The sequence below is a fragment of the Cololabis saira genome, chromosome 21 (assembly GCF_033807715.1).
Source record: "Cololabis saira isolate AMF1-May2022 chromosome 21, fColSai1.1, whole genome shotgun sequence".
In the NCBI taxonomy this organism is placed as follows: Eukaryota; Metazoa; Chordata; class Actinopteri; order Beloniformes; family Belonidae; genus Cololabis; species Cololabis saira.
This window is the reverse complement of record NC_084607.1, coordinates 31,317,689-31,389,777: the sequence shown is the minus strand read 5'-3', so window position 1 is coordinate 31,389,777 and position 72,089 is coordinate 31,317,689. Positions and strand designations below refer to the sequence as shown.

The following is a 72,089-nucleotide window of genomic DNA, read 5'->3' as shown; positions in this document are numbered from 1 at the left end:
CTTCATATAATTTGTTGTGACCGTCAAGCTTTCATCACTTTGTAAAGTTGTCATTTCCTCTCACAAAACTTACAGTACAAGGCTACGGAAGAGTATTAGGGCCATGCAGGCGAAAAAAAATATTTTAGATTTTTTTTATTGTGCACTTCGAGAAAAAAGTAGAAATGTCGAGAATAATGTTGAAATACAATTTTGAGAGAAAAGTCGAAATGTCAAGATTAATGTTGAAATTTCAAGAATAAAGTCGAAATTTCACCTTTTTTCCTCAACATTTCAACATTATTCTCAACATTTTCTACTTTTTTCTCAAAGTGCATAATGAAAAAAAAATCTTCCTCCTCTAAAATATTATTTTTATTTTTCTCCTGCCTGGCCCTAATACTCTTCCGTACAAGGCAGCTTGGCGTTGCATATGCCAAACAATAACGCTTTTTAGCTGATATTTTGTCTCATTCTCCCTGCAAACGTGACTCAAGTGTATAAAATTAAGATGCTGTCATCGTGTCATCCCTAAATTGTCCCCATGCTCTGCAGGGGACAGGCCAGGAATGCAGGAAGCTCCGTGCAGGACCTGTACCCTCTTCCTCCTCAGCCATGCCTTTGTAATGTGTGCAGAATGTGCTTTGGCATTGCACTTTTGAGAGATACGTACAGTACATGGGCATCCCTGGAAGAAATGCTAAAATCTCAATATACTCTTCTTCATTAATGCTGACATTTACAAAAGGGCAGCGGCCACATGCAGTCACACACACACTGGGCTGCTGACAACAGTCCGTACGGACCTTTGGTCTTTGGTCCTGAACAAAGTGTCAAAAAAGAAACAACCTCTACACTATTGATTCATCTGAGCAGTGTGAGATGGTCCAGCCCAGATGTCTGACATGTTTAGTTAAAAACACCATGTTAGTTTGATGCAGGTCTGGACTGGCCATCAGGAGCAGCGGCTTGGTATAAAGATGGACTGGAGGACAGTTCAATTATGAAGATGAACTGGAGGACAGTGCAGTCGGTATAAAGGCTGAATTATAGTTCTACGTTAAACCAATTCAGAGCCTACGCCGTAGGATACGCGGCTACGCGGGAGTCTCTCCGTAGCCTACGCCGTAGTCTGACCTGCACCTCCCAAAAAATGTAACTACGCGTCGAGGCGACGCAGACCCAATGCAGACCGAGAGGGCTGTGATTGGTTTGCTTGGTAGCAACGCATTTCCGTACCGGTTCTCTCTCGGTCGCCATTGTTCACTGTGACCGGAAAAACCGGAAGCTAAACAAAGAATCAACTAGTGACGACGATAACAATAAAATTGTTGTAATTCAGCCACATTGGAGGGTTTTCGAGCATGAATCGCCTTTTCTTTTCTCCGTAAAAGAATGCAACCCCCTAGCGCTCTGGGGGGGGTATTGCACCGCGGCGAAATGGAGTGATGGAGAAGTCCGAAGGGTTCACGACGGCGTTACGGCAATGGCGTAGGCTCTGCGTTGGTGTAACCCAGAACCTTAAATCAGGCTTAAAGATGAACTGGAAGACAGTCCAGTTCATCTAAGTAACGGATGAGTAGAAGAACATGGATGGATGGATTGAGAATACAAATATTTGGGGAGTTTTTACACTCTATCCCCTTCAGGGTCATCTCAGCCCAGTTGCAGCTCATAAGAACATACAAGGGAATCTACAGTAGAAAAACAAGCTGTTGGTTTAAGTTTGAATTATGTATGAAATATGATTATGTTATTAATATAACGATTAAATCGACGAGTAATTTACTATTGAATTAATCAACAAATATTAGACTCGACCAATCGTTTTTGGAGTCTTTTTTTTTCCAAGAATAAAAAGTTAAAATTCTCAGATTGCAGCTTCCTAAATATAAATATTTGCTGGTTTCTGTAGTCTATGCAGTAAACGTAATGTCTTGGGATTGTGGGCTGTTGGTTAGTACAAAAATAAGAGATTTGAGGATGTCTTCTTGGACTCTGGGGAACAGTGATCAACTTTATAGACCAAAAGCTAAACTGATTGTTTTTTTTTAATTTTTTTTTATTATTTACTTTTTGTATCATTATCAGCTAAATAATCAGCAGCAATTTACTAGAGTAATCTGGCATTTAAGTAATTTACAGACAAAATAATACAGTTGTGCTGTTGGATCTTGTTGTGACTGTAGTATTGAACCTTTTGATAATTGGGGGGGAGAAAAGTACTGGTGGCTGATGGGTTTTGTATTAATGACGTTTAAATTTCAATTAAATAAAAGATAATGATTACTCATGCATACGTGTGTGCATGGATTCATGCTTGTGTGCAGCACCTGCTCAATTGTGAGCATAAGTGTGCAGTGTAAGTAAAGGGGTGGCCTGAGTGAGAGTATGACTTTTTGTCCCAGTGCAGCCCTGGATGGATGGTTTTATTTTGATTTTTTTCAAACTTTTTACAACATGGACAAGGTTCAACAGTCTGAAGGACTTGGTGGGCAGAGATTGCAATGATTCATATATTCATTATAACATTGCAGACCATCTACAGGACCTGACATTAAAATATTTAGAGTCTGGAGGCATCTGTACACAATCGACAAGCCTAAAGCAATATTTAATGGTTGAGATCTCCAGGCCCGCGGGCTGCACTGCATTTGTATTCTGAAGCAAGATGTTTTACAAAACAGAATTGATAAACGATATTATGATGAATTGGTGTGCACTGAACTGGGTTGTGACGAGATTAACATGACAGTTTTTGGGCCGTCTTTAATTGGATCTGACAGTATTTAACTGAAAGGAATTCTTTTAGAGTTAGACTGTATATAAATCTTGAATTAACCTTGGCTATCGTTTCTGAGATGGATTTGTTTTTTAATGGATTGGTACAATATAAATAATGTTAATTGAATTGAATGTGTAGGGATCACTGCTTGGAACTTTGGCTCCACAAAAACAGTTATGAATTAGTTCAATTAACTTTATGTTAACTCTCAAAGACCTGGATCAAGGCAGCTGGACTTTGGTCTTGAAGACATTTCACCTTCCATCCAGAAATCAGATTAGCTGTATTAACGGTATTAGGGGTTGCTCTGATAAGTTTTCTCATATTTGGGAACCTATTCTTTCTCTTGTTAATTCTTTGGCATCCTTGGAAGATTAATTTAAATTGATTTAATTCAATTATAGGGAAGTATGATATTGCTAACCATTTCTATTTTATGTTTATTTAGGGTTCCTCTTATGTCTGTTTATTTAAATTTTTATTATTTTCTATTTATTTAATTTCATTTTATTTTATTATTATTTTTGTTGTTGTTTTCTGTGTCCTGTATTTTATTTTATTACTTTATTTTTCCTATTATTGTCTTCAGTCAGAGTTTGATTGGTAATTGGTACTTACTTTGGGACCTTTTTATAATTATGTATTTTGGGGGGGTTTGTTATGTTAAGTTTGGTGTCTTTTTATTTTACTTTTACTTTTTTGTGTGTGTGTGTGTGTGTGTGGTAAAATATAAAACGGGGTAATTTGTCGAATCCTTTAAAAAATGTTTTTTGTGTAATATGCATTACATCGACTACCCAATAAAGAAACATGAAAAAAAAAAAAGAAATCAGATTAACTGTTGGGGCGTTTCGAATTATATATAATATAAATTGTTAAATTTATGTGAAAGTAAAGATCTGGAGGCTGATGCACACCTAAAAAAACTTGACAAAACAGGTGCGTTGGAGTAGCTTTTTTCCTAAATTTATGTGAAAACCATCAATCCTTCCATCATTTATGTGGGCCATCTTTTTAGGATTAAAAACACTTTTTGCGTCTCTTTTTCTCCAAGAGAAATGTTGTCATACCATCCAGGACAGGAGTGTCTCAGAGAGATGTGACCTCAGCGTACCCACCCACACTAAAAACTGCTTCACCCTCAGGACAACACTCGAGCAGAAAGTGAGCAGTGTCGTGGTCCCAGCCCAGTGAGGTCAGGACTGTGCGGCCTAAGCAGCTCCACAAATGCATCATGCAAAACGAGGGAGAGCCAGCTCAGCCGGTCAAGAGTTAGTGGCCCATCTGCATCTCCAGGAATAAGGGACACTTTTCTGAGGAACATAATTCAACACGTTTTGGACGTTTTTGAAGACGGATGGTTTGAAACAGAAGTTAAGGAAGCCATCTACACTCACCAGCCACTTTATGAGGAAGGCTGTACCAAGTACGCCTAATAAAGTGAGTGTTTGTCAAATGGAAAAATCAATATTACATGGCGGGGACAGACTTATGTTTCATCTATATCAGTACGGTGGCCGACAAGGGCCAAACGCACTGCAATGGCCTAATGCATCTCAGTTAAAGGAGCTTGAGGCAAGAATAAGAAATGAGACTCATTAGCGCTACGACGGCCGTCGGGGGTACTGCAGCCAACAGCGAAGCCGGCACGGGAGAACGTGCATGCAGCGTCATGTGACGTCACATCCGCAGGACAGCACGGGAAATTCGGGCCCGGAATTGCAGCACATTTTGCAGCACACAGCCTGTTCCAGGCAACGGAGAGATACACTAGAGGGCTCATTCTTTTTGGTTTGGAACGCTTCATCTGACATTATTACTAGAAAACTTAAGGCGTATACAAATTTTTTTCATAAATCCTGCCTCCATCCTGCCTCATGCTCCTTTAAGGAAAACGGCTTCAAGTACAGAAACGATTCAAATTCACAAACTCAAAACGAGGTACAAAAAGAGGAACGTGGTGCAAATGAAAAAACGTGCTGCAAAAAACAAAGACAAATGCAGCATCATCAAACGCGCTGCAAATAGAGAAACGATGCAAAGCACAAAACGATATAAAACAAGAAACCATCTTCAAAAGAAAAACGCTTTATAACCGGTCACTACAACCGGTAGTGCTCCAAACCTGCAGGGGGCGCTCTCGGCGTAACGGCTCAATGGACAGACACACGGGATGTAGAGAGAGACCGAACAGCTGACTGTAACGTTAAAATATAATAAAGAAACGTCTCGTAATGTACAGTGTTGTACAGTGATATAAACATCGTATATAAATATAGTCAGATAAAAATCACATTACCGTTCCCGCTGTATGTTTAAACCATGGACGTAAACACTGTGGTTCAGTCAGCTGTTCGGTCTCGGCCCTGTAACCATTGTAAGATAAATAAATTGTAGCCTGTTGCAGTACGGATCGGATTTCTGCCAGTTTGGGGATAAAAATACGCTGCACCATCACTACACTGTGCGCAATGTGCTACAAAATGTTTCTTTTATTAATACAAAGTTTAAAAAAATAATCCAGTGATTTAAATTTCGATACAAGGCTATGCTTTTTCCATTGATGTGAACGAGAGAGACGGCTGTTTTGTCCAACCGGATATTCTGACATCAGATTCTGATGTAGCAACGGAGAATTATTTTTCTGATTGGTCAGTCAGGGACCAATCAGAAGGCTGACAAAAGGTCAATTAGAAGGACTCTCAGTATGGAAAGAGGACTATCCATTACAGATGGAATTCCTGGAGCCACGTTCCCTGAACGCGCAACCTCACAAGATCATTTGAACATCAAATGCCTTTTAGTTTGAACACAACTAGTCTTTTTCTTAATTAATCTTCTCATTTCAACTTCAACCCCAATCTGGTGTTGGCTGCACAAGACAACGTTTGTGCACCAACTGGTGAGCAGTTGACCTGCCGACCTGTTCTGCATCCCTAATGTGGAAAAAATGCATAGATTTGTTACGGCAGCACCGCGGTTTTACGATATCAGGCTGCAGAACGCTGTATAACCATGTTAGAAATTTGAAAAAAGAAAATGTAGAGCTCAGTAAAACAAACACACAAACCTGAACGAAACCCACCCCCTACCAGGCTAAGATCACACTGCAAAAACTCAAAATCTTACCAGGAATATTTGTCTTATTTCTAGTTAAAATGTCTCATTTCTAGTCAAAAAATCTCATTACACTTAAAACAAGAGTTATTACCAGAAAAATAACTTGTTATTTGACAATTTTCACCTGTTTCAAGTAAATTTTCACTTGAAATAAGTAGAAAAATCTGCCAGTGGGACAAGATTTATCTTCTCATTACAAGCAAAATGTAATGAAATTTTTTTTACTAAAAATGAGACATTTTAACTAGAAATAAGACAAATATTCTTGTTAAGATTTTGAGTTTTTGCAGTGCAGAGAGTATGTTTCCATGGTGATTAACATCCTGTGTGCCTTTCCGAACCAAAAACACAGGTTTACTGCTTAATCTGAGTTTAATTTACTCAGTAAAGGCCTGAAACTGCTGAACAGTTGACTGGCATTACTAAGCAAAAGAAATGAGGAAACATTTCAATTTGAAATCTCCTATCTTTTTGAAAAGTGCATCTAATTTCAGAGCCTAATCTTAAATGTTTAATATGTTTTCCTTGTTTGCATTTAAATTGTATGCAGGGTCCCCTCTTTTTGGCCTCCATGTAATACACGTGAGCAAACACAGCATTTAGAATAAAATAATAACGCTCTCCACCTGGCTGGCTCCTTTGTTGGTGCCCATCTGTAGGCTGATGGTGGACTGGTCCATGGGGTTGTCCATGGAGATCTTGGCATCGTACAGGTGACGTCGTGTTCCGTAAGAGGTCATGCCCTTCTGGCTGGCCAGCTTGTTGGTGCCCATCTAGACACAGAGCAGAACGTACATTCAATGATTTACCTGGGTTTTCATTTAAGATCATTTTCTGTTATCATCTATCTGCATAAATCAGCACAGCTGGGACAAAGATCTTCTGGGACGTTTTATCTACAGTCCCATGACGTAAATGACAGGTTTAGTATTTCTGACCTGCAGGCCGATGACGTTCCGTCCTTCCCTGAGCTTCTCGGGAGCGAAGCGTCGCTGCTGCTTCTCAGCATATTTTACTCCTAAATCGTACTTAGAGTGGAAACCTTTAGACTGGGCCTGAAAAAAAGAAGCAGCAGAGACAGACATGCAATAATATAACTGAACAGTGTTTTTCTGAGATCAAGCTTCAAAATGGAGTCACACAGGTGATTAACTGTGTGTGTGTGTGTGTGTGTGTGTGTGTGTGTGTGTGTGTGTGTGTGTGTGTGTGTGTGTGTGTGTGTGTGTGTGTGTGTGTGTGTGTGTGTGTAAACCTCTCCTCACCATTCCAGCTAGAGTGATGAGTGAGCTCTGGACCTGAGTGTGGTTGACATTTTCAAATAGATCGTTGGCCTCAAAGATGTCGTGTAGCTTCAGGCCGTACTCCGTGAGCGCATGGACAAAATTCCCTATGTTTTCCAGCTGAGGAAGACATTAGGCATGATTGAAATGGAATTAGTCTGCAGGATGCATCAAAACGTAGAGTCTTGCTTTAACAGAAAAATTGTTATAGGACTGTCTCAGAAAATTTGAATATTGTGATTTTCTGTAATGCAATTACAAAAACAAAAATGTCATACATTCTGGATTCATTACAAATCAACTGACATATTGCAAGCATTTTATTATTTTAATATTGCTGATCATGGCTTACAGCTTAAGAAAACTCAAATATCCTATCTCAAAAAAATTCAGCAATATTAAAATAATAAAAGGCTTGCAATATTTCAGTTTCAGTTCAATTCGTAATGAATCCAGAATGTATGACATTTTAGTTTTTTTTTTTTTTTTTTTTTTTTTTTTTTTTTAAATTGCATTACAGAAAATAAAGAACTATATCACAATATTCTAATTTTCTGAGACCGTCCTGTATACATTGAAAGAAAAAAAGAAGAAGAAAAAAAAAGAAAAAGAAATTGGTGATAGTTACTACCTTATATGCAATAAACCACACTTTGGGAAATTTAAACCAAATTAAATGTTCAGATCCACTCATGACCCACAGAATTTGTTAGATTTTGAATTTCTTTCATTTGTATACAATAATATAATCAAGAAAGCGGAGGGTGCTGTTACATCAAGTCAGCAATGCTATACGAATCTGTTGACCCAAAGGTTGTGTTTTTACTTTTCAGGTCATTTTTACCTCATTTATAATATTTTGTATTTTAACGATTGTTTTTAAAAAAAAATCTTTAATATGATTTTAGCTAAACTGGTGTCTTTTGATATTCTTTAAAGTTTACATGCTTCACACGATCCCCTCACCGATGGGAAAACTGATGAATACAGTGGTTCTCTATGCTGATGCATTTACTGACCCCCGGAAAAGGCAGCATTGTACTCTGAGATGGGTCTCAGTGGACCGGGCCTGTTCATGTACAGTATAAAAACACTCTCAGGGCACTAGAGTGCGTTACCTTGTGCCAGTTTTGAGTGGAGCGGTTGATCTTCCTTACTGAACCTGGCTGAAGGACGTTGATGAGTCTACAAACACAGGGAGGGTCATTTCAAGTTACAAGCTTTTTTGCAGGATTTCCGGTCGTCGTTGGTCTTTATGCCAAGAGCACCGTGTCTATATCCACTCACTCGCACAGGTGGACTCCATCTTTCAGACTCTCCATGAAGTTGTCCCCCATCCTTTTGCCGGTCACGTCCTCGATCCACAGCCGCAGCTCCTCCTCCTTCTGCGGGTCATACTTGCCGGCCAGCTGAGGACCAGAGCAAAGAGGCAGCGCTTTAATACCCGAGCAGACTCCTGAGGATTCTGTCACGGTTGTTTTAGAGCAAAACAAACAAAAACAGCTGGACATTTTGGTAATATTGTAATACAAGTTATGTGAAACTGCACTTTTTTCCCCCTCTTAAAAGGCATTAATATTAAGTTTACTTCTGTTACTTGTACTGACATCACTAGGCTGTAACCAGCAGGAACAACTATTGTAGTGGCATCCTCGCTCTAAAATTTATTTTTTTTTTACTTAAAAGGGGACCTATTATGAAAATCTAATTTTTTCTTGCTTTAACATATATAAAGTGGTCTCCCCTCAGCCTGCCAACTCAGAGAAGGAGGAAAGCAACCAAATTCTGCAGTGTCTGTACAGCTGCCCGGATGAGCCGTCCAGTGTGATGTGGATCTACGAGCCAATAAGATTCTGCGCATTTTCATTACGTAACCAAAATGCAAACCACGCCCACAACTATAAAACCGTGTAACTGCATACGAGCGTCCGACTATTGTAGCACTGCGTGACATTGGACGCTCTCTGTCCATCTCCCTCCAGCAGCTGCCACTTTATTGAGGTTTTTGTAGTGAAATGAGGAGGAATCATAGAGATAACTTCTCATTTCAACTAACTGGATCAGCTGTTCTCCATCCGTGACCGTTTCCTACAGCGCTTTCAACTGGCCTTCAACGCGAGCGACAGGAAAACGGCCAGCTCAAAACAGCACGCAACACTGCGCAGCGCTGCGGCCAGTTAGGACAGTCCAATAGAAAATAAAGCAATGGAATTGATTTTGTCGCTGACGCTCGCTCACATCGCATGCAGTTATGACACGGTGTAATAACTCCGCCGGCTGGAGCTTCCGCCATTTTTCCGTAGCGGTGTATTGCGTCATTCAGGCAGCCAATCAGCACAGAGCCTCATTATCATAGCCCCGCCCACTCAGAATCCTGCATAGATAATGAGGTTAGAGACTGGGAAGATAAAGACATGGATCAGAGGCTGAATTTCTAATTTATTTAGCAAAAACAATCAAAAGCTTGTTTTTAAGACATTCAAGGCCTGTTTAAATAGGGATTAGATGCCATAATAGTAGGGCTGCACGATTCTGGACAAAATGAGAATCACGATTTTTTTGCTTAGAATTGAGATCACGATTTTCTCACGATTTTTTTCCAATATAAAATTTATTGCACTTATTTATTGCACTTAACTTTGCAACAGCTGAACAAAAATATAATAACAATAAACATCTCTTGTCTTCTTTACACAAACCTTTGAATAATTTAAACAATAACAATTTTGAACAATATTTGTTCCTCCCTGAGTTGAACACCCTTTCAGAAAGGGGACTTGTAACAGATCCTGTAGTTCTGAGGCAACAAATTATTCCTCTGGCTGGGATGAACCCCCCATTGCCTTTTGCTGCTATTAAGAAGCTGCCGATACAAAAGGTAAACGTTACAAAAAATATGATGGTGCCTGATAAAAGACTGGCATCAACTTTGTAACAGCTGACATTGAACATAAAAACAATAAACATAAAAAAAAAAAAAAAATTTAAATCGTCGTCATTTGGAAATTAGATTGCGTTCAAGCATGAATCGAGATCGCGATTTTTTAACGATTAATCGTGCAGCCCTACATAATAGGTCCCCTTTAATTCTTTTTGTGGTTTTGTTTTCATGAGAGGAGGTGAATTAAGAGTGTCCCCAGGCTGCTCCTTGACCTGGGCCGTACCTTACCATGTGTTGTAGGACCTCCCTCCCTGTGATGGTACCAGGGGCCTCCGCTACTACGACTTCATCACTCTCATTGTTGTTATGATGTCCAGCAAAAACGTTATGAATTACCGCGAGTTCATTCAGGTTCTTAGATTTTCATTTCAATTCCTGATGCTTTCTCTTTCAGATTTAAAAAAAAAATAAATACGAAAATTCAACTACTCTTCCACATGAAAAGTGTGGCATTTTAAAATATGAACAAAAGTGATCATGAAAATATTCGCCAGACTGAAGAAGGACTGTTTATGTCTTAAATCAGAGAAACTGTCCGGGGTGATTCACTCTCGCAGTTTTTTTCCCCCCGTTATTATTTTCAGATTTCGGTTAAAATAACTCTCTGTTCTTTCTCATAAGAGATAGAACAGCATAAGTGAAAGTCTTACTGTTTAATAAAAAGCGCTTTGAGATGAGGTGTATAAAAAGAACAGGAAGAAAAATGAAAATGAAAAAGGCCTGTGGACATTCCTGCATGCAGAACCCCACTGGCCTCCTTCTTCCCTCTCCATGTATTTCCTAACAAACACACTGCTCTAATACTTTAAATTCTGGCATGGGGTTTAAGGCACCCCCACCCTCAACCCCTCCCCTCTCCCTCTCTTTCTTTCACACACACGCGTGCACACACACACACACACAGAACCTTTTCCTGAAAGTTCTGCAGATAAGTCTGCACAGTCTGGGATCAGTAGCCAACTCAAACAAGTATTTCAAAGCAGCAGGGATAGTGTGGCTTCCAGTCCATCACACCAAAATTGGGAGAAACAGCTTTCCCAAACACTCCTCCCTCTGCTCTGACCGTGTTGCTCTGCCTCTCCTATTGACTTGGCTCATATTTCTCCCTCTCGCAGACTTTCTCTCATTCTCTCCTGCTCCTCTCCCCGCGGGTTTCCCAGAATCTGCCCTTTTACAGCGAGCTCGCCTTTCAGAAAGCAAGCCCACATCTGCTCCGGACGGACCAAAACTGTCAGAACCTGCTTTCTGGGGTTTAAAAAGATGGTTTTAGCGCATAACGCACGTACTTTAGAGGAATGGCTGCGGTATGGAGACAACAATGGCCCGTGACTCAAGAAACAAACCTGACAGTTACAGCTACTTCCACGTAAAACCAGACATTATAATAATCATCCTCAATCAAACCTGCCACTAATAAAGTCTCAAAAGTTGTTTAACACCCATCTGTGAAACAAGCGCTTAAAAATACCAGGATGTGTAGAAAATCACCATCAGGGTAAGATCAACAACTGCAAATGATAGAAAACTGCTAAAAGCTAACATATTTACATCTAACATTGCATTAGAAATATCCTCAGCTGTTTTTTAATGTTTGCCAGCGTTTACTTAAATAACCAATCAAAAAATAGCAGTCATGCCAGGCCAAGGTTAAAGTTCATCAGTAGGAACCCTTAAAGTATCTTAGCAATTCCTTGCTAAAGGGAAAAGAAATACAGTCGTTTAAATATTATTAAAGTAGATGGAGCCCCATAGATGACGTTCAGAGTATAACGGCATTTTTAGGTCGTGAATAGTGATCTGCTGTTGTTAGTTGTAGGAATACGAGCTAATATCACCTAGTTCACATTCAGGTAAAACATCATTTTTTCCAGCCTGGGCTTATATTTCTGTCCAGATGCCATTCTAGATGAAAATCAGATTTTGATAAGCTTTTTTTTAAGATAAATTATATTTTTCTAATGATCTACAATCAGAATTCCTGTGGCCCATGTTGTTTTTTTATCTAATTCTTCACAGTATTCACAGCGATTTAAATGGTTACGAGTTGTATAAGGTTAGTATTTCAGTGCTGTTATGTTTCTATTCATTCACATAACTACAAACTCAAAGGAAAATGTAATGCAATCAGTTGTTTTCAGGCTAACAAGCTGCTGTTTAGATGACAAAATGTTGTTTTTTTGCAGAGGAAAAGTTTTCACAAAGATTAGCCACGAGCAGCAGAAGCAGCAGCGGGATGACGGTAAATGTTAAAGCCCTGTTTGACATCAGGACACAGACAGGTCTCCAACGCCGGCTACCGTAATCACCTGGGCAGGTCATACCAGACCAAGTAAGGCAAATATCATTCAGCCCTCTGAAAACTGAGCAATTCATTGTTTGGGTTGCATGAATGAAATGTTATGTTTGCAAAAGAGCAATTATTTTAAAAAGGATTGACTGGATGCCCTGACAGAATCTCAGACTATTCGCAGCGTTGGATACGACCACAACTACAAAAGGAACAAGCCAAGAGTGTAAATATTTGAAGATGCTGAGCTGTTTTTATCAGATATGTGGACATTTCTACATAAACAAAGAAATAGAAAGTCTCCTACAGCAATGTGGAAGGAGGAGACGTGATTAGCATGTCTTTGCGAGCCTCATATCCCTCCTGTCCACCTGGGTTCTGTCAGGACGGCGTTTTGTTATTCCTGACTCTTGTGTAAACTGTTTGGAATAAGGACACTTCCTCAAGTTCCAGCCAGAGTCTGGTCTCTCCTTAAAAGGCCATCATAATCCCGATGTACCTGCCAGTCCGTGTTCTGCAGCTCATGTCATCGCAGCATCACCCAAGAAGCCCATCAACTGAATTAAAAGATCTGATTTCCCCCTCCACTTAACGCCCGGGCCGGCTCTGCTCTGTTCTGGGTCACAGGGACGGAGGTCTGAGCCGGCCCGGCGGTGAGGAGGCTGCTGACGGCTGGACAGAATTAATGACAGGAATGCAGGCTTCACAGAGAGCAGTGGAGGGAAATTAAAGAGCCGCTGAGAGCCGGAGCTATTCAGAGGAGAGGGGGGGCGGGGGGGGTCACATCCCTCCAGGACAATGAGGATAATGATGATGGCGATGACGGTCATCTGCACGCTGCAGCAATCACAAGCTGCTAAATGCAAACTATAAGCCGCTCCGACTCATTTAAGCGTGATTTGTCAGAACAGAGGCAGAGGGAACACAGTAAAGTGGAAAATACACGGCTACCTGGTGATATTTTGATGATTTTAAATATCATAGGACAGATTTAAGTTTTGGAGGTTTCTAGCTCTATTGAAAAGTAAGTACACCCAGTCAGAAATTCACCTAACCGTTTCAAAATTAAGTTTATTTGGCAGCTTGCTGCATCACAGATTGATATTCTTCCATTATACTTCCATTTCTCACATTTGATGAAATCTGATGCATTTTTATATTGCATATTAAACTATTAACAGGAGCAGTTTAGACTCATCCTAAATAATTTGAATGTTTATTGCCCCAACACTTGAATAAACCAAAAGCAGAGCAACCGAGTGCTCCAATACATCCCAAACTGCCTCATCCTTCTTCTTCTAAAACTAAAAGTCCCGACCCTTCATGATCAAACGAAATATTTTGGCCACTAAAACCTGCTGTACTTTTTAGCTCTGAAATAATCACCTCCTCCCACGAGGCAGGGGCGTGTCACCTGAGCTGCCTGTCAAATGTACCTCCTGGCATCAGGCTGGGATGACATTTCATCCAGTTACTGCATCATTTTTAAATCACATCACTTTCACATGCATTCATGAATCTGCTTCAGGATCTATTTTTCTTCTCCAAATATTTGCTAAAGGGGATACTTACTTCTTGCCATGGCTTAAAAATGACATGAACGTGGGTTCCCAATCAGTTTGATGAGACCACAGAGGTGGCAGATCTACACTGTTTGTTGAATTCAAATCTTTATTCGTGCGTACAACAAAAAGAAGTTTTTGTGTATCAGTTTGTGGAATTAAACTGTGGAATGGTTTGAATTTGGAGTTAAAAGAAGGTACAAACATAAAACAATTTAAGAAGAAATATAAATAAATGGTTTATTTGAGGTATAAAAGTGAAGACTGTGTTTAAAGATCACCAGCTGTGTGTGCTGGTATTTTGTCATGTTGTCTTTGTATGTTTATATACTTAGATATACGTATTATATTTATATCATAGTTATATTATTTTTAAGATAGAGCTTACAACTTGTATTAAAACAGGTTATTTTTGTAAAAATTATATATATTCATACAAATTAGTGTATAGTATAAATAAAAAAACAGACATATAATTTATGTTTAGTTGTGGAAAGGGGGTGGGATTAAATAAATGTATACTACTGTAACTTGAAATATATGTTTTGATGATGGTTTTTTTTCTTTATGTGGTGGAATGCCCACCTGTTTTTGTTTTCTTGCCTTTTTTCTTGGTTTTTTTTTTTACATGTTCTAAATGAAAAAACCCCCCAGAATAATCCTGGTGAAATCACATACCTTACTCTTGACTTCAGCTGAGAGTCCGAAGGCTGGTCCGCTCCTGAAATGCGTGCTCATTCTGTTTCTGTATGTAAATAAGCCAGAGGAGCGGCTTATGTCCGGGGAGAGGAGGAAATCCTGCACGTCTCGTATCTGCAGAAACCTTCAGATACAGGAGCCAAGTCGACCTGGGACCAGCTGATCAGACTTTCGGACAACTTTCCAACACTTTTCTGAATCTTTATAAACGCGTCCCATGTGTGTGCTCGCTGATTGGTCGAGAGCGCCGACCAATCAGGAGCGGCCTCCCCGCGTGTGGGGGCGGGGCCAGAGGGGGGCTGATGTCACCGCTCGGGCATTGCTCTGAAAACGCTGTCACTTTTTCCATCTGCACTCCAGTTTCTCTGATTCCCGGGATGATTCTCGCTTGGATTAAATTCCTCTTTCCCCTCGTGATGTCACCGTGACGTTCTGATTTGATTTGATATTTGATTTGATGTGTTTATTTGGTCACGTTGTAGAAGTCAGTAGTCAATACAAAGTTTTTTTGCATGTAGATCAAGCAAGGATCAAAAGGTGTAGACTGAAGCCAAAGCTTATTTTGTCTACCCTTTTAACACAATGTCCCACTATAGTGCAAGATATGTGATAAAGTTCTTTATTTTCTGTAATGCAATAAAAAAAAACATGTCATACATTCTGGATTCATTACAATTCAACTGAAATATTGCAAGCCTTTTATTATTTTAATATTGCTGATTATGGCTTACAGTTTAAGATTAAGATTCCACGAATAATCTAATTTTTTGAGATAGGATATTTGAGTTGTATTAAGCTGTAAGCCATAATCAGCAATATTAAAATAATAAAAGGCTTGCAATATTTCAGTTGATTTGTAATGAATCCAGAATGTATGACATTTTAGTTTTTGTAATTGCATTACAGAAAATCACAATATTCAAATTTTCTGAGACAGTCCTGTATATTACAGAAAGAAAGAAACAAAGTAAATAAATAAGAAAAAGAAATGTTGCTCAAACTGGCCTATCTCAGCTTAACAGCATCAAGATGTTCATATTTACACACGTGCATACATTCATCCACACACACCAAACCCACCTATATATACATTGCTGTGCATACATACATACATATATATGTACTTATTTATACCTGTATACACATACATACATGTACATACATATACACTCATCTACACATACATAAGCATTCATATACATACATCCATATACATGCATCCTTCCATAGACATAATACACACATAGTTCTGTCCATAATTTTGCAATAAATCTACATAATGTGGCTATGCCAATGATTTATAATTATTTATTTTTGAAATTTTTTAGTGTATTACACAGTTTCATTTCACTATCAATGTTGTTCCACAGATTGACTCCTTTTACTGAGATGCATCTCTGTTTCACGCTCGTTCATAATGACTGACTCTGCGTTGGAAGAGCTTCTGAACACAGTCAGGGAGCATGTTACTATTTATTTTAAACATAAACTGAGCGGTTTTAAAACCGGTCACGTTCCGCTGGAGCTGTGACCGCTCATCGTTTACAAATGTTATAAATGAGCACTGAAGAACAGCCTGCTCTAATAATAATAATAATAGCAGCAATATCATACAGTAGGAGAGTATTAGAAAAGAAAGGGATTAATTTATTAGTATTTTTTACATTTTAAATTTCTGACACTATAAAAAGTAGTTAAAATCAATAGTTTATTTATTCAGAACAAAGGCTTTCTAGGAAATGGAGAAAGTAAAGTTCAACACAAGTCAGTTGTCATTATAAACTATTTTTCTCTAGCTTCTATAATTTACTTAAATGAATGCTGGTGGGTTGACCGCTTGTTTTATTCTGGCTTATTTAAATAATAATAAAACTGGCAACGAACCAAAAACGTACGATCAATTCAAAGAATTAAGATGCACGATAAAAACACAATATTTTGTGGGTTTTATTTTGGGATCATACTCTGGTAAGAAGTGTAGCTTAGTATAAAGGCCAGAGTATATACCAGAAGAGAGTTGGGACCCCCAGGACGCTTAATAGGAATAAGCAGGTATAGATGATGGATGGATGGATGGATGGATGGATGGATGGATGGATGGATAGCATTTGCTAATTTGCACACATTGCAAGGAACACAAATGCAAAAATAACATTTTCAAAGTGTTTCATACAAAAAAAACGCAACATTCTTAGTAAATCAAATTAATATTTTATTATACAGTACAGTATACAGTATAATATTTGGCATAATTAATACTGAACCTTTGGAATATTCCCACTTAACACCTGCCGAGAAAGACTGAATGACCTGTCAAATCAACCAAAATCTGCTTTATTTTAATCTAAAATACTTGAACATTTGTGAACAGCTTTCTACAGTAAGAGATGGATGGATTGGAGATGGGGGAAGTTTAGTGAATTGAGTGACTTGACAGATACAAATAGTTGAACAAGTGCTTCACTACAAGGTTAATAACGTTTAGCGGGATCTTTCCAATCTTCCTCTGCAAATGGAATTTGTCAGATTTCCACTCTTCTGAAGACTTGGACGGCTATTTTTAACCACATAAGGAGTTGGTTTAGTAGTAATATGACGCTTCGGGCTGGTGTCTGAAAATTGTTTTGATATTTGTTTTTTCCAGAGAACACGGATGAGTTCCTCTGAAAATGGTATGCTTGCTTAGATCCACGTTAGAAAACAAAAGTCTCATGAGCATCCTCACTCTCCCTGGGGCTGGCGGTGGCATGTCTGTGATGTGCTCCACTGTGTGTAAAAGCTACTGTAGAATGCCTGACATCACTCTGGGAGCGATGAGGCGCTTTTCCTCTTTTACCCCAGTGTGTTGTTCCTCCTTCCCTCGCAGGCAGGCTTATGACAGGGAAAGGAATGCAGCAGGTTCGGGGGGGTTGGACCGGCGGCTCTCTCCGTGGGATGAAGGACTCTGGACTTTCTTTTGTGGTCAGTTGTGTGTCAGAGTCATAAGCCTTCAGAGCCCAAAGGGGAAGGTTCTGGAAAGTGCATGGATGGATGAGAGAGAGGGGGACAGCACGGGCTGTTTGCAGTAAACAGTATTGAGCTGCTGAAGTGGGGAAGTGGGGACACACAATGAAGGAATGCAAATGATTCATGGACATAGACTGTTAACCTGCAGCAACGCAAAGGGCTCCAGTCAACTGGCAACGCGTTTATTCACACACACAGCTGAAAATAATTGGCCTAGAGCAGGGGTCTGCGACCGAAAATGTTGAAAGAGCCGTATTGGACCAAAAACACAAAAAACAGATATATCTGGAGTCGCAAAAAATGAAAAGTCTTGTATAAGCCTTAGAATGAAGGCAACACATGCTGCATGTATCTATATTAGTTAGAACTGGGGGAAGATTTTTTTTTCATTGTGCACTTTGAGAAAAAAGTCGAAATGTTGAGAAAAAAGTCGAAATGTTGAGAAAAGTCGAAATGTCGAGAAAAAAGTCAAAATTTCGAGAAAAAAGTTGAAATGTCGAGATTAATGTTGAAATGTTGAGAAAAAAGTCAAAATTAAAAGATTAAAAAGGAAAGGAAAAAGGAAGAAAAAAAGAGAAAAAAAGGAAAAAAAGAAGAAAAAAGAAAAAAGAAAAAAAAGAAAAAAAAGAAGAAATAAAAGAGAAAAAAGTTGAAATTTCGAGAAAAAAGTCAAAATTTTGAGAAAAAAGTCGAAATGTTGAGAAAAGTCGAAATGTCGAGAAAAAAGTCAAAATTTCGAGAAAAAAGTTGAAATGTCGAGATTAATGTTGAAGTACAATCTCGAGAAAAAAGTCAAAATGTCAAGAAAAAAGTTGAAATGTTGAGAAAAAAGCCAAAATTTAAAGATTAAAAAGGAAAGGAAAAAGGAAGAAAAAAAGAGAAAAAAATGAAAAAAAGAAGAAAAAAGAAAAAAAGAAGAAAAAAAAGAAGAAATAAAAGAGAAAAAAATAAAAAAAAGAGAAAAAAAGGAAACAAAAGAAGAAAAAAAAGGTCAAATATTTTTGAAAAAGCTCCAGGAGCCACTAGGGCGTCGCTAAAGAGTCGCATGCGGCTCCAGAGCCGCGGGTTGCCGACCCCTGGCCTAGAGCTTTGCATGATAGGCTTCTGCACATGTTCAAAAGACTGCCGACTGGGGTTCACTTCAATTTATTTAGTACATGATGCACAAAACCCTTTCCTCATGAAAGCTGATTCGAATAGTATTTTTTAAATTTCTAAATTAAGTAAATATATTTCTTAATTTAATTCAGTCAGTTGTATGCAGTGTGTGAGATCTGATGTTTGTGCTTGGAGTGTTTTTGGGGGCCACAAACACAGAATACGTTTCCATGCAGCAGTTCAATCGGATTTCTGATCGTATAAAACATCGTTCGGACTTTTAAACTGCATGTAAACACCTTAATCCGATCTACTTTGGACCTATTTCGGACATTTAATAATCGGATAGCAACACTTAGATAATTCGTTCAGAGTCGGAATGTTAACGCCATGTATACGGAGACATCGGATATTGCAGTCTGAGCATGCTGGAGAATTTCTTCTGGGCCGTTCACCCGGAAGTGAGAGGAGACGGCGCGTGTTAAATAGTTTTTTTAACACCTTAAAAAAGATCGCAAAAGAGATGGCAGAAGCTTCATCAGGACACCGGAGCAGATCAAAATAAAGTGGAAAAATATACGGAAGGCGTAACATTGGCGCCAAACAAAACAGGTAGTGGCTCTTTGTTGAAATGGTTACCATGGTTACAGCGCCACATAGCGTCACAGAGTCAGCCATGCTCTGGACATTTATCCCATTCTCTGAACAGCATGTAAACTCAGACAAGTGATTGGGTCTTCTGGATGTTTATCTGATACGATCAGAAATCTGATTTCTTTGCTGCATGTAAACGTAGTCGTGTTTGGGGCCACCAAAACACAAGGACTGGCCCGGACCCATGATCATTCTGGTTCTGGTTTTGTGTGCCATCCTCATTTTAATTTGTTAATGACCATACATTTTTTGCGTTACAAACCCGAAACATATTTCAAAAACACGTGAAACAGGAAAACATTTACCACCGGCCCACGGGCCCCTGACAGCTGGGACGGGCTTCAGCACGATTGACAGGGATAGAAAATGGATGAATTTTTACCACTTTGTAATGTTTCCAAAAAGTGTTCTAGCATTGAGGGTTTTAAACAGTGAAGCGTTTTAAGTGTAATTTTGTTCCCCCTGCAAACACATCTTTACATGTGCAATCGTTGTTCTTTCTACAACGGTGACAGGTCAGATTCACAACTTTACTGTATACTTGTACAAAATGTGAAACTAAATGTAGCAGCTGGAGTGGTATTACCACAAATAAACATAAACACATAGTAAAAACATAGTCCAACACAGTAAAAGTGAAGGATAAAATAGGAGAAACACATAAAATAAGTTAGTTATTGCACAAGACTGAGTGTTATTGCTTGTTGGAAGAAACTGTTGGTTCTAGGGCAGCAGGTGGAGGAGGGGAAAGGCCTTAGCTCTGCTGAGGCTGCGTGATGAATAAATGTCTTCAAGGATCCTTTAGTCCATGTTCCAGACCAGATATCAGTACCACTCAAGGTGACAAACTTGCTTATCATTTATGAAAAGATCCATGTCTATAGATTATATTTTGGTATAATAACCTTCCTGCGTGGCAGCTGGATCATAGTTATCAGCTCATGTAGTTACCACCCCCTTCAGAAAACTACATTTTAGATGCTTGTTTATAAAACTAAGCTGGTTCCTTATCTCATTGTTATGTCCTTTATGTCCTGTATTTGCATGATAAAGACCTTTGTGACATCAGCCTAGTGGCTGTTATAGTTTCATAGGAGCCTAATGATGCTCTTCTAGTTTAAGGCTCACAATGACCTGTAACAATTATATATTATGGGGAATATTATACATTTCCTGAATCCTTATGGTCCTGTGAGTATTCCAGTTTTTGTATTTCGTGTCTCTGTTGTTCCTAGATGACACAGGGCTAAAAGATAGTAAATCATTTACCGAACATTGTGTAAAAATGTGTGTTGTTTATAGTTTAAAGAGCTGCAGTGACCTCTATGTTGGTCAGAAAGATTCACATCTTAGCTTGAATGAATGCTTAAGGCCCCCTTTAAAATGATACCAAAGACAATATAGTGAAACATTGACAGATATCCTGTACATGAGTCTAAACCAGGATATGCACCAGCATCTAAAATGTAATTTTCTGAAGGGGGTGGTAACTTCATGAGCTGATAACTCTGATCCAGCTGCCACTCAGGAAGGTTATCATACCAAAATATCATCTACAGACATGGATCTTTTCAAAAATCAGTAAGTTTTGTTACCTTGAGTGGTACTGACAAGTGAAATTTGGGGCTCTGGCCCATGAGCAGAAGTGTCAAAAGTATTCACATTCATTACTCAGGTAGAAGTATAGATACTAGAGTTTAAAAATACCTGTAGAAGTTGAAGTATCAACTCAAGTTTTTTACTCAAGTAAAAGTATAAAAGTACTGGTTTCAAAACTACTTACAGTTTTTCTCTATTGCTTAAACACATTTCACGATACTGCCCTCACTTTTCACAAAACTCTAAACACAAAACACTTTTCTAAAGCTACGTACACTAAACCTCACAGTTTCTTTTCAAAACCAACCCATCACACCAAAACAGTTGCTCATATGCTCAAAAACCAACCCATCACACCAAAACAGTTGCTCATATGCTCAAAAACCAACCCATCACACCAAAACAGTTGCTCATATGCTCAAAAACCAACCCATCACACCAAAACAGCTGCTCATATGCTCAAAAACCAACCCATCACACCAAAACAGATGCTCACATGCTCAAAAGCAAACCCATCACACCAAAACAGTTGCTCATATGCTCAAAAGCAAACTCTGACACCAAAATACCACTCAAGGCTTGCAGAAATGTAAACACTACTGAGCATCATTAACCACATTACCAAAAAAATTTAAAACACAATTTTCACACTGTGAGACTGTTCTTTTTACAGTTTCACAACTGCCAGGATGCATTTGAGCAACCCTTATTTATTCTCAAATATGTTTTGGGCATTACAGTTTTTCTCTATTGCTTAAACACATTTCACGATACTGCCCTCACTTTTCACAAAACTCTAAACACAAAACACTTTTCTAAAGCTACGTACACTAAACCTCACAGTTTCTTTTCAAAACCAACCCATCACACCAAAACAGTTGCTCATATGCTCAAAAACCAACCCATCACACCAAAACAGTTGCTCATATGCTCAAAAACCAACCCATCACACCAAAACAGTTGCTCATATGCTCAAAAACCAACCCATCACACCAAAACAGCTGCTCATATGCTCAAAAACCAACCCATCACACCAAAACAGATGCTCACATGCTCAAAAGCAAACCCATCACACCAAAACAGTTGCTCATATGCTCAAAAGCAAACTCTGACACCAAAATACCACTCAAGGCTTGCAGAAATGTAAACACTACTGAGCATCATTAACCACATTACCAAAAAAATTTAAAACACAATTTTCACACTGTGAGACTGTTCTTTTTACAGTTTCACAACTGCCAGGATGCATTTGAGCAACCCTTATTTATTCTCAAATATGTTTTGGGCATTAACTATAGATTTGTGCATTTCATGGGAATAGTTACATAATGCAGAAAATGCAGTAATATCACAACTCAATGCAAAAATGAGTACTGTAAACTCCATAGAGGATCCATTACACACAATAGATACAGTAAAGTAACAATTGAGAACACAATGTTCAGGGTGCGATTTCTTTTATTACAGTACGTTTGAAAATTGACACAGTATGTTGTATGTTGACACCGAAATCATGGGGCGTCATCACGTGGGGCTGGGTCGGGCCACAGGACCTCATCAACGTCACAGGCAATATTGTCCATAGCCAAACAACGTGGGAAGAATGCCCTGGCATGCCGCACCCAGCCTTGGAACACCTCCACAGCCACATCATCACAGGCCAGGTCCATAGCCCTGAGAAGGTTCTCTCTGGTGTACAGTAAGGTTGGCGGTCATAGACCTTCCACCGCCATGATGAGAAGAACTCCTCTATTGGGTTTAGGAACGGAGAGTAGGGTGGCAGACACACATCCTTCTCCTCTCCCTCCTTGGCCTGCTCCTCTTTGGACTGCTTCTTGTCCTCTTTGGCCCACTCTTCGACCTGCTCCTCTCCCTCCTCGACCTGCTCCTCTCCCTCCTCTGACACGAACTCCTCTTCTTCTGTCTTGATCATCCATTTTTGTTTTTGAGCCTTCAGCTAACTGCACTGACTTATATAGGTGTGGTCACATAATTTGCAATAGGTGTTTTCAATTATGAGTAGTTGTGTTTACTGATTGAAACCAGGTATGTTCATTGTGTTCAAGTTTTGCTGATTGTGGGTAGCATTTTGCATCACATGAGCTTCGCAATGCATATTGGAGCAGAGTTATATGCAAAATGTGTTTTAGCACGGTAAAATGTGTTTAGAGTTTTGAGAAAAAGGGGATGGGTTTTGTGAACAGTGTCTACAGGTGAATTGTGTTTGTGGTTGTGGCAAAAGGGGGGTAGTTTTACTAAATGTGTTTAGGCAACTGGTCATTTGGTTTAGAGTACTGGGTTTTGTGTTTTGGCAATAGAGAAAAACTGTAAAGTATAAAAGTAAAAGTAATGTAAGGGGGAAAAAAGCCATTAAGGACAAAAGCCATTGAAAATGAATGTATCTTAGTATAATGCAAATATATTAAAGAACCATATATGTGTACTATTGAGCATTAACATGTGTTTCAGAGAGCAGGAGATATGATGACTAGTTGCCTATAAGTATTGTAATGGTGCAAAAAGTCAAACTTCAGAGGCATGTTATCATTTATCCTAACATTTTTTGGAATGTACATCCAAGTTTAGTTGCAGGAATCTGAGGGAACGGATGTAAGAACAAAACTGGACAAGAACATCTGAAACAACCACAACCAAATTCACTCTATCCGGATGGAGCAATCCGGATAGAAAAAACTGGATAGTTTTTTTTTAAAGGCCGAAATGAAATAGAGTAACGAGGCTGTTTTTAAAATATAAGGAGTAAAAAGTACAGATAATTGCATGAAAATGTAAGGAGTAAAAGTAAAAAGTCGTCTGAAAAATAATTACTCCAGTGAAGTATACATAACCAAAATTTCTACTTAAAGGAGCTTGAGGCTCCTTTTAAGAAATGAGACTCTCTAGCGCCACCCTTCACCACGACGGCCGTTGGGGGTACTGCAGCCAACAGCAAAGCCGGTACGGGAGAACGGGGAGAACGTGCATGCAGCGTCATGTGACGTCACATCTGCAGGACAGCGCGGGAAATTTGGGCCCGAATTGCAGCACATTTTGCAGCACACAGCCTGTTCAAGGCAACGGAGAGATACGCTAGAGCAGGGGTTCTTAACCTTTCTGACCTTGGGGCCCAATTTTTTCAGTACAGAGTGGCCCGGGGCCCATTAAATATAAACACTCTATAGCAGGGGTATTCAACTAAAACTTTAAGGGGTCCATTTAGAGAAAATGTACTCAAGCGAAGGTCCAGAACATCATAATATATATATATATGTGTGTGTGTGTGTGTGTGTGTGTATATATTCAAGTAGCCTCATAGTTGTATCAACATCTGCATCTGACTGTTATATTAAAAAAAGTACATATTTGCCAATTAACATGTTTAACTTGAATTAAACATATTTTTTTCTCTTAAAAATAAAGTAGATTTTATTTTATTTTTCAAATGCTATCTTATTTTATTTCTCTACCAGCAGTTTGAATTTCCCCTGTTCTTTGTTAATTGTCTCAACACATTTTTATACTAAATTAATATAAACACATCTTAACAATTTAACAGTTTTGCAGTTTTTCTTTCTTCCCCTCTTATGATCTTATGCCCCCACTTTCTGCCATTCAGTGAGAGAACTGAGCTCTAACTTCTCCTGTCAGGACTTTAAATCTGGGCTGGATGGTGTCAGGTTCTCATGCACATGTGGAGGTGCTCATTGATGAGCCTGAAACGATATTTAGTTTTAGTTATGTTCACTGTGGAGAAAGCTGCTTCACAGCTGTATCTGGACCCAAACATGGGCAGGACATGTTAAGATGGTCAGTTTATTTTTCTGTGACTTCAGTTCAGACTTGAGTGGATATGTTTGATGAAAAACTTTGTGTTTTGTTTCAGTGGCGTTTCACTTTCGCACTTTGAACGCCACGGTCTCTGAACGTATGAAACACTGGTTTTGTCCCAGTGGGAAGACTGAACAGGATGAATTTGTACATTCCGGGTTGCATATTTAAAAATACAGCGAGGACAAAACTTAGTTTGATTTTACTTTAAGTTATTTACATTAATAAGTTGTCAGGACTCAGTGTGTCGGGTTCATCCGAGCCTGATCAGCTGCGACGGGCACAGCCTGCACCGCAGCTCTCTGGTCGCGCTGCAGCAGTTACTTTCCGATGCTTTTTCGAAAGCCCGAACAGTCCAGTCCAGCAGACACGACAGCCCACGCATCTACATCTACCATCCTTCAGCAGTAACGACGGAGCCCACCGCCCGAGCGAAAGCCTCAGCCGACCTCCCCGGCCGCGGGGATAAATGATCACGCCGCGCTCGCTTGCTCTGGGCGCAGACCCAATTAATCGATCCCTAATCCTGGCGGATCTAAACCTATTCTGTGCAAAATGAAGGATTTTCTCTGTAAATACACACCATTTCTCTTACTATTACACGTACATCTAGCTGAGTGTCTTCTTCTCCTCATTTGGTCGGGAGTTGCTATGCAGTCCCGCGGCCCTCGCGGCCCACACGTACAAAACTGAATTTTTTTTGGCGTCCCACTAGATGGCGCTCGCGGCCCAAGTGTGGCCCTATGGTTAAGAATCACTGCGCTAGAGGGCTCATTCTTTTTGGTTTGGAACGCTTCATCTGACATTACTACTACTACATTACTAGAAAACTTAAAACGTATACGAATTTTTTTCATAAATCCTCCCTCAATCCTGCCTCAAGCTCCTTTAAGTAAGGTAACAAAGTATTTGTACTTTGTTACTTGACACCTCTGCCCATGGACTACTTAAAAGTGTAGGCGCCGCTGGACTTTCTTCACAATGGCCGTGATGTTAACTGTCCAACAGAGGTGAGCGGAGAAAAGTGAATAATCCAATCAAATCCAACCCTGAAATCTACGAGGACAACACAGGCTCAAGTCCATCGCCACGAGGAGATCGTTGGTAACTTTCATCACAGTTGTTGTATTGACCTAAACCCTGAGTGAAACTCAAGAGTGCTAGAAATGAGAGGTTCAGTCGTAGCAACCGTTAAAACGTTAGGCACATAGTGTGTGAATAAATAGAGATGGATCTGATCCAATATGGAAATGTTGAGGGAAAACCTCCTCCAACAGCCGGTTGGGGTGAGACCAAACAGACAAGTTGATGGTTTAGATTACAGCGTTGCTGCTGCCAGCTCAGAGAGCTTAGGAGCACAGAAGCAGCCCAGACGCACACCAGGTCCACGGGAGTTCCCAAAGCTGCTCCGTTCATTCACACATGAGAATCTAAAAGTAATGAGATGATAGGAAAGACAGTTACATCAGAAATCAGAAATCAGAAATCAGAAATCGCTTTATATCGTCAAATGTACAATGTACACAGGAATTTGACCTGGTAAAAACAGCGCCACTAAGCAATAAAATAACAAATTAGAAATAAAAATATAAAAAATATAATAGGTAAGTTAAAATATATAATATGTATGTAATATGTACAATGACCAGAAGTATTTACAGGATGGCAGGAATGAAAAATGCAGAAAATTCCGACACAACAGTCATAATGAATCAGAATCTCCATTTAGACCTTTAAGCATCGTCTCTGGCCAGTGAGAGGAATCCAGAGCACACGGAGAAGATAACGCCAAGTGCTCTGCACAGGAAGGCGGCGGTGTACGGCCAGGAGAAGTGTAGTCTTGAGAAACAGCAGTCGTGTGATGTGACCAACAGTTTGCCCGCTGCTGACGGGTGGTTATCCCGGATCACTCAGTCCTGGGCGAAGGCGCCGCTCTGGTCTGAGGTGGCCTCTTAACACGGCAACTGTCATCTGAGGTTTGATAAACAAATCAACAATGTGGTGAGGACCAGCTTTTTCCAGTTGCGTCTCCTGGCCAAAGTTAAAATGTTTCCAAGTCGACGTGACCTGGAGAAAGCCGTCCAGGCCCTAATTAACTCACGGTTACACTGCTGCAACGCACTTCATGTCTAAAGGCTGGATTATGGTTCTGCAACAAATCGATGCCGAGCCTACGCCGCAGGCTGCGCCGCGCTGCACACCCTGCGCCGCAGGCCACGCCGTGCCTGTCGTGCGCATCTCACAAATTGTAACTACGCGTCGATAGGTCGCAGACCAACGCAGACCGAGAGGGCTGTGATTGGTTCGCTTGGTAGCAACGCATTTCCGGTTTGTGAAGCAGTCGTGAACTTTCAGCGCTCTTTTCTTCATCATGTATGTGTGATTTTTTTTTGTTTTGTTTTTTTGCACAATAGTTGTCCTTATCTCTTTGATTCACTGTGACCGGAAAAGTCGGATAAACCATTCAGGAAAAGATTGCACCCCCCAAGCGGTCGTGGGGGTATTGCACCGGGGCAAAATGGAGTGTTGGGGAAGTCCGAAGGGTTCACGACGGCGTCACGGCAGCGGCGTGTGCTCTGCGTTGGTGTAGCGCAGAACCATAATCCAGCCTTAAGGGTGCTGTCAGACCTGTGCCCCGTTTGTTTCGTTCCGATTCAGGGGCTAAATCGATACAGTTGTTTCTTTTTTCGTTTATGGCGTTTGTGTTCACAAGGCAACCGTCTGTAGCGGTTCAAAGCTGTTAACAAATGCCATGCGTGAACCAACTGTTGTCTCATTGGTCAGAAATGAATGTGGAAGGAGTTTCCTCTTCCGTACCCCGGGAAAAACAACAACTATGGAGCATCGTAAGCAAGTGTGGCTAGTTTGTTTCTGTGTGCTGTGTGGATTCTGTTCTCACTGCAAACGAACCGCTCCAGGTCTGGAATGGAAGTGAGCCGAGACCACCTCTCCTAGGAGATCTCGGCTCGCTTGTTTTGTCCCGCATGCGAGCACGATTGCTGTGTTCACATATACCAAACAAACCAATCTTTAGGGGGAAACGCTCCCTGTTTCAGAACAACTGCTCCAAACGGGACAGGTGTGAAAGCACCCTAACAGTCTTCTCTTAGTCGCCTTCAACTGGTGGAAAAAGCTGCTCCCCGTCTTTTAACCAACACCAACATCACTCCTGTCCTTAACTCCCTCCATTGGCTTCCTGTCCTTTATATACTTTTGATGTCCGTTTTTAAAGCTCCTAACGGCCTCGTACCATTGCATCAAACCGAGCTTTTAACAGTCCGTAACCCCGGTAGAGCTCTGAGGTCAGCTAATCAACTTTTGGAAGTCCAGAGATCAAAATATAAACACTGGGGTGGCCGAGCCTTCTCCACCCCCCCCCAGGCTCTGGAATAAGCTCCCCGCTGAGATGCATCTTATTTCTGATCCCCACATCTTTAAATCTAGGCTATTTAAAGGGGATCTATTATGAAAAACAGTTTTTCTCTTGCTTTAACATATATAAAGTGGTCTCCCCTCAGCCTGCCAACTCAGAGAAGGAGGAAGCAACCAAATCCTGCAGTGTCTGTACAGCCGCCCGGATGAGCCGTCCAGTGTGATGTGGATCTACGAGCCGCTCAGATTCTGCATCCGTCGTTACGTAACAAAAATGCGATTTACATCGGTTGGCCTCCGATGCGTGAAACCACGCCCACAACTAACTCCGCCGGCCGGAGCTTCCGCCATTTTTTTGTAGCGGTGTATCGTGTCATTCAGGCAGCCAATCAGCCCAGAGCCTCATTATCATAGCCCCGCCCACTCAGAATCCTGCATAGATAATGAGGTTAGATAATGGGAAGATAAAGACATGGCTCAGAGGCTGAATTTTTAATTTATTTAGCAAAAACAATCAAAAGCTTGTTTTTAAGACATTCAAGGCCTGTTTAAAATAGGTATTAGATGCCATAATAGATCCCCTTTAAGATAGCTTTCAACACCCAGTAGTGCGATGACACTTTTATCTTATTTTATCTTATTGGATTCTGTAGAATTTTTATTGTTTTTGATTGTTCTTATTTATCCTCCTTTTTATTTTTTATTGCCTGCTGTAAAATTACATTACACCTCATGTAAAAACCGCCTGAGCGGTGGGAAACTTGGTGTCCAACCCAGTCCCCCACTGTCTCAGCCACTGCCTCGGCTGGGCGTTGGGACCCGTCAGCAGGGAACCAACAGACACTCATTGGATGCAACTGATGTGAAAGTCAATACACCATTTTCCTGTGGACAAATTAAACAATTCAGCCCTTTAGGTTAAATGCAGCTGATTTTTAACCTGACTCGTTTCCTTGGATACCCATTTCCCACCGTCAGCTGCAGACGGCGGTTTATTGGACTTGGACATAGACTTGAGCAGCTTCTCAGGAGTTTGGATGCTGTTCATTTTACTGTACGATGGCAGCCAACAAGAACGTTTGAACCCAGAATATTTGTGTTGTGAGGCAGCAGCGCTCTGAACAAGCAAAATTACCGGACCCAGTCTGGGAATGTGGTGAAGGCTTTCTAAACACGCTGGAACATTCAATTAATCCTAATCTATCAAAACAAACACAATTTTGATCATTATGTTTCATTACATTTTGTTGATCGTATTGCCTCTGCTAAAACGAGGACTCAGTTAAATCCTGGGGCCGGATTCACAAAACATTCTTAAGAAAAAAAATCTTCTTAAGTGTCATTTTTTTCTTAAGTTCAGTCTTAAGAAGAAAAAAGAGAAAAAGTCATATTCTCCAAAAAAGTCTCAACTTTCTTCTTAAGTTTCTTCTTAAGAAAAAACTTAAGAATAAATGGTATTCTTGAAATAAAAGTTCTCAAATCTGTTCTTGACTTTTTTCTTAACTTTAAGACAACCTGTCTTAAAATTTCTTCTGTGAAAAGGTAAGACTCTAATATCACCTTTTTCAACACATTTTAGACAAGTTTAGACTAGTACAGGGGTCGGCAACCCAAAATGTTGAAAGAGCCATATTGGACCAAAAACACAAAAAACAAATATGTCTGGAGCCGCAAAAAATGAAAAGTCTTAGAATGAAGGCAAATGGCAAAAGGAGAAATGTCGAGAAAAAAGTTGAACTGTCGAGAAAAAAGTCGAAATGTCGAGAAAAAAGTCAGAATTTCGAGAAAAAAGTTGAAATGTCGAGATTAATGTTGAAGTACAATCACAAGAAAAAAATCAAAATGTAGAGAAAAAAGTCAAAATATCGAGATTAAAAAGGAAAGGAAAAAGGAAGAAAAAAAAAGAAAAAAAGGAAAAAAAGAAGAAAAAAGACAAAAAAAACAAGAAAAAAAAGAAAAAAAGGAAAAAAGAGAAAAAAAGAAAATAAAGAGAAAAAAAACAAGAAAAAAAGGAAAAAAAAAAGGTCAAACATTTTTGAAAAAGCTCCAGGAGCCACTAGGGCGGTGCTAAAGAGCCGCATGCGGCTCTAGAGCCGTGGGTTGCTGATCCCTGGACTAGTAGGTCAAAGTTTGAGAATATACTTTGTAATTAATTACACAAAGAGCCTGTTAACTGTTTGTTAGCATGTTAGTTAGCGTGGTAGTTAATTATTATTAATTTTCCCCAATAGTATTTTTTTTCGCACATTAATCTCATCCACCATAACCTTGAAAAGTTCCTGCGTCTCTTTTTCTCCTTCTCCATGTTTAGTGAGTGACTGACGGTTAAGACCAAACTAACTGTATAAATGTTGTTTGTTGGTGCATACAATGCAATGACATATTTTAAGAAGTTCTTAAGTAGGAAAAATAAGAAATTCGTAAGAAATGACAGTTCTTAAGACGGTTCTTAAGAAAATATTGAGGAATATTCACCAATATGTTCTTAAGAACATATTGGTGAATCCGGCCCCTGGTTTGTTGGTCTGACCATCAGGTTAAAGCCTGGGTGAAAATAAATGAAACATAGAAGCAGAAACACAACCAAACTGGTTAGGATGGTTATCTGTGAACCGGATAACCAGGAACCAATTATTCTGGGTCATACTTCATAAAAATATGACTATTATTTTTCATTATTACATCATGAGTTATTGGAGCTCAGCAGATCGTCATAAAAGTCCTACTGGAATATCAGGTTCCACATTAAACTGCAGGAGACATGCTCACTTATGCAGCGTCACACACAAACACAGACTGACACACAGACGGAGACGCACACAAACCGAGCTAGGGTCTTATAAACATTTCACAGAGGGAAGAAGCACACACATGGAATTTGGACACTTTATTTGGGCATCATGGGAGAAGGGAACGGCCCAAGCTGACTGTGATTGGACTTGTGATATAATGTCTTGTGAAGGAGGAATCCCTCACGCTAAAGATATACGACTGCAGGGAGATATTTACCGTGCTGTGGGCTTCACTGTTTATGTTCGCTGCACATACATCTGACACGTGGGCGCATGGACTACATCAGGGGGGATTTATTGCTCTGACCAAAAACTTTCTGGATGCTGGCAAATAAGAGTAAAACGCTCCAAATGAAGGAAATTAAACATAAATGCTCCAAGATTTGATCAACTGGAGATAACAATGTACTAATCACAAGGTTTGTATGTAAAATACACTATTTTACTCCTGTTACGTGTCTCTTTTAAAAGCTTAATTTGGATGGAAAGTGTGTATAATGGGCTGAAACATGCTGCAGTTGTCTCAGAAAGACCTGAAAAAGACCTGTTTCCAAAACATGAGCTCAAAAGAATGCCCTCAATTATACAATCTGACTGAATCCAGTCGGAGGTTTTTACGTAGAAAAGCAGAGGAGGGAGAGGAGGAGATGTGAGCGCTGATGTCCCCCCACCCACCGTAACTCTCTTCACTCCGCTCGGGCTATTTATGGTAGGAGGCCTCACAACGGCCGGGGCCCGGAGGAGTCTCAGGCTCAATTCATGGCATCATAATTCTAACCTTTAGCTACAGCAAGACAGGAAGCTTCAAACAAATCTGGATTTGGTAAATAAACACGGCTCCAACCTTTTCACTTGCTCGTTAGCGTCATCGCCACATACTTATTTATTTTTTTGGGGAATATTTTTACGGCTTTTTTCCGGATACTCGTTTACTGTAAACTTTTCAGCGACACTTCAGTTACTTTCACTTGAAACTGACAGTTTATTTACTTTGAGATTGTGCTTTTCAGTAAAAAGTTCTCCTGCTTACATTGAAGAAATTCACTCACATTCATCGTCATATATTGCTTCAAACACAATCTCAGCAATATTTTCGAGTCATTTGTACGAAAAAGTATTAGGGCCAGGCAGGAGAAAAATAAAAAATAATATTTTAGAGGAGGAAGATTTTTTTTTCATTGTGCACTTTGAGAAAAAAGTCAAAATGTCGAGAAAAAAGTCAAAATGTTGAGAAAAAAGTCAAAATGTCGAGATTAATGATGAAGTACAATTTCGAGAAAAAAGTCGAAATGTTGAAAAAAAGTCGAAATGTTGAGAAAAAAGTCGAAATGTCGAGATTAATGTTGAAGTATAATTTTGAGAAAAAAGTCGAAATGTTGAGAAAAAAAGTCGAAATGTTGAGAAAAAGTCAAAATTTCGTGAATAAAGTTGAAATGTTATGAAAAAAGGCTAAATTTCAAAATTTTGACTTTATTCTTGAAATCGTATTTCAACATTAATCTCGACATTTGGACTTTTTTATTGAAGTGCACAATTAAAAAAAATCTTCCCCCTCTCAAATATTTTTTGTACTCCATGTCCCTAATACTCTTCCGTACATTTGGGATGTATTCTTATGTTGCTGCTAAAAATGTGCTCAACTGTTTCCATCAACCAGCTCTTTATGAGCTCTAATCTTAATTTGAGATACTTCCCCTCATGATACATTATTTATGCATTTGTGTAACCGGTTCCATCCAGCTGTCACCGAGTGAGTGATACGTGACACCCCGGACCGTCACGCAGAAACATCTGAATTCTACTGAAAGTCCACATTGAAGATATATCATATATTATAGAAGTGAGTGCATAAAAAGTTACTGCACTGCAAAAACTCAAAATCTTACCAGGAATATTTGTCTTATTTCTAGTTAAAATGTCTCATTTTTAGTAAAATATCATTACACTTAAAACAAGAGTCATTACCAGAAAAATAACTTGTTATTTGACAATTTGCACCTGTTTCAAGTAAATTTTCACTTGAAATAAGTAGAAAAATCTGCCAGTGGGACAAGATTTATCTCATTACAAGCAAGATTTTGGCAGTATTTTCTACTTATTTTAAGTGGAAATCTACTTGAAACAGGTGAAAATTGTTGTTTTTTCCAGTGAGTCTTGTTTTAAGGGTAATGAGATTTTTTTTGACTAAAATGAGACATTTTAACTCGAAATAAGGCAAATACTCTTGTTTTGAGTTTTTGCAGTGTGGGGAAACTCATGTCTTCATTTATGGATTTATATTTATTTTATTCTTCAATTTTATTCTCTGTGAAACTCTGTGAGTTTTCCTCCAAGTTGCACAAAAGTCAGCTCTTTAGGTCAAAGGGCACACTGCCTTCCTGGCCCAGAGAAGCTGATTTCCTCACGTGGTCCTTGCCGTTAAATCACTGATGCTCCTGTAAAACAAACCTGTTGGGTCGCGCTCATTTATTCGTCTCACTTTCAGCTGACATGTAGACCTGGGAACAGTGAGACGATGACGGGGAGTGGTTCCCTCTTGCAGCCTGGATGCAGGCATATGAGACACTGACAGTGACGGACGATTGTGAGACGGAGGAAAACGCAGGCTACGAGTCTTCTTTCCAAATATATCACTTCCTGTTAAATTTCTCTCTGGATTTATTCTCCCCCATCTCACTTTGTCATAAACCAGGACACATAACAACCTAGCACCTGATCCTGGAGGCAGTTGATGTGTTTGCTTTGTTCTATACTTCAGTAATAAAACATGCATCATAAAATGTTATAGCGTACTCTAATACCTAACTGCAGACCTAAATGTTGAAATTTGTTATCCGACATGTGATACTCTGGAGTGCTCGCTGTGATCTCCGCTGGGCTACTTCTCTGAGACGGGCCTTATTTCTGGGAATCGGGTGTAGTCGTGATCATCATCACGACCATACGGAGGCGCTCTGGTCTACAGATTTGACAAAACTGATGATCCTCACGGAGACTCACGAGCATTATTTAGTGACAGGCAGGTTTACCTGACTTCCTGCAGTTCTTTAAAGGACTCATATCATGTCGTTTTATTTAAAGGGGGCCTATTATAGCATCTAATACCTATTTTAAACAGGCCTTGAAAGTCTTAAAAACAAGCTTTTGATTGTTTTTGCTAAATAAATTAGAAATTCAGCCTCTGGGCCATGTCTTTATCTTCCCATTCTCTAACCTCATTATCTATGCAGGATTCTGAGTGGGCGGGGCTATGATAATGAGGCTCTGTGCTGATTGGCTGCCTGAATGACGATAAACCGCTTCGAAAAAATGGCGGAAGCTCTGGCCGGCGGAGTTACCGTGTCATAACTGCATGTGATGGGAGCAAGCGTCAGCGACAAAATCAATTCCATTGCTTTATTTTCTATTGGACTGTCCTAACTGGCCATGAGTGACGCGGCGCGCCGTTTTGAGCTGGCCGTTTCCTGCCGCTCGCGTTGAAAGCCGGTTGAAAGCGCTGTAGGAAACAGTCACGGATGAGGAACGGCTGATCCAGTTAGTTGAAATGAGAAGTTATCTCTATGATTCCTCCTCATTTCACTACAAAAACCTCAATAAAGTGGCAGCTGCTGGAGGGAGATGGACAGAGAGCGTCTGATGTCACGCAGTGCTACGATAGTCGGACGCTCGCATGCAGTTACACGGTTTTATAGTTGTGGTTGTGGTTTGCATTTTGGTTACGTAACGAAAGGGAGCAGAATCTTATTGGCTCGTAGATCCACATCACACTGGACGGCTCATCCGGGCGGCTGTACAGAAGCTGCAGAATTTGGTTGATCCTTCTCTGAGTTGGCAGGCTGAGGGGAGACCACTTTATATATGTTAAAGCAAGAAAAAACCTGTTTTTCACCTTAATAGGTTCCCTTTAAGTAGCTCACACATTGCCTGAAGTGTTCACGAAACGTTGGTGACAAACTTTGGTTAATCTCCCACTTGGATGCAGCAGAACTGGACCCTCAGCAGCTATATCTTTACAGCTCTGCTCGTAGCGGAGGTTTCTCCTTCCACATAGAAAATGGACAGACTCTCACAAACTGCAATAAAACTCGGTCTCAACCCCAATATATCGAAAACCCAGGTAATCAAGATCCATGCCAAAAACCGCCAACCCTATCCTTATGAACAACCCTGCTAGAGGAGGTACAATCTTTCACCTACCTAGGCAGTGTTGTGGACAACACCGGAGGGACGGATCTGACACCAAAAGCAGAACCAACAAGGCTAGAGTGGTGTTCAACAAGCTCAGGAAGATCTGGAGCTCAAATAACATCTTAAACACCAAAATGTGCATCTTCAACTCCAGTGTGAAACAGGTGCTGCTGTGTGGAGTCGAGACCTGGAGGATAACATTCACAAAACACAAGTTGCAGACTTTTATAAACACCTGCCTCAGGAGAAACCTCCACATCTGGTGGAGGGACAAAGTAAGTAATGTGGACCTGTGGAAAAGAACCAGCCAGGATCCCATCGACTTACAAATCCGAAAAAGAAAGTGGAGTTGGATTGGCCACGCCCTCAGAAAACCAGCGACAAACACCACCAGACAAGCGTTGAAGTGGAACCCCCAAGGAAAGAGGAAACGAGGTTCCCCAGGAACAGCTGGAGAAGAAGCACCGAGGCAGAAATGGTAGAGAGTGAACTAAACTGGGGAGATTTCCAAAGAACAGCTAAAAGCCGAGTGAAATGGAGGACATTTGTCAACGGCCTATGCACCCTAGAGGAGCAAAGGGCTTAAGTCAAGTAGGTCAAGTCGTAGTGGAGGTTTACCGGGTGGAGGCAGGTATTCCCCTCCACTTCTCACCACTCCTCTCTCCCACAGCGTACGACTCTTTTCAAATCAGTGGTTCAGTTTGAAGACTTTGATAAGGCAACTCTGAAACTGTGATTTTAGGTTGCTAATTGCTTCTCTGAGACCGCTGCTTATATTTTTCCCTCTTGGGATTGTATGAACACACAAGTGAATACTCCGGACCAGCAAAAAGCCTCACACCTGCTGCTGATCAGCACATCACGGCCTGATCATTACAACTTATGTACTGTAGGTGGCTACAACATGTCCCCTTAGATCAGGGGTCGGCAACCCAAAATGTTTAAGAGCCATATCGGACCAAAAACACAAAAAACAAATATGTCTGGAGCCGCAAAAATGAAAAGTCTTGTATAAGCCTTAGAATGAAGGCAACACATGCTGCATGTATCTATATTAGTTATAACTGGGGGAAGATTTTTGTTTTCATTAATCCACTTTGAGAAAAAAGTCAAAATGTCGAGAAAAATGTTGAAATTTCGAGAAAAAAAGTCTAAATGTCAAGATAAACGTTGAAGTACAATCTTGAGAAAAAATTTGAAATGTCGAGAAAAAACTCAAAATGTTGAGAAAAAAGTTGAAATGTCCAGAAAGAAGTCGAAATGTCGAGAAAAAAGTCAAGATTTCGGGAAAAAAGTCGAAATGTCGAGAAAAAAGTCGAAATGTTGAGGAAATAGTCAAAATTTCGAAAAAAATTGAAATTTCGAGATTAATGTTGAAGTACAATATCGAGAAAAAAGTCGAAATCTCGAGAAAAAAGTTAAAATGTCAAGAAAAAAGTCAAAATTTCGAGAAAAAAATCGTAATGTCGAGATTAAAAAGGAAAGGAAAAAGGAAGAATAAAAGGAAAAAAGAAGAAAAAAAGGAAAAAAAGAAGAAAAAAAAGAAAAAAGAAGAAAAAAAGAGTAAAAAAGAAAAAAAGAAAAAAAGGAAAAAAAAGAAGAAAAAAAGGAAAAAAAAAGGTCAAACATTTTTGAAAAAGCTCCAGGAGCCACTAGGGCGGCACTAAAGAGCATGCGGCTCTAGAGCCGCGGGTTGCTGACCCCTGTCTTAGGGGGTGCCGAGCAACGTCCCACATAATTGTTTCTTTTTGTTACATAAGTAATAGAACAATGACAAATATTATATTGTATCCTCGTTAATGTGAGGTGGAGAGGATTTTAAAGTTCCCATCTACAACTGGGACTTCCAACCCACATGGGTTTTATAACATACTGTATGCACATCAGGTGCCAACCTCCCTTGGTAGGGATGTGGAGGTTGCTCAGGATTTACAGGCCACGGTCAGTGCTGATGTATAACACGACATGATTTAACCAACGTCCCTAAGGCTCATGACGTCTGAGATGTAAGACGATGCAGCGACAGCTCGGGGCTGTCTGATAACCGGCTGATTTAAATGTAAATTCAATCATCTCATAAAATGGGGATCGTAAACTGGTCTCTGTTTATAGCTCCTGCAAACCCCGGAATGTAGATTTTTTTTTCATTTTATTTTATTATTTGTTTTTGTTTCTCAGAGTCTGGGAAAGATCTTCAGCATAAATTCTTCCCTGAAATAGACATATCTTTATAATCTATTTATTTTTATGTAGCCATCTCTCGCCCGATAATTAGTCTGCTCGTGCTGTGTACAAATATTACACCTTGTAAAGAGAGAACGAGGAGACGTTGACATTTATAGCCGGGAACTGAGCATGCAGGTGGTGATATCTGCAGTGAATGCCCAGCTGGAGCTGGAACAATGAAACAAGCCTCTGCTGTGAATGTGCTCCGTAGTAGAGAGGAACTTTCATTGAGTCTGTTATGTGACCATGTTTGGTAAAGCTCTTCAGGCAGGGACTCTGACCAAGCCCCTTGACCGGCTGGTGCACACTCACGCAGGCCGGGGATGGTTTCAATCACAGCCCTCCTTGCACTTGGACTCCTCTCCAAATCCCTCACTTTCTACACATCTTCAACCGTCTCTTTGCCCCCCCCTGATCGTGGGGAATATGCCCTTTCATCTCATTTTAAATGCTTCGTTTTGGCTTTCTCTTCTCGTTAAAGATCACTTTCTGGCTTTCAAATATAGTTTCAAAGAAGTTAAAGACACCTTGCGGCCGTTGCCAGCTTCATTCAGGCAGGCCTGGCAGCAGAGCAGAGCTGTCAAACACGCGCCCTCCGCTGAGCGACTGCGGCTTCAGAAATGGAGCTGCCTCAGAGCATTTTCTACACTTCTCAACACGGCTCCATCCACGATGACTCTATCATTCAAAAACCAGGGAGTTACTGCATTTGGATGAGTCAGAAAGATCTGGTTATATGTTGCATGTCTACAGATGTCTAGGTGAGAGCCTCTCACGGGAAGAAAAAAAAAATGCAGCTGTGATCCATGTAGTTCAGTTACTGTATCAACAACTTATTCTGCCTTAAGTGGTGCACACTGCAAAAACTCAAAATCTTTACCAGGAATATTTGTCTTATTGCTAGTTAAAATGTCTAATTTTTAGTCATTACACTTAAAACAAGAGTCATTACCAGAAAAATAACTTGTTATTTGACAATTTTCACCTGTTTCAAGTAAATTTTCACTTGAAATAAGTAGAAAAATCTGCCAGTGGGACAAGATTTATCTTCTCATTACAAGCAAAAAAATCTTGTTTCACTGGCAGATTTTTCTACTTATTTTAAGTGAAAATCTACTTGAAACACGTGAAAATTGTTGTTTTTTCCAGTGATGAGTCTTGTTTTAAGTGTAATGAGATATTTTAACTAGAAATAAGACAAATATTCTTGTTAAGATTTTGAGTTTTTGCAGTGCAGCAAGTAGTTTTGCTTAAATACCAAAGAAATCTGGAAGGAAGTCACATCTTTTGCTTGTGGAGATAATATTACTCTGTTTCAGAAGGGTCCAATTATGATTACGATGATGGACCATCGTCTTCAAGACGGAAATGTGACTAGAAAAACAATTACTACTGCAATTGGCAAAAAAAGACAAAATTGGAAGGTCATCAATGAAAACTCATGGCAATTTTTAACAGTGACAGTAAGAGCATTTACACACACACGTATATAATTCACTGTATTTGGATTAAACAAATGCACAAATTATCAGAAGGGCTAACAAGAATATGTCTTCAGTTGCTCTGGACTCTGGAGAAAAAGGAGAAAGATTACGTGGCCTGATGAGCTCACATTTACTCTGTTCCAGAGGAGAAGAGATGGATGAAGTCACACACTCTTCCTGCCTCGTGGCTACCGTGCAAACCTCTGGGGACGGGGTTATCATCTGCAGGTCTATGCTCGGCACTTGATATGGCTGAGAACATAAATAAATTAAAGCTGCAAGCAGCGATGAACGGGCCCTCGCACCCTTGTGCACGTTCAGGCTGCAGTGGAAGCTTGTACGACTTGATGTAGATTCTTCAGGCCTGGACATTTAGTGGATGAAACCACCCACGACTCTATATCAAACCATTCAAAAGTTATGGCAGAAAGTAGGGACTATCAGATATGGACCAATCAGAAGAAGGGGCGGGGCTCATTTGCACCAATTATGTTCAAGGACTCAAAACTAAGTCTGATGACACCACCCACGAGTCTTTATATCAAACCATTCAAACGTTATGGCAGAAAATAGGGACTATCAAATATGGACCAATCAGATGAAGGGGGGGGCGCGCTTTTTGGCATCTATCGTCGCCATAGTAACGCTTTTCACTGAGAAAAGTAATGCACGTCGTCGCAGGATGGAGACGCACATTTTGATGTATAACACACCTGGGTGCACGTTACGGTTCGGGCGAAGAAGCGGCCGAAGGAATGGCAGAAATTGCGCCAAAATTACACGATTAATTCAAAATGTCCGACTTCCTGTTCGGTTTCGGCCATGGCGCCAAGAGACTTTTCTTTAAGTTGTGACATTATACAGGTGTGTACCGATTTTCGTGCATGTACGTCAAACCGTACTGTGGGGCTTGAGGCACAAAGTTTTTCAGCTGAGCACCTGAATATACTATAAGAAGAAGGCTTATTTATTTATTGGTGAATGAATGAAAGCGCTGGTGCCATGGCCCACGGGCATAAATCATCATTTTAACGTGAAGATCCATCAGGCCCGGAAAGCATTGGTCATTTTCATTTTCACAGACCCTGCTGGGAATCTCTGGGATGTTCTGGAGAAGAGCCGAGCGACCCGACTCTCCAGCATCAATACAGGAATATGACAAAACATCCATGTGGCTGCAGATGGAAATACATGTTTGAGGTTATTGAAATGTCACGAAGGAACAAAACCACCAAAAATGTAACATTTTTAATTAACATTTTCTTTCCAACCCATTCTGCATTGATGGTGCTGCCAAAAATGTTCACCTCAACCAAATGATGCAGCTTTCTGAACCGAGTCTTGAGGAAACGACGTTTTAGCCAGGGGGGTGCAGACCTGAGGCTTCCCCGAGGCCGTGCAGAGATTTCTGCTGCAATTTCACCTCAAGAAAGTGCGGAAGAGTATTGGGGCCATGCAGGAGAAAAATATTTGACAGGGGAAGATTTTTTTTTTTTTAAATTGTGCACTTCGAGAAAAAAGTTGAAATGTCGTGATTAATGTTGAAATACAATTTCAAGAATAAAGTCAAAATTTCGCCTTTTTCTCAACTTTATTCATGAAATTTTGACTTTTTTCTCAACATATCGACTTTTTTCTCGAAATTGTACTTCAACATTAATCTCGACATTTTGACTTTTTTTAAGTGCATAATGAGAAAAAAATCTTCCTCCTCGAAAATATTTTTATTTTTCTCCTGCCTGGCCCTAATACTTTTCCGTAAGACAGCCATCCAACATTAGTTTTTAAAATTTCTGTCATTACAGTATTATAAATAAATACATCTTGGTTTAAAAGTTTCATAGATTCTCTTGTATTTAAAAAAAAAAAAAAAAAAAAAGGTGTTTCAGTGACGTGTTAAATCATTGCCTTTTGTTCTGTACATGTTTTTGGCTTTTTTGGATGAGGTGTTGCAGAAACCAACCGAGGGCTGGCGTGATGAAGATGAGCATTTGACCTAAAAACAAGAGTCCACCACCCGTTTTATTTTTCTTGTCTTCAACTTTATTGAAGAAAAAAAAATACTTTCAAGTAAGTTTCAGCGTTCAGCACTACAATTACGAGATCATTAGTAGTGGTCATCGTAGACAACAGTCTGAGCCGCGAAGTAATGCTCAGACAGGAACCTCGAGGGTTTGTGTATTGCAGACCGTTTCACATTAAAACCCCCAGAAAAACAAAAAAGGTAACAAGATCAGAACAAGAAACTGCATTGCATTAAAAGACACGGGGAGGAAGGGCCGCCGGACCGGCACGCCCCTGGAAAACACAAAAACAAACTGGCAAATCATCTGAACATCACTTCTTCAGTGATAAACCATTATGCACCTGTAGTTCAGTTATACGTCAGCGTACAAAATCACTTGTGAAATCTGAGATTTAAGAAAGAAAACGAGAAAAACAAACAAAAACTGGGGCAAAAATAAAATCTTCCCTCAAGTACCATGTGCATTTTTGAGAGGAATCGGGGTACAACTTTACTCTGCTCTACCTAAACCACGTACAGGATATTGAGGTGATTCCTAGAGTTTTTGAGATGTTAATGCTTAAATACTGAATGCACATTATATGAACTATGCAATCTTGGTCTTTTAAACTGATTCAACCCTTAGAATACAATGCAAATCATCATTAAACAAATCATTAATTCATTGTACACATTCATTATCACCAATTCCTTTCCAAACAGCCCGGGGTTGTGAGATCGAGAATGTAATATATTCTGCAGAAAAACCCTGACGGAGTACGAACGCTTGGTTTTTACAGACAAACCAGGCCACGCACTTCTTACTTTGTGCACGAGACCTGCACAACCCAGCAGTCTCAGTCGAAATTAAAAAGACATCGCGAAAAAAAAAAAAAAAAAAAAAGACGCTGTGCAAAAAGTGGATGAACACCACCGTCCAGCCAGTCTCAGGTAAATCGTGTATCGACTGAACATTCACAGCTTGAGTCTTGAAGGCTGCGGAGATGAGATGACAGCCGTCGAGTGGATTACAGCATCCCAGAGCCGATCCCAGAATCTATCGATCGATCGCCATTCTTACCCCAGAGACCGTAAGATGACCAGAATGTAAAAACCTCTTGCAACATTCAAATACTGAAAACCTCTCTTCAATACCAAACAAAATTCCCCAGAAAAAGATTAGCTTTGGGAAATAATACTTGGCCGGACAATAACTGTGCAGGTAGGCTAGAAAAAACACACGCACACGCACAGAGTATACATAAAGAATACAGAGGCAATAATCACTTGATAAGAAAAACTTCATGCTTGTCCAAATTCGACTGCATCACATATTTATGTAAAGGCACAATATACTGCAGTCCCTCCTCTGTGGTGACAGACAGAAATACAGGAGATCCCAGAGTTAGTGAGTGTGCTTTATATTTCCACAGTGAAATCCCACCAGACTTTGTCAAGACCGTTAAAACCGTCCGTCCAACTGCAGCAAGAATGGCTAATTCTACACATCAGGGTCTGTTTCTGTAGGTAGTGTGTAGTTGTAGTGTATACGAGGCTAAACGAGCACTAAAATAAAGGGTATTTGGTTGATATAAAGGGAGCCATAGCCTCACGTGAATGAGGGGGTGAATGTCTGCAATCTGAAAATGAAAATAAATACATACTAGCTGCTTTTGTTCTGTTCGGTACATTTGATAAACCTGTCGGAAAAACTGTCCAGCAGGAGTATGACGATGCCCAGTCCAGTCCAGTGTTACACCAGAGCAATAACAAGAGCTTACGTGAGTAAACACGTGGGCAGAGAATACAAACTTATCCTGAGGATCACGTTCCCCCGTCACCTACGTGGGAGGCAAAACCTGAAAGATCCCGTGTTTCTGTCTGTCGTGATATCAGCTGCTGTGTCGTAGTGACGCTCTGCTGACGGGAGACTGTTCAGCAGGAGCAATTTATGCAGTTGTTAGATCAAATAGTGCTGTCTGCCGTATAGAGGATGTGTCGACAATTAGATATACAAACACTATGCAGAGTAGCTGCATAGCTGCATGTATACACACACACACACACACGCACACGCACACACACACTGAGACATGCAGAGAGGAGAAATCATCAAAAATACATTAAATCCATGCACTGATTATGCTCTGGGAGGGGGAAACAGGACAATTTTGGAGACAAACCCCCTTTTAGCATTAAAATATTGCAACTATTAATTAGATGGTATTCATCTAATTTGACAATTATAACTAAGGCATCACAGAAATGTGTTAATTTTTACCATGCTCTACTATGATGATATACAGTTTACACAGAAAAAATAAGCATGCAGATTACCACAATGCATTTGTTATCTGTGACCGGTACGTCCTAATTGATACGAGGATTTCTATTTAAAAAAAAAAAAAAAAAAAAGACATCCTGCCAGCGTTCCTTCCTGCAGACATTCTGCAACAGGACAAGCGCTGCGCTGGCTGTATAGTGTGTACTGTAGGCCCGACACGTGGACACGGATGGGGTGGTGAAGTGCTACCCCCCCCGTCCCCGTCGTTAGAGGACGGGAGACGCGTAAGCGCAGAAGTCTCCGGAAGACTCGGTGGACACGGCTCGTGATGACGCCACTCAGCTCCCGTGCACTGGCTTGGGCTAAAAGCTCTGATTCTGGAAGAAAGAGAGAGGGACACGACCCCTCTGAGATATATATCGATGTCGTGACAGAAAAACATTTTGAACAAATAAATCATTCCTTTGCGTAAAAAAAAAAAAAAAAAAAAAAAAAAAAAAAAAAGAACATAAACAGCTGTTTAATCCATGAGGACGGTGTTTACAAAGTCTTTGTAAGGCAGGGGAAGAGGTAGAACAAAAACATTTGAGCTGAAGCAGAAGGCTGGATGGATGTAATAATTGTTGGAACTGGATGACTTAGAGTAATAAGACAGAAAAATAAAAAAATATACAGTAATGCCAATATGAAGACAATCCAGTGAGAAGCCAAGGCCGTTGAAGAGTTGGTTGGTTTTTTTCCTGCGTTGTGCACAGGAGCAAGGACTCTCCATGTTTTAAACATGTAATCTAGATGTTTCCATGGCTGGTGACGTAGATAGATCGGTGCTACTCGTTATTAGGAGGCCACAGCAGGTAATACTGCAGGAGAGGCATTATGGTGTTTCTCTGTCTCTAGCTCTGAGGTCTGATGAGGTTTAACACGAGAGCCCTCTAGGTTCACAAGCACGGTGCGGGTCTGAGAGTCACTCGCTGTTGTAGGCCACGTATCCTCAGGTGCGGGTGAAGAGTGGATGAGAGAGAGAAAAAGCCTCAGAGAGTGAAAGTGTGGGGCGGGTTTTGTGGGGGGCTCTAATCTTTTAGACTTCCTTGCTACTCCACCGTTATTGCTTTTTCCTGTTTTTCACAGGCACTTCAGAGGGAGCGGGGCTTTGGTTGGAGAGTCCGGCGTTGACGGGGAGATGAGATGAGCGAGGAATGGCCGTAGTGACTGAAGAGGTGATTAACAGATGGTGTTAAAACTGTGCTTGTGAGCTCTACTACTGTTGCCTGCAACCGAAAGATACACCCCCCCTCCTCTTCCCCCCTTTCCCCCAGCGGTCTAGCAATCTGTCGCTGGTGCTTGAGTGAGCGGAGAGTGCTCTCCTCGTCCCCCTGCCGGGGTTACAACCTGAGGACTCCAAGCCTGAAGGTTGGGGGGGGTTGGTAGGGGGTCGGGGATGCTGAGGCCGTAGCAACGAGAGGGACGGGGAAGGCTCCGGGGTTATCCAGTCTCCCTCCCTGCTTCCGTCTGCAGCCGAGGATTCTGACATCAGTCCGTGTGGTTGTTAGCGTGCTTCTTGTCCAAAGATGAGGACGTCTCCTCCGCTCCGTCCTTGGCCTTGCGCCCTCCCTTCCCCGTCATGACCTTCCAGCAGCCGCGGGCGATCTTGTACATCCAGATAGTGTTCAGGATGTCCAGGGCGATGCAGGAGGTGATCCAGGCCACCTGGGCGGCCAGGCCCAGCCGCTCGAACTCCGGAGTGCCGAACGTGGCGAACACGCTGACCCAGTAGGACGGCATGACGGCGATGCGGACCAGGAAGAACACCGCCGCCATGGCAACGCCGTTTAGCACCACCAGCTGATCGGAGCGGGGGTATTTTAATGCCTCAAAGAACCACCTGGAGGGAGAGAAATGATGTCTGTTAAGAGGCGTGATGCGGATCAGCGGGGATGCCGAGCAACGGCTCGTTATTCAGGTGATTTAAAAACAAACTCGTCTCACCTTTGGTTCACAAATGGTGTCGACAACTCTGAAATAAGACGGAAATTGGCAAAATAGGGAAGCACGCCACGAGTCTGAAACAGCCAAAGACAACACACATTTAATAAGACACACAAAAAATAAAAATCAGGGGGGATGGTGGATTTTATCATATGGGGACAGATAATTTGTGCTGATTACAAATAATATAATATATTACAAATAATAGCAGTGACCAAAACACCTGCAGAAATACTGCAGGAATGACATAGCAGCAGTTAAATGCAGCCTTCTGTAAGCTTTAAATATCCACTGGAATTACATCAAATACATCAAAACACAACAATTAAAAACTGTTTTCTGAACTTATCAATATGACTCTGTCCTTCACAGGATAAGTAAAATGGATCACTGCAAAAACTCACAATCTTAAGAATATTTGTCTTATTTCTAGTTAAAATGTCTCATTTTTGTAAAAACAATCTCATTACACTTAAAACAAGACTCATCACTGGAAAAAACAACAATTTTCACCTGTTTCAAGTAGATTTTCACTTAAAATAAGTAGAAACATCTGCCAGTGGAACAAGATTGTTTTGCTTGTGAGAAGATAAATCTTGTCCCACTGGCAGATTTTTCTACTTATTTCAAGTGAAAATTTACTTGAAACAGGTGAAAATTGTCAAATAAGTTATTTTTCTGGTGTTATTTTTCTGGTGATGACTCTAAATGTTGAAATAGCAGTAAAAGCACATTCATTGATGAAATGACAGGATGGCAGTTTTACAGGGGGGATGATTTGGACCGTTTTTATTTCATTCTTTCTTTATTCTCATCCCCCCTCATCTCCAGTACTGTTTATGAGTCACCACAACCACACAGGAGTCTCTGAAGAGAACCTTCTACAAACCGAGTAGGAAAGTGATGACGGAAATTAAAGCCACAATAATCAGATGTTAAATAAAATATACTTCACATGACCCGTCTTGTTTCTACAACTAAACTAACTGAGTTAACATGACCCTGAGGGCGCGGGCAGCGTGATCTCTGGCAGCAGGTGAGGAGTGTGAGACCTGCAGAACCGTGCACTCACCAACACGTATCCATAGGCGTACAGCGCCGCCAAGTGGTGGCAGACGAAGAAGCCGTCCCCCATAGTTCTCCAGTTACACGCCAGCAGCACGAGGTCTGCAGAGGGGGAGGGAGGAAAAGCATGACAAGGACGCACGAGCCAGGGAAATATCACCGGCTTTCTAACCTGTGCTGACAAACTGGGAGGTTTCTCACATCGGCTAAACAAGGTTGCCCTGAGTGTCAAACATGAGTGTCAAGAATGCACGTTTATCTGAAATAAAATCATACCATCTGATAGTTGGAAGTGGATCTCTTTTGAGTTTGACAACACTGCAAAAATTAAAAATCTTAAGAATATTTGTCTTATTTCTAGTTAAAATGTCTCATTTTTAGTAAAAAAAAAAAAATCTCATTACACTTAAAACAAGTCTCATCACTGGAAAAAACAACAATTTTCACCTGTTTCAAGTAAATTTTCACTTAAAATAAGTAGAAAAATCTGCCAGTTGAACAAGATTTTTTTTCTTTTAATGAGAAGATAAATCTTGTCCCACTGGCAGATTTTTCTACTTATTTCAAGTGAAAATTTACTTGAAACAGGTGAAAATTGTCAAATAACAAGTTATTTTTCTGGTAATGACTCTTGTTTTAAGTGTAATGAGATTTTCTGACTAAAAATTAGACATTTTAACTAGAAATAAGACAAATATTCCTGGTAAGATTTTGAGTTTTTGCAGTGCATATACAGTATATACATCTACACATACATATACATATATAAAGAGAGAGGTCCATTTTAGAGTCATAAACCCATGTTTTGCTCACAATAGAAAACAGAACCCATATCAAATGTTGAAATTGAGTAAATTTGCCATCTTGCCATCTTAGAAAAAAAAAAGATGTGAGCTCAAATTTGATGGCAGCAATGTTGGATCAGGACTGAATAAACCCCCTCCAGATATCCCCTCCTCTTTAATCATCTATATATGTTTGGGAAAGGACAACAGCGGTTTTTGGAGGTTTGGCAGAAGAATGATGATGACGGTGACACAGCAAATGTTTCCAGACGATGAAAGGTCTGAAGTGCAGGCCGGCCACTTCAGCACCTGCTCTCTCCCGCCACAGAGCCAGGCTTTTGTGACGGATGCACTACTGCAGTTTAGCACCGCCGTGCTGGGAGTTGCAAGGCCTTCTTGGGAAAAAGAAATAAAAAAAAAAATGTATCTGCATGGAAGAATATGCTGCTCTGAGTGTGTACACACTGTCCCTTTGAGCATTCATGTTTAACTTCCACATGTGCGTGGTGTACAGTCCACAGGAACTACTGCTGTTGGACTGATAACAACCACAAGCCCACTCTCCTCTTTACTCTGGAGGATGTGGCATCCACCAGACAAAACTCATTTTCTGGCCACAACACACTCTTCCACTTTGGCTCACTTCATTTCAAATGAGCTCTGGCCCAAAGAAGATGGCAGCTTTTTGGTACCACATTAACATACGGCCCATGATCAGGCAAATCGTGTTCTGAAACAGACTTCCAGGGGTTTTCCTGAACTACGGAGTTATTTTTGTTGCAGATTCATACCTTTGCGCCGTTTCCTTTAATGACGCTTTCCCACTAGTACCTACTCAGCCGGACTCGGCTCGGCTCCACTCGGTTTTGCACTTTTCCACTAGGGTTCTAACGTGCCGAGTAGATACTTTTTCTGTATCTATTCTGCCGAGGTTCTAGGTGGCTGAGTCGGCTGTATCTGACATCATCACACTACAGACCACTGATTGGTCGGGGGGTTGGAGTCAGACGTCTGAGTCAGGAGGAGGAAATCAGAGAAAGAGCAACTCTGATGGCTTCTTGTTCATTTTATTCGACCAGCAAAAGTCTGTCTCCTGATCCAACTCTGAGGGTCAGATGTTCATAAACCTGGTGCTGAGGAGAGAATTAAAAAGGGATCTTGACGGGTGATAAGAACGACCAGATCTACCAGGAGCTCTGTCACTTCATAGCTGCTCACGGCTCCAGCTGACTTTTCAGCAGCGCCGAGACAAACTAAAAAAATTAAAAAGCGTCGCCGCTTGAAGCTTCTCGCACTCATTTTTTAACTTGATATCGAACACAAGCCACAGACCCAGCAGCACATCTATCATCTCCTCCAGGTTCTACATCTTTAGTGTTGTCTTCTCCGTTTAGATCACACAATCAAATACGTCACAGCAGCTTCACTCCAACCTCCTACTTCTGATCCAGGTGCTGAATTGTTATGGAAAAGAAACCAGGCTGAGATGAGTAGAGCCGAGTAGGTTCTAGTGGAAAAGCGCCATTAATGCCAGCTAAAACACCTTTGAGATATTTGACGTCAAATATAAACTGGGTTCATTTTTATCAGAAAATTAAAGAGACTTGCTTTCAAATTATGCTGTTGGAGCAATATTGTGAACAAAATATGGGTTTATGACATTTTCAAATGATTGAATTCTGTTGTTGTATTTAAAATGTATAAAACATCCCAATTTGAATTGACTTTGACCCCCTAATGCAAGCACAACCACATCTTTCCTGGATCAGAGCCCAAAGATATGAGATTTACACACGATGACACGCTGTTGTGTCAGAAAAAATATGTGATATGTAAAGCAGCTGCAGGGCATGGAAAGGATTGCAATAGGTCAGCAAAGTGAGCTGTGACCCGCTGTCCTCGCTCAAGTGTTGAGAACTTGATATGTAAACTGGATGAATCAGAATCCCAATGACTTTACTGATCCTTGAGGGGAAACTGGTTTTTGTTACAGCAGCTCTGACACAAATGTTCAAGAAACCATGAAAACAAGGCGGCGATGCCCTTTGCTTCGTGTTCCAGGGGGAGGCGTCGGGGCGAGAGGTTACTGGGATAAAGCTTACATAATTCCTTGTGGTTCTAAAAAGTACTACAACAGTAGTAGTTACTTCAGCGTTTAGGTCCTTTTCACTTGGTGTTTCTGCAAAAAACACTCAAGAAGAAGAAGAAAAAAACAAAAAAACGTACCGTAAACGAGGTAGCCACAAGTTATGGCTACATTCAGTTTCACAAGGTTGGGATCGCCCCTGTGGATAACAAAGAAAACAAACATTAGAAGTTCTTCCAGCAGAGTTCTGATGTCATCCTGAACGTTAAACAGCAAACAGCTACTGGATATCGATCACATGATCTAGTCCTGCAAAGCAGTGGCGCCACCATGGGGGGGCCAGGGGTGGCCATGCCCCCCCTATAAATCTGCTGGCTACCCCACTGGCCTCAATTTAAAAAAAAAAGCACAACACTTACCGGTCACATAGATTCTATCGTCAGTTATTCGTTTCATCCCAAATCTTTTGGGCCAAATGCACATCAGTAGGCGTTTTTTTAAGTATTTCTGAACATAATAATACAAAAAAATGTAAATTAATATATTTAAAAAAAATAAAAAATACACACACACAAAAAAAAAAAAAAAAAATAATATATATATATACGGTATATATATATATATTCAATTCAATTTTATTTATATAGCGTCTAATACAACAGAGTTGTCTCTAGACGCTTTACAGAGACCCATACCCAGAACATGACCCCCGAGCAGTTATTACATAAACAATGGCAGGTAAAAACTCCCCTAGTGGGAGAAAAACCTTAAGCCAAACAGTGGCAAGGAAAAACTCCCCTTTAGGAGGGAAGAAACCTTGAGCAGGACCAGGCTCATAAGGGGGGACCCTCCTGCCGAGGGCCAGACTGGTGGGACAGGGACGGCAACAGCACAGCAGGCAGGTGGAAGCAGCAACGGGATGACCAGGGGTGGGGAGCGCAGGCCAGCACGCAGCTCCCGAAGCTCCGGCCCAATCAGCAAGTCCCAGGTTGGGGTGCAGGGTCAGGGAAAGACTTGTGCTCCGTAATGCAAGCTACAAGCCACCCACGACCACCTGCAGGGTATATATATATATATATATATATATATATATATATATATATATATATATAAAATAAATATATATGATATATTAAAATAACACTTGCCGGTCACATAGATTTTATCGTCAGTTTCTTTAAGTATTAAGTATTTCTGAGCCTAATAATAATAAATATAATAATAAAAAAATATATATAAAAAATATATATGATATATATATATATATATGCCTTACGTTTTTTACCAACATGGTATTAACCATTAAAATATATGCAGACAAGTTAGAAAGTAAAAAAAAAAAAAAAAAAAGAAAAGTATTTCTGCGCCTGTATACTACAACAGTATAATACATTCCTGTAATGATGGCTTTTAGTTTTGGTGTCCACCCCAAGAATTTAAGTGGCCCCATCTGGCCCCCCCTAGGAAACATTTTTGGAGGCGTCCCTGCTGCAAAGAATACATGCCGCCCTTCTGCAGACCGACGACTGTGAGGATGTTAAAACACCGGTCATGAATCATGCAGGATGGTCAGCCAAGGTTGACGGTCTAAAGTGATGAGCTGGCTGTAAAACTCCTTTATACGATTAGCTCTTAATTAAAACCCATAACTGGCTGACAAGACCGGGAAAAAATAGACGTGTGCTTATGATGAATATATAATGCAAACAGCTTTCTGAGAAAGAATATGTGCATCACTTTGCTGCTCTCCTTTGACAACGTCTCTGAATAAATCGGCCCCTTTGTGAGCGCCGTGCTCTGCTGCCTGTTAGGTGTCCCTGCACAGAACATCTGTTCAAAATAACAATAGACGTGTCTCTGCTTCACTGGTTATCCAATCCTGGTGTCAGTCACGCGTATCGGATAGCAAATGACTCGCTAACAGCTTGTGTAACTGGACCTCACGGTACACATACTATACAAACATGTACACACACACACACACACACACACTAGCACAGGCCTGGCCAGCTAAACTGATTAGGACACTGCACTGACTTCCATTCATTATGGACCTTGACCCAACCAAAACCTACTCATTATTCTAAGCTCAACTCCGGGATCACTGGCTCTTACAAGGTCAGTTCATTTTGTTTCCAATGAGGAACTAGAACTGAGCAAACACACACACACACACACACACACCCTTACAAACAAAACTGTACGATAGCAGACCTGAGTCACCAGATAACCTGGGTTCACGTCAGTCACATTTTTAATCAGAAAATTTGATTTAATAACTTTGATTTCACGGAAACACATTTCATTAGTAAGCGTGTGTGTGTGTGGCATGAATGTGTGTGACACACTGACCAAGCGCTTAGTCAGCAACTTTGAACCAACTTGATAACACTTATTGCATTTGGCTACTTTTTCTCCATTTGTACATTTCACTGATGCCTCGTCACCCCCCGAGCTTCCCCCGTTATCCTGTATCACTTTACCTCTGCACTGACAGAGACGCATGGAGCAGATATCAGGCTGAACATCTTGAGTGATAGCGAGAGTTCACAGACTGCCGTCACAAAGTCCAAAGTCTTTTCCATAATCGCATCAGGATGATCCAGGTTCTGGTAATCAAATGTACAGTAAAAGCATGCGCCCTCATATGATCAGCTGACTGGAATTTACCCTGGGAAGAGATAGAGTGACGTTTACACAGGGAGTGTACTGATAGCACGGCACAAAAGGCCTTACGCTCACGTCAACAAATCTGCATTTAAGTGGCACATGGACTTTTTGCATTCTCTCTTTATTAACCCACATTTATTTTGTGCACGGATGATCTAATATTCAAAGATTAAAGACACAAAGTCCACATTAAAGTCATCCAACCAGATATACCAGACCAGGAATACTCACACCTACGGGCAAATCATCAATTAACCTCGTATGGATGTTTGTGGACTGTGGGAGGAAGCCGGAACATTAAAGTCATTCTCAACAGAAAACGCTGATGCCACATAGCCACAAAATCCTCATTTGTGTTTGTATCCGTTACTTAAAAGCCACATTCAGCAGGCGATCGTTATTAAAAGAGCATCCACAAATGTACGAGTCGAATTTCTGTCAAAACATAACATTCAGACTTTCAGATGCAGCAGGTTCCCAGGGTTGTGTTGAGGGTTGCTCGCGTACGTTTATATCTCAGAACGTAACCTCTGTGGGGGGAAATAAAAAGAAAGATATTCCCACATTATTCGCCCCATTTTCTTCTGAAAACGCCCCAGTCTGTCTGTCCACGTCGCTGCTTCCCACTGCTGCCATCGGGCGGCTTAGATAAGACACTGGAAAATGCCCGGGATCAAATACGACTGGAGCACATAGACCTCTGTGTGGAGAACACTATCCCTACCAGAACAGCGAGTGCAGACTCTGGATCACCAGTGACCCGAAAAGCTGCTGAACAAGAAGAAGAAGAGACCCTTCGGGGAGGGAGACCATGTTGAGGAGTCTACAAAAACAACTTCATGTCAAAATTAGACAGAGGAAGGACGTGTACGGGAACAGCTGGAGAGCAAGCTCCGGCAGAACAATGTCCGAGGTGTTCGGTCAGGGATGAAAAAGATCCCGGGCTTCAAACAGAAGGGAGACCAGTCACGTGGGAGTCTGGACAGAACCATTGAACTTCAATGGGTTCAGCTCAGAAAGAAGCTCGGCATCTGTGACTGTGTTTACATGCAGTCACTAACCCTTTTAAAACCCGAATATTACCAATAACCCGGTTTTGCACGGCCATGTAAACACCAATAACCCCTTTGAATAACCCGAATTTGCCAAACAGAATATCCCCATCAAACGGAACATGAATTTGTTTTCTGCGCATGCTCTGTTCACAAGGAATCTTGGTCTTTTGAGTCCAGGAAGTTCTTATAAACACAGAGAAACGCAAGACCACGCCACACTTTTGGAGTGAGGAGGAGACTAAATCACTTCATAAATGTAATGAAGGATATGAACATTTCTGCATTTGTAGACGGTAGAAAGTACTGGGATAGTGAGATTTAAAAGAAGGTGAGCGAAAAGTTGCGCGAAGCAGCATTTGTTTTGAATTTGGATACAGGAAGAAGAAGTGGAATTGACGGAATTGCGTCATGAAGTTCGCCGTTCGTCGCTGGTTTGATCCAGATATCTCAAATGATTAATTACCATGTAAACAGGGATAACCCTGTTTGCTCACACATGGAAACAGAATATTCTGAATGTTTCAGTAACCGGAATATTAGCAATAACCCGAATTTTGACTGCATGTAAACGTAGTCAATGTCCAAGATGTTTGGTCAGGGATGAAAAAGATCCCGGGCTTCAAACAGAACCAGTCACGTGGGAGTCTGGACAGAACCATTGAACTTCAATGGGTTCAGCTCAGAAAGAAGCTCAGCATCATTCTCTACCGGTTCCGGCCATGCAGACCTCTTACCCTCCCTGGACCAGCAGGGAGGCTTCTGCTCCATTGCTGCTCCATTGTCGTAGGGCGTGTCAGTGAGGACAGGGGTCCGAGTACAGAGAGCTGCTGAACCACGCTGTGGCAACAATCATCTCGTGTTGAACGTGGCCAACAAAAAGGACAAATCGTGGATTTTAGGAGGTTCAGGAAAAACTCAAATAGTATTTCCATCATGGGAAAAGAAGTGAAGGTGGTGGAGGGGTATAAATACCCAGACCAGTGTTTCCCTGCTCAAAAGCACCCGATCGGATGGCTGTCAGCTTGTCATCAAGGTCCACACAAGTCCTCCAATGGCCCACCGATTTGAGCCAGGTGGACTGAAGACGATGCTGTCAGCACAAAAAGGGACACAGCAGACTGCACTCCTTGCTTTGGTCATAGCAAGATTTCACATATCTTCTACAGTTCAGTGGCAGAGAGTCGAGTCCCCACCTGTAGCCTCTTTTGAGGCAGCAACGTCGGAGCCACAGTCACAGTCTGTGGCTCCGATGTTCTGGGGAGTCTTCTGCAAAACAGACAGCTGCAGGAGAAAACCTTAACCACAAAGTAGAATTTACTGAACTTTGAAGTTGAGACCATTATAAATCATTTCAAAAGTAAACAAGTCAGTTAGGAAGGAATTATATTTAAAAAAAAAAAAAAAAAAAACATACCCTACAATAAATGGGTGCATAAATGTGCAGCCCCTTAAAGTAATACTTTGTTAAAGGACTTTTTCATTTAATCACAGCATTCCATTTTCTTGAGTTCACACGTGTCATCAATCAAAGAGACTTTGATTAACCCCAAATAAAATCTAGCTTTCCTAGCATGATTGTCCTTACATCTACTCGGTTGGTGCTTCAGGAGAAGCCCTGGTGCACGGAGAGCTTTGAACGCATCAAAAGGGATCTCATTGTTGTAATGTATCAGGAGAAGGCACCAAAAAGGCTTCCACAGCACCGGGCATACCAAAAACCAATCAAATCAATCAAAAGGTGCTTCAACATAATACACTTAAAAACCCAGCATTTTGTAAGTTAGTTGTTTTGTTTTTTTAAAGGATATTTCCCCCTGATTTATTCGTTTTTCCCAATATAGTTATACAGGTTACACATGGGAAAATATTTGAAATTATTTAGGGTGGACTTGTTTTTTAACATAACAGAAACCTGACATTTTAACAGAGGTTTGTGTATGTGTATGTTTGCATCCACATTAGTGTGCTCCTTATTTAATCTTATTAGCGTGAATGTTACGGCCTATCAATAGTAATTACTTGGGCATGAAAGTGTACTTTGGCATTTAGTAGAGGCTGTTCACTGGGACATGATGCAAGTACTAAATCACTGGGAATTTACAGTAAAGTCCAGAAAAACAACATTAATTAACACACAACACACTGTCTTGAACATTGAGAAACACACACATACACACACTTAGTTTGTTGCTAACAGCAACGCCAGTGATGAATGTCTATGCTCTTAAATTGAATACGGAACAAGTAAAAGAAAACGCCTTAGAGAATAAGTGAGGCTAGGGATGCTAGTGGGTTCTTGCATGAGGCCAGATATCTTTAACCCTGAAACTTGGCCCCACGTTCTCTTCAATACGCCACGAGCACGTGGAGTCCAAGTTCAGGTACGCTAATCAAGAAATGCAGCAGAGGAAAGGTCATCAGACAGGCAGCTTGTTAAGCGAATGGATTATGATAACGGTGTAAGCTGTAAGCCCTGCTGCGAGGCAGCTGAAAACAATGCTGCTTTCTCACAGTAGCCGCTCCGACACAACAGAGAACAGCAGGCCGGGAACAGCACCGCTGTGTGACAGGCCTTAATGATGCTGTAATACAATCGGATTGACTGGAGCACAAAACGCTCGCGCCACGAGCTGTGGTGTTGAAACGAGACGAGCCTTAACATATTAGAGAACTGCTGGGCATTGCTGCTCGGGGAAAAGGATACGCGGAGAAATCTGACTACAGATGTGGAGAAATAACTTTCCTTGGAACACCGATGCAAAATGATTTCAACAAATTATTAGGTGAAAAAAATACACAATTAAAACTGCAAGCAGCGATGAACGGGCCCTCGCGCGTGCAATTTTCACCAATAAAAGTCAAGGACTCAAAACTAAGTCCGATGACACCACCCATGACTCTTTAGGTCAAAACATTCAAAAGTTATGGCAGAAAGTAGGAACTATCAAATATCGACCAATCAGATGAAGGGGGGGCGCGCTTTTTGGCGTCCATCGTCGCCACGGTAACGCTTTTGGCTGAGAAAAGTAATGCGCATCGTCGCAGGATCGAAACGCACATTTTGTTGTATAACACACCTGGGTGCACGTTACGATTAGGGCGAAGAAGCGGCCGAAGGAATGGCATAAATTGCGCCAAAATTACACGATTAATTCAAAATGGCCGACTTCCTGTTCGGTTTCGGCCATGACACCAAGAGACTTTTCTTTAACCCTTGTGCTGTCTTTGGGTCAAGGGAGGGTGAAGGGAGAAAAGATGGAATGAAGGAAGAGAGAAAAGATGAAAGAAAGGAAAGAAGGAAGTAAGGAAGAAAGGAGAAAAGAAGGAAAGAAGGAAGGAAGTAGGGAAGGGAGCAAGGAAGGGAGAAAAGATGGAAGGAAGGGAGAAAGAAAGGAAAGAAGGGAGAAAAGGAAAGAAGGGAGGAAGGAAAGGATAGAAGGGAGGGAGGAAGCAATGGAGAAAAAGGAAAGAAAGAAGGGAGGGAAGCAGGAAGGAATGGAGAAAATAAGGAAAGAAGGAAGGAAAAGCAAAGAAGGTCATAAAGGAATGAATGACAGAAGGGGGGGGTAGGAAGAACAAGGAGTAAAGGAGGGTAAAAAAGGAGGAAAAGAGGAAAGGAAGGAGAGAGCATGGCAGGAGGAAAGAAGGATAGAAGAATTGGGTCATTTTGACCCAAAGACAGTACAAGGGTTAAGTTGCGACATGATACAGGTGTGTACTGATTTTCGTGCATGTACGTCAAACCGTATCGTGGGGCTTGAGACACAAAGTATTCTAGGGGGCGCTGTTGAGTGATTAGCCCATTAATGCAAACCATTAAATATAAACATTTTTGCCAGGCCTGGCTTGCGTGCAAAATTTGGTGACTTTTGGGGCACGTTTAGGGGGAAAAAAGGCCCTCATTTCGTCGGAAGAAGGAAAAAAAAAATCCTACAGATACAATAGTCAGTGCTCGGGCCCTAATAAAAGTAAAAGCAGAGACACTTTGTTGAGGTGATTGGTGTTATAGCTCTTTCCTCAGTCAGTACTGTAGATGGAAACGGGTAGTGTAGAGATGGAGGGAGGGAGGGAGGAAGGGAGGGAGGGCGATAGCGCCCCCCTCCCCCTTTCCCCACTCCTCTGCTTCTTAACCATCCCCCACTACTTTCTCTTTCCTCCCCGTCTCCCGGTCCATCAGTGACAGTGGCCATGGCCAACAGGAAGACAATGAGCGAGGGAGGTGTGCTGCATTGATTCGACAGCTGGAGAAGTGGGCTACAACAGACTGCTAGAGGCAGGAGGACACTCACCAGGCCCGGCTAAGGAGGGGAAGAAGGGAATAGGGGGGCTGGGTGAAAGACTAAGCTGCTGTTACCAGCAACCAAAATGAATCTTGCTGCCGGGAAGTGAGTCTGATAAAAACAGCCGGAGAGGAACAGAGTGGAAAATGAGAAGAAATACGAGGGAGAGAGCAGCGCTAAAAGAATAAAAGTGAGGTGGAAATAAATGAAGGAACAGGCTGTGATAGCTCACTGAGATAAAATAACTGAAGAAGAAACTGATGTCATTTTAAAGAGTCATTGTGGCAATATAAAAAAAAAGTCAGCAGGAGAAAGAGAGTGAAAAAAAGGACAAGGAAGAGAAAGTGATCCAGTGAATCTGCAGCTCTCTGCAGACTCCTCTGACACATTAGACCCAGCATCTTCCCTTCCTACTTCTTTTTTGAAGGGATGAACACCTCTTTGTGGCTGCCGACGGTATTAACTTCCAACCCTGACAATCCTCCACCTCTCATTCACCTCTCTTTCACCTCTTCATCCCTTTATCAGACTCTCCCCTTCCCATTTGGGCTTATTGAGGCTGTTAGACCGACAAGGCAGATGTGGATGAGAAGACAGGTTTCTCATGAAAATATAAAACAAATAAGACTATTCTCTGCCTTTTCTGTAGCCTTATAAGATGTAAAAGCTACCAAGACTGACCGTTTATCACCACACAGAGCTAATCGGTCAGAAAAGTTCCAACTAGAGCTGCAACTAACGACTATTTTAATAGTCGACTAGTCACCGACTATTGAAACGACTAGTCGACTATTCGGATAATTAGTCTTTTTTTTAAATTTAGTATGAGGTTGCTTTAATTATGCAACTATGCAAATGATAATAAAAACAAGAAAGATGGTACTAGAGGCCTGCTGTAGCGGGACTGTTTTCTTCATCCTGCTCCCGCCCGCATCCGCAAAACTCTGAGAATTTATGCTGCACGATAATAGAGATGCATAGATTTAGTGTCTTCTCCCGTCCTGCAAAAGAAACGTCCAGACAAATCTATCTGATTTAATGTTAACATGATCATTGTGGAGTTTGATGGATAATTGACAGACTGACTGAACGTTAGATGCATCATTGTCATCATCACACAAGCTTTTTCGCCTTTCGCGCATCAGTTACGATTGAGGTTATAGCAACGAGAGTAGCTGTGAGTGGCTCAAATAATACTAATAAATAAATAAACAAAGTTAACATATGAAACGAATTAATTTAACAAATGAAAATAGGCTTAATATCTTAAGGCGAGTCCGTTTCGTTGAACACTCCGCAAAGCAACGTCGGCTTTGCAAACCTTGCAAGTCATCTTTTTATTCGCCGTATCGAGGCTAAAATGCTCCCAAACTTTTGAAGTTTTATTACGTGCAGCTGCTGAGACGCTATCGTGCTGCGCGACTCTCTGCAGAGATTGTATTGAAGTGAGACGCCTCACTCCATTGTAAAAACACGTCTGGCGACAATTGTCGACAATGGAATTCATCGTCGACAATTTTGATTATCGATTTTTGACGACATCGTCGACGAATCGTTGCAGCCCTAGTTCCAACGGCTCTATGTATTTGTAGTTCCCATCAAAAAGTATGTTTTTATTTCATTAGTCAGTAGTACTGAAAAATTCCAATTAATATTTACAGTTAAATGTTTCTGTTCAGTTCATCTTACCAGACAGGATTGGCGTTGACGGCGTCATCGAACCACAGGATGTATAAACAGAACAAACCCACAATCAAGGCGTGCACAGTGGACACCAACCTGGGGATTGACACACACACACACACACACACACACACCATCACATTAGTAAACACCACGGCAGCCGCTCAGTGTCTGTTCATGTTTGTATAATAAACACAATTACTTCTATGCTATCCCCTTGCGTTCAACTGAGTACAACTCTTCTTTTTTTCTTCCTCTCTGTGTGTGTGTGTGTTAATCAGGCCTGTGACAGCATCACCCCTGACCTTTGGAGTGCTTATCTGGGCCACTAAAATACTCTAGAGGTCCAACGGCTCTTATCTCCTCTCCACCATAATCACAGTTCGTACACTATCAATGAGCAGCCTCTGGGGCGGCCCGCGGGCTAGAGCTGCTCGCTGAGCCCCGGCCAGCACTGGCTCAACAAACGGCCTACTGTACCAGTCCATTATTAGCATTCTGAAGTGGCTCGCTATGAAGTGGTCACAGAGGAAGTATTGCTGGAGGAATCAGGTGAAACGGAGACTCAGTGAGCGTGAGTGGAGCCAAGTTCATATTTACCGTGTATTAATATGACATAAATGGACGTGTTATTATAAATAGCCGAACAGACTAATTGTAGAAGGCACATGCTCGACAGAAATATCCAATTGGCACTCTCTTATCGAATGCTTTCTCATCTTATTGCACTTAAATAGTAGTTACATAATGCTCTGATTCCCTGTGCACTGCCTATTTCGCAATGTGCTCTGCCTTTGAGTTGCTCTGGCCTCCTTGCTCAATGCACCCCATTCTCTGTGTTACAGACGGAGTAGAGTCAGCTATTAATGGAGGATGACGTATCAGCTGACAGCAAACAGATGAGAGAGAGAGCGGGTAGAGCGAGAATACAAATACAGTGAGAGATGTCGAAGTTCCAGCTCTCTAGCTGGAACTTTTTGCTCTGGCCATCTTTCACATTACAGCTGTAGCGATGTGTGACGGTGCGTTTGCTTGAAGCCCACAGTGGTCTGTTTATGAGCTGCATTAGCAAAAAAGGGGTCAGTTTGATAAGTATCCCTCATCTCTGCAACACTATACAGCAGTTTCATGTCAAGCGGTTTACGTATAGGGGTGTAACGATACACTAATCTCACGATACGGTACGATACACGATATTGAGGTCACGATAACGATACAATATTATAGCAGGGTTTTTTTAACAACCTTGAATGAGGAACATATGACTGGAAAAGAATTGTCTTTTATTTGAAAGACACAAAATACAAAACAATACTATGCGTTTGCCCTATTGTTCCAGTTTGTAATGCTTTATAACTGTTTAAGTTTTAAAGAGAAAGCCAGGCCAACCATTTTCCACAAACTGAACTAAAAGTAAATGTCAGGTTTGCATTATGCATCTTCAGTTTCATACAAGTACAAATATTTTGCCACAAACTGAATAGTTTCTCTCATGTATGATTTGACTTTTTTCTTTTCCAGAAATTTAACAACTAAAATTAAATAAATAAATAAAAGTAAATAAATACATACAATTTTACATCATAAAAAAAGATTTGATTCGTGCTGACCTTATAAGTGTAAGAGGAGATTTATTTTTGTTAAGAATGTTATTTTGGTAATTCAGGGTTCATTATTTTATAAATATATTCTTTATATTCTGATGTAAATCAGGGACTATAATGACACTAGTCAGTTTATCTGTAGTGATTAGTCTGTTTTAGATTGGGCGGAGTGATACGCCACAGTACGGCACTAGGTGCTGTGTTGATGTTCTAAAATCCTACACTGTTGAGGGACATTAAAGTACACTGGAAAGGGGTCAGTTTGATAAGTATCCCTCATCTCAGCAACACTATACAGCAGCAGTTTCATGTCAAGTGGTTTACACATGAGGAGAAAATTCATTTACAGAGTAGATGTGAATGAGAGAAGGTCTGTGGGAGAGCGGTGGTTTCCTGTGACAAACCTGGAGTTCCACTCGGTCAGCTTGGTGAGAGGTAGCCGTCTATAACCCGGTGCGATGGCAGACGAGACCCGCGGGCTGGCCACAGAGAAGAGGAGCTGGAAAGTCACAAAGCTACCAGCTACCACGGCCAACTCTCTTGTCTCCATCACTCACCTAAACATGACATGAGGTGGAGAAAGGCAAAGGGGGTGGGTGTTGGAAGGATACACACTGACAGGTTCAGTCGGACACTATCAGTCATCTTGGGCAGCGACAGAGGAGTAGCGGAGGTGGCAGTGGTGACGGGAGGACCGAGCTGCAACCGGCGCGGTGCGACAAGCACACAAAGCAAGACAGGAAATGGAAAAGGAGAGACAGGGGGAAAAAAAAAACAACAAAAAACAGGAGCTGTGTCATGAAAGTGAGCACTGCACAGAGGAGGAAAAGGAAGATGAAAGGAAAGTGAGAGGAAGGGCGACAGGAGGGAAGAGTGACATAAAGAAAATGCATGTGTACACTAAACAGCAAAGCATTATCATTGGGAATGAAAGGTCTCCATTATGCACATTTTGCAAGGGGATTACAGTGAGTTGTTTAGCACACACTAAATATCCCTAAGAAGAAAACAAAAGCTTGAGCTCAGAAAGAAAAGAGGATTTGAGATGAAGAAACTGGTTCAGCTCATGAGACGGACTGCATAACAAGTGTTAAGGCTGCATTTTACTTCGACCATTTAAAACAGTCGTGTGCAAAGCTAGCTCCCTCGGTTTAATCCCATGTTTTGTTTTGCTATTTTTCTGTTTGTGTATGTGTAAAAATGTAATAAAAATCATGTTACCATAGTGGGCTTTAGTATTAAATACAACAATATCATATATATAATCCAGTTTAACACCACAAGACAGGCAAAAGCAAAATACAATACATTATGTTCCCTTATGCGTTGTAGTTTAACAAAGCTGAAAACAAAAAGTAAAACCAATATAAACACCAACAATGATGATGAGGACAATACTAAGCTCTCCCATGATCTGATAGCTTGTACAGGACTGTCTCAGAAAATTAGAATATTGTGATAAAGTCCTTTATTTTCTGTTATGCAATTAAAAAAAACAAAAATGTCATACATTCTGGATTCATTACAAATCAACTGAAATATTGCAAGCCTTTTATTATTTTAATATTGCTGATCATGGTTTACAGTTTAAGATTTAGATTCCCAGAATATTCTAATTTTTTGAGATAGGATATTTGAGTTTTCTTAAGCTGTAAGCCATGATCAGCAATATTAAAATAATAAAAGGCTTGCAATATTTCAGTTGATTTGTAATGAATCCAGAATGTATGACATTTTTGTTTTTGTAATTGCATTAGAGAAAATCACAATATTCTAATTTTCTATGACAGTCCTGAACATCCACCTTCAGCAGCAATAACTTGTAGCTGCATCATGTATGACTATCATTGTCCCCTTTTCTTTTTTTTTTAAATAGAACATTGTGTCAATTCAGTTCAGGTTCAGGTTTTTGCACATTTGCTTCTACATAGCTCTGTCAAGGTTTGGACTTTGACCAGGCCATTCCCAAATTCTGATTCATTTTCAGTCATTCCTGCCCTGTTGCATGAGCCAATTTCAGCCCAGCTCTGTCAGATATGGTCTCGCGTCTGCCCCTTTAATACACGGATACTGTACACTGAGGAGCTAGCGGTCAAACCCAGATCATTTCCTCTCCACCGCTGTGCTTGGTAGTAGATGTGAGAGGTTTCTGCTGAAGTGCCGTCGTTTGACTCCGGGCATTAGGGCCAAAAAGCTGCACTTTGATCGCATCTGCGCTAAAGAAATCGTTCCAAAAGTGGTTTTCAGAGATGCAATTTTGTGTACCTCAATCACAGGTTCATATTCTTTTAGACCGAAGGGGCTTTCCACAGGAAAACCAACTCTCAAACAAACCACGAGGGTTTTTCGTGTACCGCTGAGCAATGCATGGCCAGACCTTGGGGTTACTTTGCTGCGTGTCCACTCCTACTACAGCTACAACTGTCTTGAATACTTTCAGCTTGTAAATGTCTCACTGAATGTTTGAAATTTTTTTTATCTTTTCCAGATTGATGTGCAGCAACAATGGTTCTCTAAGACCACTGCTTACGTATATCTTTTCCTCTTGACATTGTGTTAACGCAAACCTCAAAACATCTGCTTTTATAGAGCTCTGCTCATCTGCTGATGATCAATTCATCAGATCCACCACTATCAGATTATTTGTATGGTTTTACACACACATACACAAATAAATAAATGGGACTAAAAGAGAGAGTACCGTACTACCTTTTGCAGATACCTGTATTATTCCTAAAATTATGTACATTTTATGCCAACTAGGGGTGGGTATTGGGAAGGGCCTCACGATACGATACGCATCACGATACTTGAGCCACGATACGATACACATTGCGATATCCCGATTATGCGATATCCCGATTATTATATTCTACATAGTTCACCGAAAAATTTAAAAATGCATTACACATCTTAAAATCCAAGTTGTATATATGTACATCAGATGATAGTGATGGATCTTAAAATCCGAGTTGCACGTTCATCAGATTATAGTAACAATTCATGGGACAAACTGAGTCAAAACAATGTTTTATTATAACTATAGAAGCTAAAGTTACAACTTATTTGTATATGTTTTTCATATTATTTACATCATATGAAATTAACATTAAATTTAGTATGAGGTTGCTTTAATTATGTGGCAAATGATAATAAACACAAGCAAGATGGGTACTAAAACCAAGGACAGGCACAGTGATCAGTCAGTATAGATATAAATCCATAAATAAATAAACCTTTGTCCATTATTTTTCATTTTTTAAGGACAGGCAATTGTGTTATATAAAAAATAAATTATAAAATGAAATAACATGTGAAATAAAACCTGAGCTCAGTGCAGGGCCCTCCCAGGGTTGGTAGAGTGGCAATGCCCAGGACTGTCACTTAGGTAGGAGCACTGGGTGATATAATGGGAAAAAAATTGGGGATATAAAAAAAAAAAAAAAAAAAAAAAATCGATATTCAAATTTTTAATATCGATATTGAATCGGCTGGAAAAGTATCGCGATATATTGCCATATCGATATTTTTGCCCACCCCTAGTGCCAACCCCATGGAAACTAGTAGATCTAAACCCTCACTGTGTGCAGACTGGCTGACAAGAGTTTTTGTACATTCATTAATGTCAAGCACTCCTATCTTTTTTTGATCTGACATCACTAGTGAAGATGGACCTCTTCGAAATAAGTCGATGCCAGAGTGTAACCTTTTACTAAACTTTTGAGACACTAATATACTAAATATGTATAATGCATCAGTGTAACTCTAAAATTCCTTGAATTTATTACTATTCTTATCATGATCGTCATTATTATTATTAAATAAAACACTGCGAGGCAGCAAGAGTTTAGTATGTCCTTGCTGCATGGTTGAGTAGGCAGAACACTAACGGAAGGCTGTCGTCGTCATGAGGCCAGGTGGGATCAGCAGTGCGTGAGCCGGTCCATGTCAGCTCAGTCAGTATTCAGTTGTCACCGTCACATCACTTTACCCTTCAAACTCTTGTTCACTGTTAAAAAGAAAAGATCATCCAGACCCTCCAGTGATACAACAGAAGCCAGCTTTGTGATAAGCATCAAATGTGGAATCAGCAGGTTCTCTTAGTTGAGAAATGACAGAAAGAATTATTCCTCCTGACATGGAAATGAAACAATCATTTCATTGTAAATAAATAACACCAGTAATAATAATAATAATAATAATAATAATAATAATAATATAGAAGGACAGACTTTAAAAACACACCACAAGGATGAGATATTGACTGTTAAGTAACAGGTGCACTTAGCCATTATAAGAAAAACTGCATATAACAAATAAAAAGAATAATTTGGTCCCTGCTTTCAAAAATCAAGAAGTGTAACTTTTTTGTCCTGAAACACATTGGAACTCATGCATTTTAAAAAGAAAATGCCTTAAGATTTCTAAATTCTTAAAAATAATTTGGACATTAATAAATCATTCATTAAATGTTAATGCGGTAAGAATTGGGAAAAAAAAACCAGCAAAAAAAACATGAAAAAGTGTTGAGGTGAAGCTGATTTATTAAGGGCTCCTAAATTTGTTTTGCAAACCTTAACAACTCAGTGAGATGCATTTTTCCTATTTTAAAAGTTAAAATAGAACTGTAATATTTTGGTTAGATCCACATGAAACATACATAAAATAACTTGAAGGTATCAATTTAACACTGACTGATGAAAAATCCAACATTACTTTGATCTGTGGTTCAACAGAATCATCATCATCATCATCATCATCATCATCAACAAATGAAACTGGCCTGGACAGACTAGTCGGTACACCTAGGGAGGACTGCAACACTGAACACACCTGTAATGCCAATTACAGGACATACTTTAGTTTAACATGCCACTATGATCAAAACGTTCAGTCAGTGTGACTAAAGGGTGAAAATAGTCTCTGACAGTTGTCAGTTTACAAAAGGCTCTGGGAAAGGTGTTTTGTTTAATCATTCATCCTGAAATATAATTGTTGGGCTGTTTTTAATGTTTGACTAGTGTATCATGTTGGAATTACTAGTCACCAGTTTCTTGAGAAAAACTGTTCCCTGTGTGTCTGGCAACAAACCAAGAGCAGAACATAAAAGTAATTATACTTGTCTTTCCATTACATTTCAACCAATTAAATTCTGTTGATTGCAATATGTGCACAACAGCCTGTGAGGTAACACGTCCTCGGGCTACTTCTTGTATACTGACCTTCTGGTCCCCTCACAAGAAAAGCATGGTTATTTTTTCTGCTTTTTGTCAAGGGCTCAGTAAATGCATATAGTGTAGAAATTGTGGGAATTGGTGTTGAATGTGTGGACTCTAGACAGATGCAAAATCAGGATTTGGACTTCAAATGTCAATTTGAAGGATGTTCAAAGACAGCTTTCTCAAAAGAGATACGTGTCCGTCTCCATTATCCACAAGAGCAATGACTTTAATGTCACTTGTTGCCCACAGGCTCCTCGTGACACGTGCAGTTCCTCACACTGGCTCAAAAGATGGTTGCGAAATGTGACTATTTGGTTACAGTCTCGAGCCCTTGAGCCCATAATGAGCTTTCCTCTGTTCTGTATTAATGTCAGCTGCTTCGTCAGCACTGGTTTGGACTTGAAACTGATACATGCTGCATACACTGCAGTTTTGATTAAAATCGCAGAAATTATGCAAAACTACATTATTGCTGACAAATCATTTGGTGAATGACAAATGTTACAGCTGGTTTGCAGACATAACAGCAAAAACCTGACATGTTAAATATTGCTTTTCAAAACAATCCAAGCCATTTTAACGTGTTCCAAATAAAAGAAACCCGCTATGACCTGAGGGGGAAACTCATGTTTGAGATGAAGACAGCAAGAACAAATATTAAAAAGATGTACATCAATTAAGAGAGGAATTTTGAATAGTTGTGACCTAAAACTACCTAAAAATGCGCAGTTCTATCTTCAAGTTTAAGGAAATGTTTAAAGAAAATATTGTAAATGAATATAAAACATAAAACTTGTTTTGTAAAAAAGTGTGTACAAGCCAAAACAAAGATTCATTCATTCATTCAACCTATAAGTAGCAGATGGCACTTTCAGTATGTATGCAGCATTAAATATTGAATGTAGTTCATATAAACTGCCATGCAAAGAAAACACAGTAACAAATTGCTGACGACAACGAAACGCATGTCAAGTCACAACCATTTATATCCATCAGTACGGATATGCCATAATGATTTCAGCTTTGATTAAAACCATTAAATAATTTTCTGATGTTTGCGTTGGTAAAATTCAAACATCTGCAAAATAAAACATCAACATGTACATTAACAGTTATGGAACCAGCCAACTAATTGAAGACACTGCAAGAAGTGCAGCTTCTCCTTCAACCAGGTTGTCAAAACTCTAAATTACCCAGTAATGTAATCAAGGAACGCTGAAGCAGTAAGAGCTATAATATCATACCCTAGAGAAGTGGCTATGCTCATTCCCGGGTCGGTGTTGATCAATTGCAGCATGTGGCTGAATAATTCAAAAGGTTAAATATTTGTTTTCAAAACAATCCAAGCCATTTTAACCTATAAGTAGCAGATGACACTTTCAGTATGTATGCAGCATTAAATATTGAATGTAGTCTATATAAACTGCCATGCAAAGAAAACACAGTAACAAATTGCTGAGGACAACGAAACGCATGTCAAGTCACAACCATTTATATCCATCAGTATGGATATGCCACAATGATTTCAGCTTTGATTTGATTGATTTTGAGTTTTTATGTCGGTCCATTTGGATACAACATAATAATAGTCCAATATTTTAAATGGCACCGAAGAGGTATAGGCTGAAGCCAAGGCTTATTATGCCTACCCTTTTATGAACCTCAACTCAGGAGGTTATATACAAAACAAAACTAATAATTTGGATTCAAACATTGAAAAAGAATGGACATACAGGACTGTCTCAGAAAATTAGAATATTGTGATAAAGTCCTTTATTTTCTGTAATGCAAAAATGTCATACATTCTGGATTCATTACAAATCAACTGAAATATTGCAAGCCTTTTATTATTTTAATATTGCTGATCATGGCCATGTAAACCATAATCAGCAATATTAAAATAATAAAAGGCCTGCAATATTTCAGTTGATTTGTAATGAATCCAGAATGTATGATATTTTAGTTTTTGTAATTGCATTACAGAAAATCACAATATTCTAATTTTCTGAGACAGTCCTGTATAAGTAGCAGATGACACTTTCAGTATGTATGCAGCATTAAATATTGAATGTAGTCTATATAAACTGCCATGCAAAGAAAACTAACAAATTGCTGAGGACAACGAAACGCATGTCAAGTCACAACCATTTATATCCATCAGTATGGATATGCCATAATGATTTCAGCTTTGATTAAACCAATTAAATAATTTCCTGCTATTTTTTTCTTTTCTTAGAGCTTTGGTAAAACGCAAACATGTACAGGACTGTCTCAGAAAATTTGAATATTGTGATTTATTTATTTTCTGTAATGCAATTAAAATTACAATTACATTACAAATCAACTGAAATATTGCAAGCCTTTTATTATTTTAATATTGCTGATCATGGTTTACAGTTTAAGATTAAGATTCCCAGAATATTCTAATTATTTGAGATGGGATATTTGAGTTTTCTTAAACTGTAAGCCATGATCAGCAATATTCAAATAATAAAAGGCTTGCAATATTTCAGTTGATTTGTAATGAATCCAGAATGTATGACATTTTTGCATTACAGAAAATAAAGGACTTTATCACAATATTCTAATTTTCTGAGACAGTCCTGTACATTAACAGTTATGAAGCCAGCCAACTAATTGAAGACATTGCAAGAAGTGCAGCTTCTCCCAGAGCTTCAACCAGGTTGTCAAAACTCTCTAAATCCTCCAGTAACGTAAATCAAGGAAAGCTGAAGCAATAAGAGCTATACCATCATACCCTAGAGAAGAGGCTCATGCACATCCCCGGGTGGGTCGGTGTTGATCACATGCAGCATGTGTGTGAATAATTCATGGGTGTTCTCCACCTGGCCGGCCGGCCCTGCTCTCCTCACTGCGGCTGACAGCAGCCTCCCCTCCCGCTCTGACCTTGTTCCACCGGAACATCCTGCTGCTGTCAGCACACCGTGACCCCCTGACACATCGACCGAGCACAAATGATGGCGGTTCAATTTACCCCCACCGGTCTCAGCTGGGAAATCCAAGCCGGCTCCAGCTCCAGCTCCAGCGGAGGAGCCGCATTGCAACAGAACAGCGAAGACCAACAAGTTTTGATCCGCAGGATCCCCGAGGAAAGAGCAGCAGCTGGATCACGGCGTGAATACTAATGCATTAAAGGGGGGGGATTTATGGTTCTGCGTTGGCCTACGTGCGTAGGGTACGCGGCGACGCGCACCGTACGCACGTAGGCTACGCCGTCAATTTAACGCAGAACCATAAATCAGCCTTTTTAGTGTCACTGCTCCCTGCTCTAATAATCATGCACCGTCCGTGGCGGGTTCGGTTCATGGTAAGCGGTCCCGTTTACCATGAACCGAACCCGCCAGGGGACGGTGCAGCCCCACGTCTAAGCGTGTACGGTGGGGTTTGCTCGGCGTCTCCTCCACTTTCTCCAACTCTTCGTTAGCTGTACTAGCTGCAGGTCGGCTACAGCCACAGCCGCCCGCCCGCGCAGGAACAACGGCCGGGGGGACGCGGGGCTCCGGCGAGCCTCGCCCCCCTCTATCCCCTCCTCCTCCCCCGGGTAACGGCGGGGCTTGCTCACCTCCTCGTCTCGTCGTTGCCATGTGTGTTCACCTCGAGGCCGGTAGAAAGTTTTTACTTGTTTTATTTTGGCACTGACAGTCCAGGAACGAGCCGTGACGTCACGCCGCCCCGCCCCGCCCCCTCCCCAAGAGGACACGCCCCCTCCTCGCGGCGGGGCCACGCCCTCTCCCGTGAAGACACGCCCACACACACAAAGGGAGACATAATAATGAACATAGGAACATGTTGAGAATGGAGACAGATATGAAGCATCTTCATATGGCTGAGCAACTTACATTTATTGAAGATAGAAATTTATTAATGTAGGTATGTTTTTTCATTTAAAAATAAGCTTGAATTTTTATTAAGTGCGCCTACTAGTAAACATAGCAGGTTCCTCCCTTTCTATTACATTTCTTTGGTTTTGAAAGTGTTAAAAATTGAGGCCACATCATACCTGACACCTCTTTTCACTTTTAAATTGGTATTGTTTTTTTCTAAGTTTGCCCAAACATTTGACCCGTCCAATGTTTTTCCTTGGTTTAAGTGTTTTTACTTATAATCGTAAATTAAAAGCGAAGAAATCGAAGATCTGCTCTGTGGTTCAAAAATGGTGACATGACTATGCAAATCGATGCAGCCCTATCTAAAACAAAATTATTTATTTGATATATATTCCAACAAGTGCTGTCAATGGATTACATTTTTTTTTAGATGAATTAAGATCTGTAATTAATTAATTAATCTCTTTTTTAATCTCACCTAAAAATTGCTGAGAAAAGCCCTCAACTTGAGCTGTTTTCCTTTAAATTCATTATATTATTGTGGCAGATCAAAAGATTGATCTATAACAACAAAAAACGTGGCTTTATAAAGTAATTTATTAATTTTTCAAACAGAATTGAGCAGATGCTTATTGTCGTTTTTTAGTTTTTCAAACATACAACATTTACGCATACATTACAGAGACACACATACACTTAGCTTGCACCATTTTCAATTGAAATATAAATAATTATATTGAATTAACCAATCAGGGAGGAAAAATAAACTAAATAAATAAATAAAAAGATGATATTTTCCACAATATTTAGAAGTTATTTTCAGGTAAATCTTGCACTTTCATCTGTCATAATGTTCATATATGGTTCCCAGAGTTCAATAAAGTCCTTTCGTTTTCCCTTAGAAATTTACGTTAGTCTTTCCAGTCCAATCCAGCCAGAAAGCTCCTTATCCACATCCTCAATGTCGGAGCATCCATACTCTTCCAACATAGTGCAACAGCTCTCCTGGACGAAGAATTCCAAAGTCCAGAACTGTATATTGCTTTGACATTTGTAGGGAGTTGTTTGGGTATATTCCAAGCGCACACAGTTTGGCATTTAGTGGGACTTTAGCATTAAGCATCTCTGACAAACAATTTATAACATCCTTCCAGAAGTTTTGGATCTTCACACATTCCCATAAGCAGTGAAATAATGTTCCCTTCTCATTCAAACATCTTGTACAGTCTGTTTTTTTACGGTTAATTTCCCTATCATGTTAATAAACTGTGAATACAACAGCTACGTCACTGTTTGAGATTTTTTTCCTCTTTCCATGCAGTGATTTATTTATTTTTTTTATCCAACAGCAGTCAACAGAGAACCCGGTCTGTACTTACTTTTTCCAGTGGAGTTGTCATTATGAATAAAAGTAGCATGCTTTGGAAATCTGTCTGAAGGCTTTAAAAAAAATATTGAACAGATACAGCCTTGTTTGACACCTCTAGTCATTTTGTAGGTTAAATAACATCAAGTCTCCTGAAACACAACCCCTTTTAAACCCAGGCAGCAGATAATGCAGCTTATACTCCCATAATGTGCAGGGAAAACGTGAAACCAAGAACATGTGACCAAAGTGAATGTGTTAACCACATGACTTCAATGACAAGAGTTAAATGCTGACATTTATAGTACATGTTTTTCATTGCATTTGTTCTAAGAACTGAACTACGTGACTTGTCTTTACAGGAAATCTCTGATTTTGTAAAAAACAAACAAAAATATTGGCAGTAATATGTGTCAGGGTTGTCTGTCTGGTTGTACTGCTCACCCGCTCACACTTGTGCACATACACACATCCATGCATGCACACTTGCACACACACAATTTTTACTGTTGTCCGAATCTAAATCCTACTCTAATCATACCACTTAAACCAAATTGTATTTTGATAACTACATGCATGTTGATATTGATACAAACGATGCAGAGTTCTTTCTAAGGAAAGAAGAAACCGTGTGATGAATCATTCAGGGTGGAGGAACGGCAGCAGAATGAGTGCGTGTGTGAAGCATGTAAGCAGTGGTGGGATGCATCATCACTTCCTAGCTGCATCGGGTTGTAAATTACTGTAACAGTCATACAATTTTCTGCCTTCACTTTTACATTTGAGTGAGACATTTTTTTCTACATAAACAGTATGAGAAGAAAACCCTTTTTCTCTTTGTGAATAAAGGAAAGTCGATGAGATTGGTCGATAGATGTAAAACACTCGCAGAGGTTATTTGAGCTAACGGGGGTGATGCTACACTCTGAGGTCAGTGGTGTACTGGCATATGTTTATATTTCAATGAAGAACAAATAGAAAAAGCTGATATTACTTGCTATGTTTCAAAGAAATTTAGTTTGACTGACCACAGCAGCCACCACACTGCAAAAACGAAAACTCTTACCAGGAATATTTGTCTTATTTCTAGTTTAAGTGTCTAATTTTTAGTAAAAAAATCTCATAACACATAAAACAAGAGTCATTACCAGAAAAATAACTTGTTATTTGACAATTTTCACCTGTTTCAAGTAAATTTTCACTTGAAATAAGTAGAAAAATCTGCCAGTGGGACAAGATTTATCTTCTCA

General features: G+C 40.4%; 2 protein-coding genes across 4 annotated transcripts in view; both read right to left on the bottom strand.

Moving 5' to 3' along the window:
• The window catches only part of cnn1b (calponin 1, basic, smooth muscle, b), an 18,576-nt gene extending 3,756 nt beyond the window's left edge, over positions 1 to 14,820 (bottom strand). The window contains exons 1-6 of the mRNA XM_061710937.1: positions 14,633 to 14,820; positions 8,452 to 8,573; positions 8,283 to 8,349; positions 7,147 to 7,284; positions 6,823 to 6,939; positions 6,511 to 6,657 (exon numbers count right to left, since the gene is read on the bottom strand). Coding sequence (XP_061566921.1) covers positions 6,511 to 6,657; positions 6,823 to 6,939; positions 7,147 to 7,284; positions 8,283 to 8,349; positions 8,452 to 8,573; positions 14,633 to 14,692 — 651 coding nt within the window. The 5' untranslated portion in view covers positions 14,693 to 14,820. The remainder of the gene's footprint in view (positions 1 to 6,510; positions 6,658 to 6,822; positions 6,940 to 7,146; positions 7,285 to 8,282; positions 8,350 to 8,451; positions 8,574 to 14,632) is intronic.
• A 28,788-nt stretch (positions 14,821 to 43,608) lies between these two features.
• tlcd4b (TLC domain containing 4b) lies at positions 43,609 to 69,303 on the bottom strand. 3 transcript variants are annotated; one of them, XM_061711805.1, is made up of 7 exons: positions 68,621 to 68,756; positions 60,808 to 60,960; positions 58,806 to 58,895; positions 49,252 to 49,310; positions 46,248 to 46,342; positions 45,176 to 45,249; positions 43,609 to 45,071 (listed from the first exon to the last, which is right to left on the bottom strand). In XM_061711805.1, exons 2-7 carry the CDS (start codon positions 60,951 to 60,953, stop codon positions 44,720 to 44,722), a joined length of 816 nt encoding a protein of 271 aa, XP_061567789.1. In that variant the 5' UTR covers positions 60,954 to 60,960; positions 68,621 to 68,756; the 3' UTR covers positions 43,609 to 44,719. The 3 variants fall into 3 exon arrangements, with proteins under 3 accessions (XP_061567789.1, XP_061567787.1, XP_061567788.1); XM_061711803.1 differs by lacking the exon at positions 68,621 to 68,756 and adding an exon at positions 68,384 to 68,511; XM_061711804.1 differs by lacking the exon at positions 68,621 to 68,756 and adding an exon at positions 69,209 to 69,303 and having other exon boundaries at positions 43,610 to 45,071.
• Positions 69,304 to 72,089: the final 2,786 nt, after the last annotated feature.

What these genes read in the sequence shown, in the direction of transcription:
- tlcd4b (XM_061711804.1), bottom strand. Translation starts at nt 60,953, where the DNA reads ATGGAGACAAGAGAGTTGGCCGTGGTAGCTGGTAGCTTTGTGACTTTC. An exon ending in TTGTGGCTACCTCGTTTACG is followed by an intron (nt 46,343 to 49,251) that starts GTACGTTTTTTT and finishes CCCCCTCTGCAG; the next exon opens with ACCTCGTGCTGCTGGCGTGT. An exon ending in ACACCATTTGTGAACCAAAG is followed by an intron (nt 45,072 to 45,175) that starts GTGAGACGAGTT and finishes CTCTCCCTCCAG; the next exon opens with GTGGTTCTTTGAGGCATTAA.